The 72,089-nt window shown below is 39.1% G+C and overlaps 3 protein-coding genes across 8 annotated transcripts in view; 1 reads left to right on the top strand and 2 right to left on the bottom strand.

Moving 5' to 3' along the window:
• Positions 1-8,088, bottom strand: part of NBN (nibrin) — a 30,998-nt gene extending 22,910 nt beyond the window's left edge. The window contains exons 1-5 of one of the 4 annotated variants that reach the window (XM_026061730.1): positions 7,936-8,088; positions 6,583-6,716; positions 5,587-5,732; positions 4,649-4,808; positions 2,951-3,054 (exon numbers count right to left, since the gene is read on the bottom strand). In XM_026061730.1, coding sequence (XP_025917515.1) covers positions 2,951-3,054; positions 4,649-4,808; positions 5,587-5,732; positions 6,583-6,716; positions 7,936-7,966 — 575 coding nt within the window. In that variant the 5' untranslated portion in view covers positions 7,967-8,088. The remainder of the gene's footprint in view (positions 1-2,950; positions 3,055-4,648; positions 4,809-5,586; positions 5,733-6,582; positions 6,717-7,935) is intronic. The other 3 variants (XM_026061727.1, XM_026061728.1, XM_026061729.1) reach the window with 3 other exon arrangements.
• Positions 8,089-12,129: 4,041 nt separating this feature from the next.
• DECR1 (2,4-dienoyl-CoA reductase 1) lies at positions 12,130-27,890 on the top strand. Of its 3 annotated transcripts, XM_026061733.1 has the most exons (11): positions 12,130-12,228; positions 13,035-13,296; positions 15,374-15,506; positions 16,607-16,664; positions 16,808-16,894; positions 19,564-19,711; positions 23,250-23,349; positions 25,188-25,260; positions 27,121-27,267; positions 27,534-27,596; positions 27,689-27,890. In XM_026061733.1, the coding sequence occupies exons 1-11, from the start codon at positions 12,157-12,159 to the stop codon at positions 27,746-27,748; spliced, it is 1,203 nt and encodes a 400-aa protein (XP_025917518.1). In that variant the 5' UTR covers positions 12,130-12,156; the 3' UTR covers positions 27,749-27,890. The 3 variants fall into 3 exon arrangements, with proteins under 3 accessions (XP_025917518.1, XP_025917519.1, XP_025917517.1); XM_026061734.1 differs by lacking the exon at positions 13,035-13,296 and having other exon boundaries at positions 15,374-15,576; XM_026061732.1 differs by lacking the exon at positions 16,607-16,664 and having other exon boundaries at positions 15,374-15,576.
• A 7,071-nt stretch (positions 27,891-34,961) lies between these two features.
• CALB1 (calbindin 1) lies at positions 34,962-53,091 on the bottom strand. Its single transcript, XM_026061739.1, has 11 exons — positions 53,010-53,091; positions 52,643-52,719; positions 47,952-48,026; positions 41,294-41,377; positions 41,149-41,205; positions 38,460-38,537; positions 35,970-36,025; positions 35,835-35,874; positions 35,692-35,745; positions 35,488-35,559; positions 34,962-35,075 (listed from the first exon to the last, which is right to left on the bottom strand). The coding sequence occupies exons 1-11, from the start codon at positions 53,089-53,091 to the stop codon at positions 34,962-34,964; spliced, it is 789 nt and encodes a 262-aa protein (XP_025917524.1).
• Positions 53,092-72,089: the final 18,998 nt, after the last annotated feature.

The following is a 72,089-nucleotide window of genomic DNA, read 5'->3' as shown; positions in this document are numbered from 1 at the left end:
GACTACAGATATTGAGCCCTGCAGAGGCAATTATTAACCTATAATAAATATAGGGGACAGGGTCATTTTTAAAAACTAAAAGGATGAGTACAAATAGACAAATAGCAGTTTGCATTACTTCAAAACTCAGCTACCTTTTCCCTAGAAACACATTTCAAACCTATCTTTCTGAATTTCGGCAGCAACCTTCAAACAATCATCTCGCCTTTGTTTTTTCCTTCTCCCCCTCAACAAAATTGTTCTTTGTTCTCCTTTGAGGATACAGCAACACCACTATCCAGAAAAGCCCCGCTACAGTCTAGAATCTTTCATTTAGAAGATCTTGATTCATGATGAGTTTCTGTTAAGGACTCGGTCACCCTTCTACCTTTTCAAAGCCCGGCACCACATACACTGAACTGCTGCAATAAAACCTGTCATTACATATAGGGCTGCACTTAGCCATTAACAAACTTTTAGGTTCCAGTGAGTACTGGAGGATTAGGGTAAAATACTTCATGATAAAAAGTCTCAAATAAGAAGCCACATTCATTATATTAATTGCAGGTTTGCAATTCTGTGAAGTCCTAGTATAAGCCAAAAAGTTTTAATGTTTTTGAACTTTAGGATTATCTTTCCTTAACACTAAGATAATTTAGGCTTAGTTCCATAGTACTAATCAAGGTTTAATTGACAGTGTCACTCTGCATTACCACACCAATATGTCCTTCTTATTTCAGATCCACAATAGTACTGTCACAAGTTGTGTAGTGTCATGTGGATGTACCAGCCTGGGTCAGCTCTAAAAAGATCATCCATTTGAAATACTGTAATTATTTTAAATATAGATGTTTATTACACCAACTGTCTCATTTTGCTTGATGCATAACTATCTCTTCGAAAGCTAAATAATGGATATACTGCTAGTGTCAATCACATTTAGTGAGCTCAATTCCTCTGAGGGTCTTAATAGTTAACAAAAATGTTAAAAAAAAGGGAAACATATCCATCAAATTCTATTTTAGGGAGCACTTAACAGCTGAATTATACTGTCTGCTCTTAAGACTTTAATACTGAAGGAATGGACAATGTGCACCCTGGTTTTAAGAGCCTAAACAGTGTTAACACAGTAACAGTAGCCTTACAGGTAGGTATCACTAGAACAAGTGAATGTCAGATCACACAACCAATGGCTGGTTTTCAACGGCTTGTAGGAAATATATTAAAATCAATAAATAATCTACCATTGTAACTGACATCCAGTGTTCCAGACAGGATTCAAAGTAGTTTCTGGTTAGTTTTCTCATATGCTTTCAAAAACAATGCAGAAGTTTAAGTAGAAGGAAAAATTATAGTTTACCAAGTTTCTCCCTTTTTTCTGAAGTGGAAAACCAAATGAGCTTTAAAGATGAGAAACTCTGAGATGACCAGTTTGATATATTACATAAACCTCTGCAATTGTAAAACAGCATCTAGAAACTAAAGAATATTTGCTACCAGTCGCTCCAGATTGGCACCTGTATTGTTCTAACAAGGCACTGTTATATTCTGTGAAATATAGTTACCACCTAACAATTATAGGTTATCATGAATCCTCTACAGCACGGCTCCCATTACCATGTGTACACCACTGAGGTTTGTTTAGCTGCCCTTTTTTTTCCCCCCTCCTTTAACTATTCTACCAATGGCTATTATCAGACCCATTAAGTAAAATTAATTAAATCTCTATGTCATGACATGCATACACATAGATTTGTAAGCATACAAGCGTGTATGCATATGCATATGTACACACATATATATAAAATAAAAAAAAGCAACAAAGTTATTTCTATTCTTCCTCACCACTCATTTCACCCACCTCAAGGGTCTGGTATCCAGTATCCACCAGGTTAAAACAATTCATCCAGAAAAATCCTAATGACTTTAATGCATTTCAGATAATTTTACTTCACAAATTATTCTCCCTATCAACTAACATAAGGGCTCAACACTTGTTATTTTCCAAATGCCAAGTACTCTTTCCACTTCCACTCATTGTCCTTTTTTTTTTTTTATGTCTTTGAAAGCATGAAAGGAATAGAAATGATTAAAGAACAAGTACCTATGGAATTTACTTTTTTAAAAGAACACATGATGAGAATTTCTTACCCGCATAAATCATGTGTTCATAAAAAAAAAAAAAGGAAAAAAAATGTAGACAGTCTCTCTTCATGGTAAAAATGGCTGCATTACAGGCTCAGGTGAAATTCTCTCATAGAATAATGGGATTATTTTACATTTGTCTACATGGAGAAAGTGACCAGAAGGGCTCTTCTGCAATATTTATTTATTCCAACATAAGAATTACCTTTTCAAGTTAATTTAACCCTGAAAACAGTATTTTATATTCACATAATGAAGTCCAATGCACATTAGTCTCACCTCAACTCTTGTCAGAAAATAAAAAACTTGCTTTTTCAGGGAATTTAATGGTCAGGCTAACTCTGTCTTGACCAAAGCTTACAATAAACTCAGAAGTTAGAAACTAACAGCATACTGGGAAAATATGTTTTCATATTGAAATAAGCTTTTCTTTTATAAATATTTATTTTATAAAAATCTAATTTTCTTGGTTTTAACGTATCTTTAAACTCTCAAAAGAGTTTAAAGGTTGTTTCAAACATACTACCACATAGATTGCTATAGCAAGCTCTGAAAACAAATTCCTATGCAGAGCTAGTAACCTCTCTACACATATATCAAGAGCTAACTTTATATATATATATACACACACACACACACAGAGATTTATAAACATAAACTCAAGAGATGAAAGCAAGAAGACTGCCAGAATATTAAAATGTGTTTTATATTAAGCATTCTTCTGCAACTAAAATTATTGCAATTCACATAGTTTGTTAAATTTAAGCAGATAAATGTATAATTATTTAATAATTTAATTCTGTGACACTGAAAATATGATACTTACTTTTCAGGAGCTAGCAACTGTTGTCTGGACTGAATAGCTTTGATTAATTCAACAAAAAACTCTGGTTTTATAATTGGTCGACCACAAATCAAAGCACATATAGTCTGAAAAGATGGAAAATATATTTACTGCATTGAAAAACTCATCTAGAATATGCTTCAACTGACATTAGCTTTATAAGATCTCAAATGTGGAAAATGCTGCACAAATGAATACAACTTTGACTTTGCTGTCTAGAAATGTGCTAATTTTGCTTTTAACAATCTATTTTTTTTAATTGCTGCGTTGACCAAAGTTATGAAAACGAATAAGCCAACTGATTAAAATCAGCAGTCTTCAAAAGGAGAACTAAAGCTCCAAACCACAAAACAATACCAATATGTTCTTTGGCGGTGAGGGCACAGAAAAGTCCTACATAATAGCTTATGAAAAAGAGTATTTAGAAATCAAACAGTGGCTAAATAAGCATTAATATCCAATTTGTACACAATTATACTGAGTACAGCAAGTGAACTGCAAATTCAAAAGGCTAGAAATTCCTCCCAAAATGAAGTGTGGTTCCTTTAACCTGTCTGTAACATAACATAAAAAAAAAAACAAAGAAAAAAGGAAGACATGGAGGAATGAGAAGACTAATAAGAAATCTGTCCTTTGCTCAAAAACCAAACACACCAGTAGAAATGACAACCCAGTGAGCATCAAACCTCACACTCAGCAAATAATTAGAATGGTTATTAAAATACAGACTAAAAATTAAGTAAATACTACCTGATTAGGTGATTTTATTTTACAGACCTACAACAATGCTATTGTGAGTGATTCTATTAATTTGGGTGTGAAGTGAAGCTCCATAGTCAAATAAGCAGAGTCATGTGGGTTCTCACCAAAAAAAGGTGATTTCATTCTTTTACCACCCCACGACTTATTCTCAGCCCCTCATTGGACTGGCATTAACGTTCACATAACTAGATCAAGAAATATGTTCTCTTACATTGCAAGGTTACTTCTTCCTCTAGATGAGTTCTCTCATCCCAATTACTGTGTGGATGCATGAAAGGTATAGCTAGCACAGGAGAGTCAGCAGAAGCACAGTGGGAAAAGATTCACCCCTTCTGATAAAGCCCTCAGTTCTCCTACTCAGGGACTCTGGAACTGAACTGTGGAGAAACTTAATAGAATATAAGGAGAGACCGGCCAATAAAAAAAAAAAAAAAAAAAGAGGAAACATTTTTTATTGATAGACTGGCTTTTCTACAAATAATACAGCAACATTGGGGGGAAAAAAGGCAAGGTTTTTAGAACCTAAGTTTCTCTCATTTCTCTTAGTAAGTCTTCAAACAAAACTTCTCCTTTTCAGTTTTTAGTTCATTTAAAAATGACATTTTGGCTTTGAAACACAGAGATGTATGTTTATCCTTCTCCATCCTCTTCCTGCTTTCTCCTTTATTTAAATAGCTTTATTCATTTTCTCTTCCCTCCAACCTCCCATCAACATACATCTCCTCCTAAACTTGGAAAATAAAGAGTATAAAGAGAGAGAGAATAAAGAGTAGTCTTTATTGCTTTGTAAAGGAAAATTTTGTCTAACTAAAGTCAAATGAATCTTTGCCACAGTCTTGAGCAGGTCTAGAATTTAACCATTCTCATTTGTAGGAGAACTGCAAAGCAACTCAATCAATATTCAAAAGCTCTGTGTACCTTAACAGTAACTTTTATTGACACCATTACAAGGTGAGTACACTCGGTGGTCCATTCATTCACTACAAGGCCTCCAAGCTGCTGGATGGCTTGATTCAAAGCAGTTTTTCCAGCGATGTCTAAACATGAGGAGCAGACAACTAAAGATTCATATTCTACTCTGCAAAGAACAAGCGTAAGAGGTAATTTCAGGTATGTTTATCTAAAACATCCAAAGTAAATTATTGTTAAGGAGCGGTGAAGAATACTGCTATTATTTAATGGTAAAACAGCAGCAGTAACAAAATAGTCAAATTTTAAGAAAAAAAAGCCAACTTCTGGTTGCCTTAATACCGATTTTAGTGGTCTTTAGTAAACGTGCTGTTTACCTGCCACTTTGCTTCAAGGAGTGTCGCTATATATTTGCAGGGATAGCACTGGCTAGCACATTAAATTTGAAAACTAATAGTAAGTTGTGTTCACTGAAGAGGAAGCAGGCATAAGTCATAGTAACAGCACTCAAGGGCTAGTGCTGCATAAAGCATTCTCCAGCTATCTCAGCTCTTTTCTCACTACATGATCAACAGATGACAAGAGCTCAGCAAAACTCTCTCCCTCCCCTAAACTTCCCTCCCTTCTTCAGAACAGTTTGTTTTAGGATTATTTTTCCTTAACTAAAACTTTGTTCTTTGCTTAAGATAGTCTGAAGGCACTCAGTGTACATGGTGCAATATCTTCCAAAAAGCCAATGTTTTACTATAAAACAATTTTAATGTCAGAAGCAGGTGCAGAACATAAATAAATAATACTTTTTCTCTCTCCTTTGCTTTCTAAAAACTCATAATTTGAATTTTTTATTGTTTTATCTTCTTGTAAAGTTACATGATGTGCTAAAATACTCCAATTGAAAGCTGTAATTTTCTAATTGGTATTTTAGTATTAATGTAACTAGTTCTTACCTAAACTTGCTCTCAAAGACTCCAAAATTGACTCTGTCACCAGACTGCAAAGTCCTTGAAGTGCCACTCAGTTTTGATCCATTAACAAAGGTACCATACTTGGAGGTATCTTTTATCGTTAATAAAGGGACTGAGAGAGACTGGCTCTGAAAATAAGAATAAATAAGCCTTGTTTGTTAATCAGAAACAGGTTTCTGTTATTATAGAATAAAGCAGTCGATAGATAATAAAAAGCCATCAAGATGTTACCCTAAATAAAGATTTCAGACAATGATGCTGGCTATGCATCTTTTTTTTTCCACTGCAAAGGGAGGGGGAAAAGTGCATACATTTCTAGCTTTCAGAGCTTTAGTACTTCTTACATCCAGTATTTTTGTAGGTTGCGTAAGGTTAGTCCAGAGCCTTTTTGCTACCACGATTTAGCAAGGCTCTGAGACTTATTTTTGATGCTTTTACCTACTGTTCAACCCTGGCATAGATGCCCAAGTCACTTGGTACCTATGGTGCCCAATAAGGTGTTTCCCTTACTTCCTCCTATAAGCACTGCTAGTCTTCTGCAAGCTACAGAGTGTGGTGACACCAGCATGCCTTAAGAACAGGTTAGACGCTGTCATGTTTCCCAAGTTCACGAGCCAGTGAGAACAGTCAGCTTGCTCTTCGGAAATTTTGCTATGTAGTTATCCACTGCTTGTGTTATTAACAAGAACAAATACATTTTATATATTTTCTTTCAAATTTTATGTACAGTTACAAAAATGAAACTCCCACTGACTGGCTTCAATATGTCAGCAGAAATTACAACTAAGTGATAGTAAGGTGCTGCTTGCTAAGTCTCCTTGGGACATATGTATTTCCACAATCCTCTAAGCAAACATGGAATTAATGACATGGAGTGAAAGTACACCACGACTATACACRTGAAGTGTATAGTCATGGTAGACTGAATCATCCACACACACAGTGTACTGATAATGGAGTAAAATGCTGGCTACTTACAAGGGTTGTTTCAGGACGACTTACTGTCAGAACTGCATGACTTCGACTGATTGATTGATCATCCTGAATTAAAATTGCACAGTTTTTGCGCCCAACAACATATTCTGTACCAACTAAAAGTCGATATGGCTCTCCTGAAAATAAACAAAAGGATAAAAAAAAAAAATCAATTCACAACCTCCCCCTCAAAACATCCAAAAGCTCTTAGGAACCATTCAGAAGTTTGCAGTATGTCTAAAATTTTATTTCTTAACTTTTTATTACTTCTTAAAGATTAATTTTTACACACAGAAAAAAAGACAATGATATAACTACTCTAAAATACAAGTTTTAAGGGTGCATAACTTGTTAAAGTGGTTCAGATGAAAGGTATCCCCTAATGACCATCTGAAGTTCTGGAACATCAATCAAACTGACACTTAGGTTAGGTCGGAGCCTGAACTTGCTTTAGTTCACTTTGGTATCTGTCACATAGGCCTCACAACAGCACAGCAGTGAATGGCTTGAGCACGCCCAAAAGGTGCGCGTTACCTACTGGTCAGTGAGCCAGAAACTTTTCTTGATGAAGATGGATGAATAATTACAGATTAATTTCCAGTCATTAGCGCTGTGCAAACAGCTTTCCAAATATAAACACTGCAGGCTGGTCTTCCTGAACACAAAACCAAGGCCGGTGTCTCGGCTGTCGCTCAGGGGTTTTCCTAGGCCATAAGGAATGGTTCAGTCCATTGCAATAGGATTAGGTCCTACTGCCACCAGGAACGAAGCCAAACATCCTTAGCTTCACTCACTACGGCTCAGGAAATAAAGAGCAGACCGAGTGGTGATACGACTGTTCTTTATACAGAAAGGGCTCAAGACGAGAAAAGGCGGCCTCCCTGCCCTGCTCCCGCGGTGTCCGAGCGCTGCTCTCCGACACCTGGGCCACGGCTGCAGCGCACCGGGAGACATCGCAGAGGCACAGAGCAGCTACCGAGAAACGAGCGCCTTACTAAACACACCGGAGCATGCGGCCTGCAGGGCGCTGGGCTCGAGCGAGAACCGCGTGACGAGAAACGCAAGCGCAGGCCTGGGAAAGCGTCCAGAACTGAAGGGCTTTTGCCATCATTTGCCGAGACCGGGCAGGATCCGGCTCTGCCCTGGGAGCACGGCGGAGGCCAGGCCCGTGACCGCCACGAAACCTTAGTCTCCAACCGTGACACCGGGCCGCCCAGGTGGCGGCGCGGCCCCGCTCCCGGGGGCGGTCGCGGCCGCCCCGACCGCACCGCTCCCCCTCCCCCCGCCGGGGACGGGGCCGGGGCTCCGCGCAGGCCGGGCGGGGGAAGCGCCGGGAGCCGCGACGGCCTCGCTCACCTGTTCCTGCGGCGGGCACCAGCTTCCACATCCTGGAGGGCGGCGAGGGGGCACTTCAGCGAGCCAGCGGGAGGGGAAGGCCCCTGGCTCGCCTCCGCGGGGCTGCCGGGCCGCGCCGCGCCGCCTCCGCGCCAGCCTGGCCTGGCCTGGGCTGCCTCGCCCGCTGGGCGGCGCGAGGGGCTGGGGGAGCCGCGGCGCGCATGCGCGGTCGGGGGCAGGGGCGGCGCGGCTCGGCTCGGCTCCTTCCCTCCCTCCCTCCCTCCGCAGCGCCTGGCTGCCCTGCTGCCCCGTGGGGCCCGGCACGGCACGACTAGGAGTCGCCGGCCCTCACCGCTCCCTGAGAGCTCCGGCAGGGCCTGGCGAGCTGAACGGGGCCGAGCTGAAACGGGTCCGGGGCCTTGGGCGGGTGGGGGGGCAGATGAGGCCGATTAGGGCCCTTAAAGCCTATTAGTACCCTCGGGCCCTGGCAATTGTCTCCCTGTGTCTTACTCATAGTTCCTAATGCTTTAAACCCCGAATATCTCCTAACAAAATGCGTTACATGTAGAATAGGAAGTATTACAGAATGTGCTCTAGGTGACCCTGCTTGAGCAGGGGGGTTGGACTAGATGATCTCCAGAGGTCCCTTCCAACCTCAGCGATTCTGTGATTCTGTGAACTGAAATCTCGGCACCTTTTACATTAGTAAAAGGAATAAGCTTACTTACTGGAATTACAAGTAAAGGAATAAAGGCCTAGGCTCACAGGGTCTTGAACTCCATTCAGCATGTGGTCTGTGCAGAAGATCTGCTGCTTCTGCTACCCCATACTGTTCCTGCACGGAGCAAGAGAACATGCATGGAGAAACAATGATGCACGTGTGATCAGCGGTTGCAAACATCAGTTTCTGTTAAGCAGTTTCTGTCTACTCTTACACAGCTCGGAACAGGGTGTCAAATTCCCAAATGTCCACAGCTGTGTTTAGGTGGCAGGTGAAGAGGAAATTTCTTCCTTCTAGGTAATCAGTTTGCATCTGAACCAATGAATGTTGGTAACTGGCTGCCCTTTATCCTCGCAAAACAAAAGACACTTTTGGGGTATGGTCACAGCCAATTCATAACTCAGAAAACTAAGCTGAAATGGAATGGGAGAATTCAAGATAAAATATTTTTAATAGGAAAAGTTTTACTTAAAACACATGGAAATATAAATATGTCAGTCAAGAATGTTATTTCCGTAGAATTTCAATGTTTACTCTCCATGTGTAATGACTTTAAGTACTCTTATTAAATGCTCACTTACGTACCTTTTTATATTTTCCCTCCTACACTTCACATAAGATAAATGATCCTAGTCTCCTTAATCTATTTTGTGTGAGTTTTCTTTATCTTTTTTGCTTGGTTTTCTAGTCCCTCTCATAATTTTGCAATTTCTGTTTTGAGCTAGGGTGACCAGAAATGTATAGTGTATCCTAAATGAGGCTATTTCTCAGCTTTATATAACTGTACTTACATACTCTCTGTATTATTATTCATTGTCATTATTCTACGTCTTATTTATTCTATGCGCTTGACTTCTCTGACCACAACTTCATATTGACAAATCGTCATCATAAGATACTGTACGAGTCCTGTAAACTGTATAATAATGTTTATGATTTCCATTTCCCCGCATTTATCAATTTTTATTTTATTTTCTGCTGTTGTGTTTTCCCATTTGTTTACCTTCTAGGCTTTTTGAGTTTCTTGCAGTCTTATCCTGACTGACCTAAGTAACTGTGTCCTCTAATATTTGTTGGTTCTTTACTGGTTCTTTTTTTTTCAGATCATAAATAAACAATTCAGCAGAGTGCCAAACTTAGTTTGCTCAGAAACTACCAGTGCAGAATGAGGCATTTCAGATATTCATATGGCTTATAGGGTTAACTTGCATACAACTGGTGGAATAGTACCACAGTTTTGTAAACCCTGCAAAACAGTATCTAAACAGAATATTGAGGTAACCTGTTGTTAATATTTTGCCCATAACAGAAATGTATGTCTGCCTTATCTTCATATCCTATGGATGCCTGCTTTCTCCTTGTTTGTGATATTCTGTACCTGACAGGATTTTTTCTTAGTAGCCTTTTGTGCCAAAGGTCTCTTGAACTGTTTTTAAATTTTATAATTAAGTGCTATGCATTTCTTTAAATATGTAGTTTGAGCGACAGATGTAGTGTAGGGATGCAAGTTTACAATGAAGACTCAGGTGTCTGCCGAGCCCTGTTATGACACTTGGCCAAAGCCTCAAAAGTCAAAATTATGTCTGTGAATTCTCACATGTTCATTAGCTCATAAACATTTCTGTAAAAGATTATTGACACATCTCTTCAGAGAAGACTATTGCTAGTTAGACATTTTCAGATCATGCTTTTCTAGGTGTTACTAGGTTTAATTACTGTTATCCCCTACACAGGTTAGGTTTACAGGATTATAATTTCTCAGGTTATCCTACAAGATGTTTTTAAATGCAGACCAGATTTTTTCTCTGTATTTTGAATGTTGAATTGTTTGATCATTTTATACATAGCATGCTGATGACTAAGCCTTATGATTTTAATTCTGATGCTTCTGAGCCTCCATAGCATTATGTATTCAGTTTCCCTTTAATTTAAAAGTTGATAGTGTAGATGCACTGATATGTTTATCGTCTCTCATACTGAGTTTTGTAACTGCATAGATTTGGCTGTGTGGTCCTTTCTACTCAAAATCTGCAGCTTTCTAGAATCTATAGATGCTTTTAGCGGCCACGTTACTCCTCCCTTTCCCCTCTTACTCTGTGATTCTTTATAACTGAGTATGGCTGCATAGTTTGTTTTGTCTAACTTAACTAAGCTTCACAAAAGGATGGAAATCATTCATTCATTACCTTTGCAATTGGCCAGTCTGTGTTCTCAACACAGATAGTTAAATGTTTTGTTATCTCAGAATAATGCCCTGTAACATGATTTAATGTTCATAAACTGCTCAGGCCTTTTCTGAATTCCATTGACAGTGTTTAACTTGGAATGAGACAAAGGGGAATACTGATCTTTCCACTAAGCCTTGTTTCACAACAAAGTCAAAGATAGTTGGTGTATTTAACAGAGCTGGCATGGATGCTGTTTTCTGCTACTGTCAGGGAGTGATTTGTGAATATGCTTAACAAAATCTCACCCCACATCAGGAAGGGTGTTATCAATCAGATTTGAGAATCCCAACTGTCAGATTGCTTTGCCACAGCTTTTCTTAAATAAAAACCCTTCTCTCCAGAAACACCCACAGAGAAGTGGCAAGATTGCCTAAGAAGCCTTGCTAGTTGCAGTGATCCTAACTGGATCCAACTATTGTATGTGGAGGAGCTGGTGACCGCATAACAGCTGACCTGAGTGGGCCTCAGCCTGTGCCCATGTGCCACAGCAGGATAAACTCAGCAGGATTATCGCAGCACAGGAACCCGCAGGCAGCTCCCGCTTGGCACCGGCCACGCCGCCACCCATCTTTAGAACGGAAGCGTCACGGTGTCAGGCGAATGTCCTTTGGCTTGGCAGCAGGAACGATGAACAGAATTGTCTTCTTCTAAGAAGACCCTCTAAGAGTGCTGAAGCCCGAAATGCCAGGGAGCCCCACCACAGGCAAGACGCTCACAGCGCCCAGCACGGCCCGCCCCAGGCCATATCACCTCAGGGCTCCCCACATCAGAAGGGACGTAAGATTTAACTGCTAATCTTTTGTTCCCTTCCTGTCTTTGGCTATTCCAATTAAACACCCTATTGTACTTGCTAGGAGCAGGCAGTCTTTCTTACTGGGATGGGGAAAGAACCAGCATCTACACCGTGCGCAGCAGCTATACAGGGGGCGCATCCGTTTATTTTAGCATAGCCCACAAGACAATCGACTTTCTTGACAAAACCCACCTGTTTTTATATATTTCCGCCAGCGTCTCGCTGCTGCCCGCGGGCAGCGGTCCCGGGGGGTGGGGGAGCCCAGTGAGGCGGCCCGGGGCTGTCCTGCTTTGCGACACCGCGGAAGCCTCGTCGCTTATCCCAATTCAGGGTTTGAAGCAGGAGCGGCGGCAGCCGGCCGTTAAGGGCAGCGCGCGCCCGCCCCCCGCGGGSGAGGCTGCTCCCCCAGCGCGGAGCGGCGCGAGGCGCGGCCCCGCCCCTCTCTCCGCCCCGCGGCAACGCCCCCAGCCCCGCGGCGCGGCGACCGCTCGGCACGGAACATGGCGGCGGCGCGGCTGGGGCGGGCGGGTCTGCGTGTTGGTGCCGCGGCCCGCTTCTCCGGCACCYGGCGGGTAAGGCGCTCCTGGCCGCCGTGGAGCTGGGGGGCAGGCCGGCGCCTCGGCGCTGCTTCGGGCCCTTCTCCCGCCGGGGCTGCCCGGCGCCCTCGTGCCTTCGGAGGGCACCGCGGCTGCCCGCTCCGGCGGCTGGAGGAGAAGGGCCGGGGTCCCGCCGCCGAGCCGCGTCGGGGGGCGGCCGGGGGCCTGCGCGCTTGTCACGGCGCGGGCCCGGCGGCCGCAGTGCGGCCGGGGTTGCGCTGTGGCTGCCGGGGCTTGGGGAAACTGTCCCAAATCGGGAGAAGGGGATTCTCCCCCTCTTCCCTCCCCCGCCCGCCTCCGCGGCCCTTGGACCGGGGGCGCTCCGGGCGCGGTGCCGGAGGCCTCGGTGTCGCCCCTGATCCTCCCGGCGGAGCTGCGCCGTGCGGCTCGGGCGGGAGGGCTGCGCGCTGCCGCGGCTCGTGCGCGCGGGGGCGCTGGAGGCCGCTGCCGCCGAGCTGGGCCCGGCGCAGCGCTGCTCGCGGTGGTCCTGGTGCGGCTCCCGTGGGGCTCCTGCACTGACCGCCTGCTTCACCTCCATCCTCTTGGTGTGGGTTTGGTTTTTCCCCCGTTTCCTGCCACCTTTCTATCTTTATTTAGACCCGAGACTTAATTTAAAACCTTGTCCTTGAATTCTGGCTTGCCAGAATGGTTAAATTGATCGAGTCCTGTCAAGGAAGCCCCTTGTGCCAGCTAGTAACTACTGCGGCCTTGCAAGAAGGCTGCTGGGTGATGCCAACGTTATCACTTGCTGATATCATCGTCACTCACCGCTCTCGGTGCAGTGTCGCTGCTGCTGCGGCCTGGTGCCTCCACTCCCCAGAGAGGGGCAAAGCTCCTCGGCGGTTTCTCCTTGGCGGTGGGAAGAGGCACAGGCTGCCGCCGCTGCCAGCGCAGCATCCGGACAGGGAGACAGAGAGGACGGGGAGTGCTGCCAAGGGGTAGCTCCTTACGCCAAAGGGAGCCCGAATGCCGCCTTGATGTGGTCCCTGCCGCGAGGTGAAGTTCCCAGAGGGGGCCCGTCTCTCCCGACATACCCAAGAAGAGGTAGGAGAGTAGGGGACTAATAAGAAAAACCCCAAAGGGAATCTTCACTGACCCTTTTCCTGGAGGCTCATCAGTATTTTGGTACTTAGTAAAAATATGCAAATTTGATGTTCACCGGAGGAAGCTTTTTTTTTTTTTTTTTGAAAAAAAAGTATTATACAGACATTTGGTGGCAGGTCTGATCAGTAGGATTTTGTCATTTTGGAAAAATATTGTGGTGTTCTTTGGACTCTCCATTTGAGCTGCTTGTATATCTTAAAACCACTTGTGTTTTCTGTGCTTTTTTTTCTTTTTTTTTTTTTTATGAGAAGTAATTGCAAATAGCTGAGGAGTTCAAGTTCCAGAAAGAATGCCTGAAATACTTCTTTAATATAAGTGTTGTAGTTCTGGCTGGATTGCCTTACTTTCATGACAAATTTAGCTTTAGTTTAAGCTTTAGTGTCTTCATTTTATTCTAGACAGTGCCCACAACTCTTCTTTATTCTTAGTTTTTGTTTAATCCTTTCATTGAAACATAGCTGTTACACAGGAAGTCTAATTCCATGATTGTTTGGTCTTTTTTTGCCTGTGTTACTCACATGCATGTGTATTATCACATACAAAGATCTGCATGCAGTTTCTCGGGTTGGCTTTAGGCACTATAAAACCCACATCCATGTACGTTATAAGGTCTGATGTTTATGATTATTCAGCTACTGCTAAAAACAATCTGTTAATTTTAGTGTTGAAAACAGGATTTAGTAAACAACAAAAACTTGTAATACTTGTGCTGTTTTGAAATAACCTTTCTTCTTGGTGTCAACAGGAGACTGAGTATTGAATACTTGTATGCTGTTATTAGCAATACTATACAAAAGTAGCTAAGCAGTCTTTTGTAAAATGTACTAGAATTTGTATATTTGATGAGATGCATTATGAATCAAGTACAATTAATATTAAAGGAAATAAATATGGTTATAGCCTGTATTCTTCTAATTTTGTGCACTTCACAGATGAAAGCAGTAGGTTTTTTTTCATACTTAAAAGTGTTTTCACAGCTTCAGGCTGATGTAACTTTGTATTCTGAATAATTCTGGAATGTCTGAGTTATTACTACAATGCTACTATCCCAAAGCGTTTAATTCAGTAGTTAGTTTTGGAGTTGAGTTAGTTTGCTGTTTTAGGATGCCAGTAATACTCTTGACTGTTTTTGCAGCAGACTTTCTTGATGATATTACAGACTTCTCTTTGCATCGTTGGAATATTTTCTTACTACGTAGATCGCTAGTTGTAATATTGAATTTCTTCTTTTTTTCTTTCTTTTTTTTTTTTTTTTTAAAGCACTAGGCATGTTTCTTTTTTTGCTGGGACTAGTTCACTAAGAGCTAATTTTCTGTAAATAATATTTCTGCTGGGACAGAGTGTAATGCTAATACCTAACCTTGCACAGATTTGTCTGGAAGACTGTACTAGTTGGCTTAACAGCTCAGATAATGGCTGGGGAAAGGTTTCATGCAGTTTAATTCTACTCCGTGAAAGCCAGTAAAGCAGAATGTTCTGTTGACTATAATAGCAAAGGATCAAAGCCTTGAAGCTACCACTGAAGCTTTTGAGTTTGTGAAGACTTACATATGCCTGTAACTTCACAATCCTATGAATTTAGTAGGGCTACTCTTATCTGTAAAGTGCAGTACACTTATGAATCTAAAACCCAAATCTGTCTTTAGAGCCTGTAATGAGTTGGTGGGCTCACATTAAAGAATTTCCACACGCATGAGTAAAAGTGACAGGCATAAGAATAACATTCAACATAACAAAAAATACCATGAGAATGTTTTTTCAGTAGTTCAGTTGGAATGGAACAGTCTAAAATGGCTCCGGTGCTTTCCTAGTCTAGTATTTGCATTTATGTGAAAGTCTTTATGCTTTAGTGTAACGCAATGTAGTTGGCTTTACATTTAGTTTATAATAATAGGAAAGCAGTTATAGTTGTTACTCAAAATTAGATTTTCTTATGACAGCGGAGGTATAGTGTCTTGTGTGTAGAAATGAGAATTTGTATATACAAATGAAAACTTTCCTCCTTTTGTTTTTTCAGTGTTTCAGCCGTGGGCCAAATGTGCTGCATCAAGACAGCAGTGCACCGCAAGCTACGTTCTTTTCACCTCTACAAAAAGTGATGTTGCCACCGAATACCTTTCAAGGGAAAGTGGCTTTTATAACTGGTGGAGGTACTGGGATTGGCAAAGGGATGACAACAGCTCTCTCCAGTTTAGGTGCCAAGTGTTTTATAGCAAGCCGGTAAATACTAACAAACACATTTTAGAGCTTTAATTTAGTACTGAATGATGAATTGATCCATCTGTCCAGCTTTCAAGAAGAAAACAAAAACTTATGAAGAAGAACAGAAAATAATTTCTTCTATTTAGTTCAGAAAACTTTAAATTACAATGTTATATTATAAATACCAAAAAATTGCGGATATATCTACAAATATCTAACTCTAAAATCCCTTGTGAATTAGGTCTGCTGTGTAGGCAGCAATAGGAAGAAACAAACTCAGAAAAATCTTCTGTGAAAAGTGGCTGTAAAACAAACAACCCCAAAAGTTAAGATGTAAATTCCACAAAAGTGTAAAAGAGAACACAAAATTGAAATGAATGTTATTAATCATTTTGAATTTATTATTGCAGGTGATCCCTATACAGTAGATTTTAACTGCAAGTAATAATTAAAGCCATTCCTTTTAACTCTTAAGACTTTTAAAGACAGCTATAGTTTTCCCTTAATGAAGATGATCTTTCTAAAATTCTGTTAAGTAACATCACAATAAAGAAAAAGTCTAATTAATTGAAATAATTAATTGAAATAACTTAATTGAAATACAAGCATTATGACATTTTTCCAAATAGTGATTTGGATACTTACTTTTAAGTCTCGGTATATATCTCCTTTCTAAAATACTAGTAGATTAGTAGCTAAAATTAAGTTTATTATGAATACATACTTAGATATAAATATTTTTGCCTGCTTACTGCATTTGACTAGCATAAAATACTCTCATTGTCACTTTTGAGTTGCTTTTCAGTAGCAGTAACCAGGAGAGAGGACTCAGATTTAAATAATTTTCTTTCAGAAAATTAGTAATTATGTATAAATTTTATTTTAAAAGTAAGATTTCACTAAACTCAGCAATACGTGCATGCACGCACACATGACATTTTAAGTTTTAGCTCATATTTGTTCAGAAAGTAGTATTTCAGATTTTATTGATCGGAATTATAAGTTTATTTAATTGAAATCCAGTGACATATTATGTACTTGTTTCTAGGAAGCTTGATGTTTTGAAAGGAACAGCAGAAGAAATTTATTCTAAAACAGGGAATAAGGTAAACTTTGCAGAAATGTGGATTATGTTAGTTATTATAATTAAGAGGTTGTACAGGCTTTATGCATGTATGTGCTTCTGTGGCTTGTTTAATTTATGAATGTGTCTTTGAAGTCTTACAGCTSTCTTCCCATTATTACATAGGTTTATGCAATCCAGTGTGATGTGAGAGATCCAGCTTCTGTTAAGAGTGCTGTTGCTGAATTAATCCAAGTGGCAGGACATCCTGATGTAAGTGTTCTAGTTAAAGGGAAGAACTTCAGTCTTCATTATTGAAAATACTCTGCATGCTAGCTATGAAGAAAATTAATATGGTAGAAAAGCAATGGTGTCTAAAGACACACTAGACAAAAAGTGGCAAGTACTTAAAGCTAAAGCTGACATTGGCAGTTGTACTGTCTACTCTATTCCTGTAGTTACTAAAATACATAATGGTCAAATAGGCAGAATATTGTTGTGCCTATTTTAAGGACTAACAGTTTTTCTGTAAGCAATGGGTGTCACAGTTTGTTGTGATCTCTCAAATTTACAGGACAGTGTATTGTGTGAAACAAACTTTATTTTTAGAAGCTCGTTAGGTAAAAAAGCAAACAAGGCTTCGTACCTTCCAGCTCCGAAGTTTGGTTTGTACTGTCCCTATTGGTCGTTTTGGTTACTAGGCAAGAATTTGCTTAATTCCCAAGAGTTTTTGTCTTATCAGGTGTTAACAAGCAGTTACTTATAAAACTGCAAGGATAGCAGACCTCATTCTTTTTTATCCTTGAGTATCTGGTGTACGTGTTGCTCTTGCTTTAGCCTAATGGTGCTGCTCCCAGCATACATCAGGCGTGTGGGCATGTATGCCAATGTGCAGTATGAGTTGTGTGCTAGGCCCAAAGCCTGAGCAGGAGTCAAGTGAATGAACACAAATGGAACAGTTGTGATGGGATTCTTTGAATTAAGTGTACAGAATATTGCCCTAAAATCTTCCTAAAAAGGTGACTTACCTGTGTTGGTGCCTAATTACACCTGTTGCTTATTAACAGAATGTCTCCCAAATTAGAAACAGAAGTAATCATAAGCATCATCTTTTGTTCTTAGTTTATTAAAAAAATATAAAGAAGATTCCAGTTTGAAAACTGAGTCCCCCTAAAATCAAGAAAAAATATCTTCAGTCAAGAGCTAAACATCTTTTAATAGTTTGGCACAAAATACAGAGCTCTTAACAGCTTGTGCCTCAAGAAGGGCGGTGTGTTGGAATCTAAGCAGTGATAGGCACTAAATCCTGATTTAGTAGTGATAGGAGCAACTTGGGTTCTGCTAGCTGATTAAAAAGTATGATGAAGATACTAACATTGATGTAAAGTATATGCAATGATATTTAAAACTGTCTGGCAACTGTGTACTGTAGATGATTTGCATTCACCATATAGCTTCCTATAGACATGATGGAGAACTTTCTGAAGTTTTACATGTGGCGAGTCTGAAGTGAAGAAAGTATCTCTCATAGCTATGTGCTATAGCACTGCTGTAAAACTTGCTAACTGTCCTGATATATAAACAGTTATTCTGGATATTATGTTGACTATGAGTTACTGTGTTTCTTGGCTGAAGCACTTCGTCATCTCTAGGTTTTAAGTGTGTAGGGAGAGGGAGGAGACTTCTTGCTCTCTGTTACATTTTCAGTACTCTAGCAGTTTTTTGAATAAATGCTGCCCATGTCTTGTTCTTTACAGGCAGTTCCTGTCTCTTTAATTTCACATATTTTCTGTATTTGAGAGACTGCAGAGTGAATGAATATTCAGTTTTTCTGTCTAGTTTTTCTCTTTAGTGACACACATGACAGATATGTTTATGAATATTGCAAGCCTGGGTATCACTGCCAATGGGCCTCTGTGGTGAGATTTCAAAATCTGAAGTTAATGCATTTGTCATATTCCTTCTGTCTTTGTTCTTCCATCCTTAAGATTCCCAGTTAGAAAGCGGTCATTCTTTCATATGGTTTCTTTGGTAGTCATATTTATCTACATCCCTAAAAGATTGTTTCATGCTGTCCTTAATTCACTAGGTTTATTATTGTATCTTTATCACTGCTGTATTTAGTTTAGTGATTCAAGTAACCCCTTGGTATGTTGAAGTTCATGGGTTTTCGTTCTTTGAAATATCTAGTGTCCTTCAAAATATAGGGAGGTCTTTAAATTGTATTTATCACCTGTATGTAGAATTTATGGCCATTGTGGCTCCCTTTTGTTACTGAAAGTTCTAATATCTTAATTTAGCCCAGAAGTTCCTCAGGACAAAGACCTTGGTTTGTGTGTAAAGGGACATGAATCTAAGTGGCATTYCGTAAGTAGTAATACACCATTTTACTGCTTCAGCACCTCATATTATTAATAAACACAGAAGATCTGGCCACATTATTTTTGGTCAAAAACTGATTTTGTGATACTTAGTCCCCCTAAAAGAGTACATATAACTTGCTTGCCTGGAGGGCTAAGCAGGAGATGTATTGAAAGTACCTTCTCTAACTACTCTTTGTGGAAAGGCAGCAATGACAGGTATACAGCTATTCAAAAAAGTTTTGTACTAGTTGCTTGCAGTTCATTAAATCACAGTATTCTCTTTGTGACTGCTGATTAGACTTCTTGTCGTGCAATAGTCCGCTAATGAGACTTTTGTCATTGGCTTAGCTGAACTTCTTTACACTTTTATTCTTGTGCCTCTGTTGGCTGAAATATGGTATATGACCTCAGAACTTGGGAGGGAGTAACTTTCCTTTTAGAATGCTGTTGAGACAGTATGGAAAATATTTAAGTACTAGAGTAATTAGTAAGTATTAGCATTGGTAAGTACTAATACTGAATACTAGGCTTAAGAATTATTTTTAGTGTAACTTTTAAATTTTTATTCATGTATTTCAGATTGTGATAAACAATGCAGCTGGAAACTTTGTTTCCCCTTCTGAACGACTTTCTGCTAATGCATGGAAAACAATAACTGATATTGTGCTTAATGGTACTGCCTTTGTAACTCTGGAAATTGGAAAGGAACTCATTAAAGTACAAAAAGGTATCTTAAACTTAAGATAACAGTAGCTAAGCATTGTAACATTATCTTATTACTAATTTTCCTTGCTATTGTGTACGATAGCCAATTCTGAGACTCTGAAAAGAAACAATTTTTAACACTGCATCTTTTCTAGAAAGAAACTTCTTTTTGAGTTAAATCATACGTAACTATGGTACTGTAATACTGGTTGGCAATTATTTTATTGTAGAATCTGCCCTTAAAATTGGACCCAGAGACCATGAGGTCTAATGTAAGAATTTGATTGCAGAGTTTGTACTACTTGTAAAACATCTGTAAAATTTAAAGAGTAAGAGTTTAAAACATATGCTATTATTTCTGTTCTGTTTTCTGTTCTATATCTGTGTTGTTTTCATTAAGCAACTGGACATGTAGCACTGATTTAAATAAACAGTAACTCAGGAAATCACTTTGACTTTCCATACTAAACTTAAAAAAAAAAAAAAAAATCACGGCTGTGTTTTTGACTAAAAGCRCTGGAGAATATTATCTTTGAGGTAAATTGAAAAAGAAATTTGAAATTGAAATCAGTATTAGGTTTTATTTATATTTTGAACACTCTTCCTGAATATAAATTTTAATTCTGGACTATCTAAGAGTTTAATCCAATATTTTGGCTTTACCTTAAAATTATGGTAGTTCTTTGATATTCTGTCTGACCAAAGAATTATATATATACACACACACATACACACGTGTGTGTGTATATATATGTGTGTGTATATGTACGTGTGTTTGTGTGTGTGTATTTAAAAATAATTTAATTGGAATAGTTGCCTAAGGGACACCATGCACACTTACACGTACCCAAATTATTCTCTTTAGGGGAGAGGTAGTGTATGCCTTTGTATGTTATGTCACAGATTACGTACAAAGAACTACTTTTATTCTGCTTTATCTTCTAGTTATGAATTGAAAAATACTGAGCTTTCTCATTTTTTGACCTGACTGCTATTTTCCCAAGTAGCATTTAAACCAGTGAGGTATGTTTTGGTTTTCCATATGGCCCCACTTTTCATGCTTGTTTTCTAGGTCCAGCACAGTGTGGAAACTTATCCTTTTGTATTTGTACTGTATTTCCCTTAACAACTGAATTCTTCCCCACTTCTGTTGCTTGTTTTCTAGGTACAGCCACTGTGTTAAAATAATCCTTTTGTATTTGCATTGTATTTTGTTAACTGCTGAACTAGTTGAGTTTCTTCAAGCCCCCCTCCCCACCCTACCTCCCCCTGAAAAATACTCCATGTTTCATACTTGGGTTTGTACAATATTAATGATAACAATATAAAGTTAATGTTGTGTATAGATGTCTGTATGTCTGTAACAGTTTTGGTCAGTTGACAAGGTATTTCTTAAATACATCAGCAGCGCATGAAAGTATCATTTTCAACATTCTAGTGCTAGTATCCCCATGTTAAAATCCTCATCCCCAACTCTATCTCACTGTATCATTATAGCAAACTATTGCAATAGTTTGCTTTATGGCCTTCCAGATGCACRTGTTGTCTCCTATAATAAGTTGAAATCCAGCTTTAAGATGTCTTTCGCTGCTGCTGAATGAAAACTATTCTTCTTGCCTCTAGCTTCAAATTCTGCAAAATCCTGTCTCAGTCATTTACCTTCATATTGCCTGTCTTCCTTTGTCTCCTAAGCTTCCAAAACAAATGAATTTCTCTTGCTGTTACCTGTATGTCGTCTTTCTAGGGGATTCTGTATGCAAGACTTTGTATTTAAGGCTTTCTTTAAGACTTGTTTTGCAAGTAAATCAGATGTTACCTGTCTGTCCTCTCATTCTCCACCTTCATTTTCTCTTGCTTGTCCTTTTCCTTTGGGCAGAAGGACCTTAGTTTCAGAAATGTTGGAAAGTGTCATTTTTTTATAGATGCTACCCAATGCAAATATTTTAAAATAATCTGTCAGGATGCTATACGTCTGACAGTCACTAAAACACTGGCACATACTTATATCTGCAGTGTGATCTACATTAAGCCTATTTTAGTAAGTAGCGTAAATCCTCTACCTTTAGACTAAAATCTTAGTGGCAAGAACTTGTCTTACTGCAAATACCTAGCTGCAGTATGGTCCCAGTTTCTACTGAGATACTTAAAGGGGATTGTATCACCGGTTATGAATTACAATCTGCTAGTGCTTTATGTTATTTATTTATGCATTAAAATTTTAAAAAGTGAGAGAAGTTAATCAGTTAGATAGTGTCCTTCTAATGAATATAGACTTTAGAAATCAAAATTGTGCATGATCCAGAATGTGTCTTAAAACTGTAAATGTGTTGGTCATTCTGGTTTCTGTATTGGGTTCACTTCTCTTTATTTAACTGGTATTTTAAAAACTATCCCTTCTAATCTGCAAAATATTCATAGTTAACAATCCTAGATAACTTCAAATTTAGTTTGTTTTTTTGTCAGTGTTAGTTTTTCCTTTCAAAGTTTCTTGCTGGAAGCTCCTTTTCTTTAAATAGTGTCCATGATATCTGCAGGCATATCTGTTAGCGCTTGTTTATGGTCCTCTTTAGGTTCTCCTGTGTAACTTAACCATAAATCTTTAACTGAGTCTCATGTGACTTCATTGTCACATATGTACTATTGATAAGGCATATAGTTTTAGAGATGTCCCTTAGGTAACTATTCCAATTAAATTATTTTTAAAATACAGTAAGTAGAACAGTTATTTTAGTTTGTGGCACAAGTAAGTAGTGACCTGTCCTCCCTTCTTCCCAATTTCCTCATTACAGTAAGTTCATGCTAATAATTGATCAAACAGAATTTGCAGGCTTCTATAAAAGAATAAAGAGCTACATTTTTCATTGTGTTCTGTAATGTTTTAGTTAAATCTATGATAAAATACAATTTATTAGAAAAAATGGTGTCTTTATAGAGGACTTCGTTATGATAATAATGGGAAAAAAATTAAGAAGAATTTTAAGTTATGCAAATTAACTTTGTCATATGTTCTACTGTAGAAAAAGCTGAGAATTTCCAGGACATATTTTTTCTGCAGTATAGTAAACTTTAAGATTTAACTTCAAACCAAAGCTCTGTAATTTTAAGATTATGTCAAACTTAAGTTTTCATACTTTTTTTTTTTTGTCTTTTTAGCCAGGAGTTAATGGAATTGGGGACAAAATATGTGATTAGTAACTAGTTGGCTGGGGCAACTTCTAAAAACACGTTGTAAGGTCTGCCTTCTACTTAAACTGAAATTTGCCCATGTGTGTTCATTGTCAGTGAAGTCTGTGGGTTCAGACTGTACTTTGGAGCCTAACCAACACCTGTTTTCATTCATGGGAAAGGGGGAACAGAAAGGAAAATGCTTAAGAGACAAGCTTCCAAGAGTAGATGTTTATTTTGAAACCCAGAGTGGTATCCCTGACACTTGAGCTGCGAACTTCTGTACTGCTGAAGTTGCTTTTTCACTTTGAATTCAGAGTTTGAACTTTGTGTATGTGGTTTTTGTTGTTGTTGTTGTTGTTGTTTATTTCTTGTAATGTTTTTTCAACTTCCAGGAGCAGCATTCCTGGCTATTACAACAATTTATGCAGAGAGTGGTTCTGGATTTGTGGTGCCAAGTGCCTCTGCCAAAGCTGGTGTAGAAGCAATGAGCAAGTGAGTAACAGCAAAAACACATTCTGTTCTTCACATCCTTCAGCTATGGTAACTGGCAGCTAGTTGGTATAGTTATCCCAGTTCCATTATATCGTAAGAAAACCTTCCTGCCTTCAGTATCCTGGCAAGAAAGTAGTATGCTGACAGCTCCTTAAAGAAGGAAATATTAAATGTCATTATTGTGATTTTTATCGGGGTGAAAGAGTGAATGTGTGAGTGTATGTATGCATAGACATACATGTAATTATTAGGAATTCTGCTACTTAGGTGTTTCGTCTGGGCCATCTTCAGTAACTTTTTAACACTGCTAGTACTTTTGAATGGACAAATTAGCCAAAAATGTTGGATCTGACCATTTGCTATCATTAGAAGAGGGAAGTAATGACAGAGTAGCGTTTCTTTGATACAAGTCTTTTCATTTACAAAGACTTCTGAACTCCTAAGTGCAACAGATGTTATTTGGGGGAAGGGGGGTTCTGTGGTGTTTCCCACTCCCACCCCCTTTAGCCAACTCTTTACTAGTTGTTCAATTATGTAACTTGGTTGTATCTTCCAGTGGCAACAATCAGTTGAGGAAGAGCTTGTTCCCAGCTGCCTGATTCTTCCCCTTCCCTTGCATGGGCCATGGCACTTATCAGACTGCAATGAGCCTATTAAACTTGCTAATTCACTGGAAAACAAACACTGTGGAAAAAAATGAAATTTTTCCTTCTGGTTAATGAGTTGGATAAATTGTCAAAAAAAAATAAGATTACTGTCAGAGAGCCAGTGCAAGAGAGGAAGTTAAACTGCAAAGTTGTTGTGGGGAAGGATAAGGACAAATCAGTGGAACTACTTCTTTTGGCAGTAGCAAGCTATAGAATTTCAATTACAGAGTTCTGCTTTTTTTTTTTCTCTCTCTCTGCTGGCTCCCATAGGTAAACCAGCACTTGCAAACAGTAATCAGGAGAACTGTTCAAGGTTCATAGTGCTTTCCACTTGCTTTTGTCTTAGGAAAAGATGTGTTTGTATTTCAGTAGAGTCTGCTATTGGTTCACCTAGCTAGTTTCATAAAGAAATGTTTCCTTCACTGTCTTAAATTAAGGTCTGCAGTTGTACTTAATTCATAACAATAGCATGTAACAGATATCCATGTTACTCAGCAAATGGAAAGACTTCTATCATTATTAACTATATTGCAGTCAATGATAACAAATAGTCCCTCCTCTGCGCTTCAGCAGAAGCAATTGAATAGTTCTGCAGCCTTTTAGTAAGTAGAATTCCTTATCCAGAAAAAAAAAAGGAAAAAGTGAATCATGATTTCTTGCTTTATAGAGCTGAGTGTGACTTAAATGTGTACTTTTCAAAGACTTTATGACCCAGCTTATTAATTCTCTGTAACAGATAAAATATCTAGAATAGTGCTTGTTCAAAGAAAATGTTGCCATGAAGCAAAACTGTCCGCTTGTCCCAAAGYGTAGAGCATCTTTGAGAACTATGCTGAAAATGTCATACTTGTGAGGTGATTTAAAGTACAAAAGAAAGATAGGGGCCTAACAGTTGTTTGCAAGGAGTTTGGGTGCCAAAATTGTCTCTATGCATTGTGGGGGGAAAGAATCACTCCTTCAGTTTGCTTTGTCTGTGATACACATATTAAATCAGAATTCCTCTGTTTGTGATTGTGACTTTTTTTTTCTGAAAATTTTTTGTCAAGAACACCAAAAAAATCGTAAGTGAAAACACATGGCTTAGGGCTCAAATTTTAGTATTTGATTCAGTTCTGATTATAACGCTTTGCTGAACAGCATTATAAAATACTGTGTTTAAAATGTTGATGCATTTTGTTAATGAATTTTTAGGTCTCTTGCGGCTGAATGGGGTAAATATGGCATGAGATTCAATGTGATTCAACCAGGTCCAATAAAAACAAAGGTACATAGCATTGGAGTGAAACACAACCTTGGATATGTTTTGTGTAGTACAGTGTTGCTTTTAAGATTGTCTAACCCTTTCTATAACCTTTAAATTCAAATATGATTTCCTTGGAAGTCCAAAACTGTGCTGTAATACTGAACACATTACTTAACTTCTCAATACTTCATTTGTAAAATGCTGTAAAATAGAATTTCTCAAATTTTTGAAACCTGCCACTGCACTGCCCCTTCTGCCACCCTAATACAAATGAAACTCATGTCTGTCTGTAATCATACTGTTGCTTAAAAACACCCAACTATTATAGTTTGTCAAGTGAAGTGAGTTCTTACACTTGGTGGGGTACAACTGCCTATTTCTGTCTGAGCTCCTAATTTATAAACATTTCATCAACTCCAAATTTCAGAGTCTCTTAGAGGTATATGAGGACAGAGCCCATGAGTTTTGAAAATCACAAAACTAGAAAGAGGAAAAGATAAGGCAGCGAGGAAATGTAGAGCTTTGGTATGAATGAAAAGGACTGAAGGGTTTGGAGGAGGTCATTCAGACCCGCTGGTATAGGAAGAAAAAAGCAAGCAGTGCTGCAAGAAGAGAGAGGAGGAACTGTTTCACACTGACTCCAAATATGAAAGTTAGGAGCAGTAACAGCTAATAATGATATTACTACTACCTCTAAAAAGGTTTCACATTTACTTAGTTTTGCTGTAGTGGTTTCTGGGGGTGCTACTTTTTTTTTTTTTTTTTTCCTCTCATCATCAGTCTTAGATGCTGCATGGGACAACTGAGTGGGTTTTTTGTTGTTTTTTTTTTTTTGACTGAAAGGAAAGATAAGTGACTATCAGCATGGTTTTAAGAGCATTAAAACAACCTTACAAGATCAGATCAAAAGTCCTCCAGGCCTTATATCCAGGGAATTGTTAGACAATTATAATTAAGAAAAAACATGTAATGATACTTCCTCTTTATTTTTCCAGCCTCTGGCAGTCTATGACAGAGAGAGTTTGGTACAGTTGATATTTTCATAGTATAATTGTCTCAATGGATTTCCCTGCCATCTTTGGAGAGCACTGCTGTAAGGCATGATAGGAAAAGAAAGCATAACAATGCAATGCTGTTAAGCTTGTGATCTGGCATTTTAAAAAATATTGTTATAGAATACTTAAATGGCACATGCAGAGCCATAAATTACAATGTGCTTAACTCTTGTAACTGCAGTAACTTAACATAAATGTTACTAACACATTTCTGATTTTGCTGAATCAAGTTGTTTCTTTGTGGAAGAGCCAGGAGAAACAACAAAAACCTCTTCTATTTTCCATGACATTCTAAGCTATTCAGATATTAAAATTCAGTATCTTAGTTTAGTTCTAGTCGTTGTTCCAATTTAACTGAAACTTAAGGTTTTTTGCTTTTCAGTTTTCCTTATTGTGTCATGTATAATTTATTCCTGTCACTTTCCCCATTCCTCTCCCTGCTCCCCCTTTGTTCCTCTCCCCTCTCTGTGCAGCAATTTTGAGGCTCACTTATTTCCTCAAATGCTTGTCAAACATGTGTCAGGTATTTGGGAAACAAAGATTATTAGAATCCCTTTGCTTTTCATAGATAGTTGGTGGGTGACTATCCCAAGCAAGTGTAATTCCAGTTTGTCACCCTTAGTGAACATATACCAGTGCAACACAGATAAATTGCATTTCTGTCTCCTGCTTTCTTCTTTGTCCTTCTGCTGACAAAGACGATGTGGTACAGTTTACCCCCAAATGTTGGCTTCCATATCGGGTCTTCCATACTAAGGAATCTAATCTTTGTCTGATTTTAATTTCTGATACAACAATTTTTTCAAATATTTCTCTTAATTCTCAGGGTGCTTTTAGCCGTCTTGACCCAACAGGCACATATGAGAAGAGATTAATAGAGAGGATTCCCTGTGGCCGTCTGGGAACTGTAGAAGAAATTGCAAATCTTGCTACCTATTTCTGCAGTGACTATGCAAGCTGGGTTAATGGAGCAGTAAGTTTATTTGTTCTTGTTTATACAATCGACCTTTATGAGGGTCTGAGTTTTGCTACCATTCTCTAAAGCCTTAGTTATAAAATGGCATTTGAGAAATTAAACAAAACAAACTATCAATTTGAAATTCTTTACAATCATAATTAATACTTTAATTGTATTTTATAGTAGTTAGTAGCTTTAAAACAGAACTTCTTAAAATAATGACTGAATTAAACGGATATCTAAAAAACTACTGTTAAATACACTGCTTATGTTTTGTCTAGGTTATTAGAATGGATGGCGGAGAATTTGTTTCTATGGCAGGAGAATTCAATGACTTGAAGAAGGTAGTAAATTTCTTGCCTTTCGCATTCAGACAAATACTTGGATGTGTAATTATTATATGGAATTCCAATAAAATGCTCTTGTCTTTTACTAGGTTACCAAAGAGCAGTGGGATATGATGGAAGCAATGATCAGGAAAACAAAGGGCTCATAAAGTACCCATCTTGCTGTATTCCTGGTGATTTTTTTTTGAAATAAATTACTGAATTCATGAATGTTTAGAAATAACCTATTAAGGAATAGCCTTCAAAACATTTTATATGCTGATTTCAATAAAGTATTCTGAAATTGTAATATTTTGAATATAGCGTGTGTATTTTTTCTAAAATATCTGTTACCAAAAGTGAATGACAGATGTTTATTAAAATTTTACTCTTCTTTGGATAATGTCTTACACAGCCATGCTGTGATCTATAGTTAGTTTCCTTTTTAATATTTCAGAGAATTTTTCTATCATTCAAGTATATGCAAGTAATTTTTAATATTGTAATCTCAGTAACATTTCAAGAACATCATACCTGAACATACTTTCTTAGTTTTTCTTAAATTAACAATTAAGTCCTGCAGTTCAGTTATAAGCCCTAAATTTGCAAATAACTTTCAAGTTGTCAATAGTATATAGTGAGATAGAATGCAAGTTCTAATGTAATATTTTTCACATACAAAGTTTTGAGATATATAACCATCTCAGTCTCAGCTTTTGCTGACATTTTCAATCTGCTAATTATCTTCAGTTGAACTTTAAAAATGGTACCTAGGGATGAATCTTGCCTTCCTGAGTAGCTATTTCTTTATCATAGATTAAGTTAATGTTCTTGAAAGTGAGAAACTAAAACCTCATTTGCTATTAATGTGTGTGTAACTAGGGGAGTGTCTGCATAAAGAAGGCTTACTTAGACTAGTAAAGGACACTTGTAATTTGGGACTGAAAGTATTGAAAACTCATTGGCAGAGGTCTGTAGAAATCTAGGTTCCATTAGCATTCACAGATTGGTACTAAAGAAGCTCTAAGATGGCATTATTTCTGAATGTATAAAGTTCATTCATCCCAAATAAAATGTGTCAACTTAGTTATAAGTAGGTCATTATTAAAAAAAAAAAAAAAAAAAAAGCATGTTTATTGTTGTCCCTCTTTGGGGATTATTAGATTTTTCCAGATTCGTGGGGGTTGCGTCTTGTTTCCCTCTTCAAACAATGCATGGAATTCTCCAAAGAAATTTAACTTTAGCTCTGGCCTTTTGTGACAGTGTGCTCCGTTCCCCCCCAATGTGCTCTCTTCCCTTCAACCTGACCTCCCTGTAAACAGCACATGTGCGGGGGCTGATTGAGCATGTGCCAACTGAGGCCCATCTAGCATGCAAATATGACTGAGTCAATCATCTCTCCCCCCATAAATAGGGGGCAGCCCAGAGCCCATTGAGCTCTCCTGCACGGCAGTGGGCTGCACTGCAGAACCTCCTCTTGAGCAGGGACGCCTCTCAAGGTTACTCCTCAAGGTTGAGAGATTCCTTACCCGCCACAGATCCTCGGTAAGTGATTAAAGCATGCTGAACTTTTGCGAACTTCGCAAAACTTTGCTGAGTTATATCTCTGATTGATTGATTGTGCGCATAACCCCTTAGACATAAACCGTTGACCAAGTCTGAGACTAGGACTGGATCCAGCCGCACCTAGGCTCCTCTCAGGAGTTTGGAGAACAAGGGGGTCCTTTCCGAACCTCATGACTCAACAGGATGGTCCCCTTCGCACATACTCCTTTAGACATGAACTGTTGACCAAGTCTGGGACTAAGATTGGATCCAGCCACACCCATGCTCCTCTCAGAAGGAGTTTAGAAAGCAAGGGGGTCCTTTTTGAACCTCATGACTCAACGGGAGGGTCTCCATTGTGCGTGCATCTGAGCCTGTCCTTCATGCAGTAAATAACTGGGTGAACCTTGCCAATGGAACCTTGTTAAATCATTTTTATTTACGACTGAGCTTTACTTACTGTAATAAACATAGTGCTACTTCCCTCTTACGAGTGAAGTGCATCACTCCTCCATGACACCTTTACAGCCTGAAATCCATGCCATTTCTTAAAATTCTATTTTATCTCAAACTTCTTCCATCCATGCATGCATCCCTATGTCCATGCTTGTATGTGCTTTGAGACTGATACACAGTGATTTAAGAATCAGGAATATAAAAGCAGTTCAAGGGTGTCTTCCTTCAAGTGATGGCAGTTGTCTAGTCCTTTTACTCACACTTCAAGCCATACTAATATATGCCAGCATCTGACTTTGAAATCACTTGATAGCTTACTTCAGCACTGTGTTAAGGCAAATGTTCTGCTGAAAGGATGGACTATATTAGCATGGGTTTGGTGGAGTAATAACATTGCTTCCAGTTGTGGAAAGTGCCAGCTTTCTTTTGCCAAGTACCGATGTAATTTGTGTACATCTGAATGTATAGATATGCTCTCGGTCTCCTGATAGTGTGGGTCCTATAGGGGATTGAGTATCCTCTATGCCACAGATAATAAAACAAAGCAAACTAGTTGATCACAGCAGCCTTCAAAGTGTCTCTTAAACATACTATAAAGCTCTTTTTAAAGCATCCTGAATTTTGGTTGGACTACTGTGGAGATCAAATCCATGTCTCCTCCCCAAAAGTAATTTGCTCATCATCCTCCACAGATACTTAATTTTTCTCTTCATATGGGACACACTTGCATATAAGGTTTTGTCACATTTTAAAGTGTTTCGGAACAATGAACAAACACTTCAAAGATATTCTCGTGAGCCATGGTATGACCAAGTACTTCTCTGCTATGTTCATTAGGGAATTGTCTGGAGTTGGGCTATCGGTAAAAATAAGTAGTTTTCCACTGGTTTCGTGCATCCATAGGTATGTGCAACTTTTTCTATAGGAAGATTCTTCATGTAGTTGAAGGACAGGACTGACATCCAGGAGACCTGGGTTCAGTCTCCAACATTACCTTAAACTTTGTGTGACTTGAAGCAAGTTATTTCCATTGCACCTGCACTGCAGGGCAGGTGCGCTTTGCAGCACTCCCTCAGGACTTGGCCATCTGAATTGGGGAAACTGGCTGGAGCACATCATGGCTCCTTTTCACAGAAGCACAGAAAGGTTGAAGTTGGAAGGGACCTCTGGAGATTGTCTAAGTCCAACTGCCCTGCTCAAGCAGGGTCACCAAAAAAATAGGTCCTGAGTGGGGCAGGGATGGAAAAGTTCAAGAAAAGAGCACATTTCCAGGCCTAGTTTCAGCATTAAGTTAGGATCAGGTATATACCTGGCTTTGGGTCTGGGGGCTAGGATGCACTGCTAGGTGCCACATAGTCTTATGGTAACATCCCTGTTCCCTAAGTGTAAAATGATGATAACAGAACTTTTTTTCTTTAATCTGACATGCTTTTTTTTTATCCTGCATGTTGTCTCGTGTATTTTTGAGATATTGAAAGCAGAGACATTTTTGGTAGGGTAAGAATGAAATGGAGGAGAAAGGACAGAAGAGAGAAGGGAGATAGGCCTAGCACTGCTAAAACTAGTTTTACCGGATATCTCTGTAGTAGGCACCATGGTGTTTAGGTGCCATAACAGCAGACATAGTAAATGTCAAAAATCCACTACCTGACTTTAAACACACGGATCCACAATTTCTTTGGCTCAGCCACCACTCTAATATTGCTCTGTCCATACATGACCTTTGTTTTGAAAGTAAACTTTTAGGATATCAGTTCAGAAACGTATCCCTTCCACAGCAAATTGCAATGAGTTCCTATGCAAAAATACTTTAAGAATTCTGAGAGCTTTTGCAGTTTAAAATAAATACTGCTTCTTGACCCTAACCTTAAAAAAAAAGGTAGCATCTTTGTCTTTCCTTCATTGCCCTACTCACCAGAGAGATTCAGGCCAACTTTGCACCTAAGGGGAACTTTCTTTAATTCACAATGAACCTTTCAGGGACTGAAGCCCTTCTGTGAACCATTGAAGGGGATTTTAGTGCATTGGCCTGCTTTTATTTGGTGCAGAACAACTTCCTTTGATTTCAGAGGGATCTGGAGGTGCCCAGCACTTCAGAAAATCAGGCCATATATATTTAGGTGCCTAAATATGGATTCTGAGCCTCCTTGTAGCAAGTAGGTGTGGATTTCAGTGTGTTTCAATAATGAAATTATTATGATGAGGGCTTAGTATAAATGCACGATGCCCAATGGAAATTAATCAGAAAAAGCTAACATTGCCTAACAACATAAACACCTAATCCTAGTTTAAATGCAATTTTAGCAGCAGCGTATGCATATTTTGTAAGATGAGGTTCATCTTCTAAAGAAGCAGTACCAGCTTTCAGCCTACTGATTGGTATCTGATATTTGCCCAGTATGGAATATGCTATCCAGAAATTTCTTAAGCTTGCCTGGGTAATCCTATTAAAGGTGCATCATTGATGGATTTGTAAGTAGCACCCCGATACTGTGCATGAAATGTTTGGACTAGAACAGGGAGGGCCTCCGTGCCGCAGTGAATGATTGCTAACGCACTTGCTTCAAGCCCCGTGCTCAATCCCCGTTAAATCATCAGTGAAAAAATCAGTATCGGAAACCAGGTATTCTCCACGGCAGCCAATGGTTCACATCGCAGATGTCAGTTGGGCGTTGTTAATGGCTCCTGGTGTGGTGAGACCCCTGAGCTACACTAACGGCCTGTGTCGTAGGCAAAGCTTGAAGCAGGCAGTCACGATGCCTGTTATATTTTAGTAAAATACATATTTTTAGACAGTAAGATAGTTAACAACTTGAGTAAAGTAGATCCCATGTAACTACCTGTAAGTCAGCTTCTCTGTTTAGCAGGAATACAGCATACCTGCACTACTGCACATAATTAATGTTTTTGCATGCTACTATTTTTCTTTAATATATATATATTTTTGGAACCAAATGTCTACCACAAGAAAGGAGCTTGCAGTCTTCCCTAGCATCAGCTGTATCATTGCCCTAAACCTCATTCTACTGTGACCCTGGCGTGAAGAGCTGTCTCCAGGAGTGTTTTAGAGATTTTAAATCCTGGTGTTTCTACAACAGTTTTGACTTAACCATATTTGCTATACTTTGCATTGCACTGATGTAACACACATATTTGCTGGAACCGTCTTGTTAAATTGCTGTCTTTTAATCCAAATTATACTTGCGAGAAATGACTATACAAAACATTCCACATGGACGTGACTGACAACTGCTTTACGTATGCTGTTCAGGACCAGGGGACAGCTGATCAGTAACAGCTGTAGTAGAAGTTTGAACAAATCTTTGACAGGTAACTTGTGTTCAGGAGGATAGATTCCAGTTTTTGTGATGACTCTTTGTCAAAACACTTTAAACACTTCATCTTTCACTGTAACAATTTTAGCAAACAATCACTTTACATCATATCTATTACAGTACAAGGTATCTTTTTTTTTTACCTTTACATTTTTTAAATGCTAAAATAAGGCAAAATCCAGGGTTTCAAGTGCAGAGTATGAACAATATCAATCATTTATTGTACTGATAGGCAGATAATCTGTTCACCGTTCCTTCACTTGACATGCACAATTATATTTCACATTGCATAGAGAAAAGAGGAGAACAAGCAGGTGAGAAGTTAAATCACTGTGCATGGAGTGGGAGTAAAGCAGTGCAAATGACTTAGCTTTATCTTACTTCAATTTTTTGTGGCTTTTCTCCCCGTCAATGACCCCATCCTGCCACCATCCACTCCTGAACTTTCCCATCGGACTCCGCTCCTCCCAGGGTATTTCGTTGCCGGAGTGCGGCCTCAGTTAGAGGATTAACGCCAGCGGGAGCTAAGTGACAGAATGACCTTGGAGGGCCGGAGCCTCACTGTCTGAGACCTCTTGTTTCAAATAAAATGCACTTGCTTCTTTCTGCTTGTTAAATTAGACACAGCAATGCATTCAAGAAGTTGTATATAGCTAATCTGCTAACCTGGAACTGCTTCTGAAATAGTTTCCTATGGAGGCAGCTTAGGTTTGTTGACTAAGACACAGCTCGATTTCCTTCTTACACCAGTATACCTGGACATTTATAGAATTGTGCTGGCATAAAACTGGTGTAAAATAAAAACAGAGCCAGGCCAAAAAAATGTAGATGGAAGAAGACAGCCGTTTCCATACTGTAATTCCCATTTAAAAAATACCTCTCTAGCGTAATAAAAGGCAGAGCCCACCATGTAAACTAAATATGGTATAAAATCTGTAGTAGATCTTTTGTCTCTTTTGGTGTTAAATTTTTATACTATTATAGATTAGACATTCAATGTAAGATCCAAGGAGGCACATTTTTTTCAAACAGTTGTTTTGTCATCTACATGGTACAGAAAAAGAATGCAGGAGATAGACAAACTAGACACCAACAGTCTTAGGATATTAAATTTAATTATAGATTACACAGAATATGATGTAAAAACAGCAATTTACTAGAATAATTATAACCTGCAAAATGTGAAAATAGTTTAGAAAATGGATTGTCATATTCTCTGACACAGCAATAGTCATGAAAGGTACACTTATAATATCGTGTGCTAATCTGCGTATTAACTATACTACCTGCCATTTAGCCAGGATTCCAAGACAGATTAAAGGTTTTTGTTTCTGAAATGCCTATGTTTAAATTCAATAAAGTTAAACAACTAGATTGAAAACACTATATTTTTGTCAACTACTGTATGGAGAGCTATCCCAGATTTTCGCTGCTTATAAATGTTTTGTCTATATGCGATGAGTTCGTAATGGGAAGAGTGATTGAAAACTGCAGAGAGCACAGACCTGTAAGTGGGTGGTTTGACAACTGAAAATATTTCTCAGTGCCTTGGTAAATTTTGGAGAACAGTCATTCCAACTCCTCTTTCCTACTGCAAAACTAATTCTTTCTTTCTTTCCTCACATTTTTGCATTTTAAAACCCATAGTTAGTTGTAACTTGCAGAGACATCTTCAGATTTTCTCGTTATAGAGATCAAGAAGAAAAAACGTTGCAGGTGTCAAAGGATATGATGACCACAACAGTGTCGGCAGGTTTAATTTTTTTCTAGCTGTTTTTATGAAAGCAAAAAAAAAAACCCAACTCCAACATGTTTTAGTTTCTTATTGAATATACAGACTGGCCCAAACACAGACATTCTCTTTATCAATCTTATAGTTACAAAAACTGTACATTACAAACAGTATAGAAACAAACTGAAAGGAATGTGCCACACATCCTGGCTAATTTTCTATATGCAATTTAAAAATACAGCCTACTCCCTTATAGTGCACAGTTATTGTGTAGATAGAGTACATCACTAGTTAAGTGGACATGACAGAAGAGGTCTAATTTTCCTCAGCACAGAGAATAAGAGCCAATTCTGCTCGGTAAAGCTTTCCTCCGTCAGACAAGGCCATGATGCTTTTCTTGTATGTCGCAAGGTTGTTAATGTCTAATTCCTATTTAAAGAACAGATAATGCTTTATAATCCAGTTTAGTTGCCAGCACGAGCAAGTTTGCTGCCAATGGCAGAAAATAAATAGGAAGAAAAAGGGCGTTCCCAGCCTGTCCAACAGTAACACGTTGAAATCATTGTTTATATATTTGAACATTATCCATTTTATAGGCGTATGTTAGATTGTTGATAGCTAATGTCTCAGATGCAAGCTTTTGACGGTGTTACTATGTAATCACAACTCCCTTAGGTAAGGATTTACACTGCTATGACTTTTGCCAAGGTTTTTAATTGCACTGGGCTTCAGGAATTATGACTTAGAAGCTCTATATTTATCTTAATTGGGTGGATTAAAGTGCCCTTAAAATCCAAATTAAATCTAATCTCTAAGGGGAAAAAAATCCCTCTAGGTTTACCTTTTTGTTCTTTTCACACAGATCCTTCAGGAGAGCATCAAGTTCATTTTCATCTATATAACCATTGCCATCCTGAAAAACAGTGTTAATAAGACTTTCAAACATTTATTTTTCATTCCAGAGGTTATGGCTAATTTTCCACAAATTCAGAAAATGAGTGCCATCAAACTACTCAATTAATGCAAAGGTTTTCTGATGACTTACTTGATCATACATCTCAAAGGCTTTATTGAATTCTTTTGCACACATTTTGACACCCTAAATACCAAAAGGGGAAAAAAATCCATTAATTACATCAATTGTGTATGATGCTGGCAGTTTAATCTTAAGAATGTGAAGCCTCATACCTGAAATTTAATAAGAAAATTTTCCTGTACTGGGAGTAGCCTTTGCGGAGAAAAAACAAAAGTCAAAATATTTAACAGTTTCTGTAACAGCAATTGGTAAATTATATTTATTGTGAAAAGAGACAGAAGACATACCTGGCCAGTTCAGTAAGCTCCAACTTTCCATCGTTGTTTGCATCGAACATTCTGAGCTGAAAGAATATATATTTTTACATTACTAATCACAATTAATCCACACTAACAAGGAAACACTTCCCTGTGAAACTTAAATTCAGTGAAATTTTGCCTTTATTTAATTCTGAAATGATGGCCCCTGGTTTTCAATCTGTCACATTTGCCACGCAATACATTTATGAAAAATACTGAAGAAGTAATTTATAGTAATTAATTCTACTGCAAAAGCCTCATCAGAAACCACATGAGCAATTCTGATTAACCTATTGTGAGGTTCTAAACTGTCTGCAGTGATGAATATCGCCTGTCCGGAACATGCCTGTAATTATTTATAAGGGAGGGGAATGTTGACATGATAACATTTTACTCCTGATTTCATGATCTGATAGTAGCATCATTGTTCTTTATCCTTAGAGATAAAACAGCATTCAGGTAAAGCTCAATAGAATTTAAGGCATTCACTTCTTTAGACAGAAAATAATAAACATTTTTATTCAGTTGGCTGCCAGGTCTAAATGTATAAGGAAAGACCAGATTCTGTTTCTGTGATATATTTCAAGAGAAGAGTGAACAGATTCTGTAGATAATCAGTAATTTTTTTTGATAGTATAAAAACGGGAAAGTAAATGCTTTCAGATAATTATAATTAAATGACAGGAATAAATATAATAATGTAATTTGACAAAATGACTGAATACTAGTTCTAATAATTTTTAATCATCCTATTGTATTATAGTGTTTTCCTTTCAACAGTTGCAAGGATGAGCTCCTGCTGCTTAAGATGCACAAACAGCTTATATTCATTATTAGAAGTCACTGGAGATATTACACCTGCCTGGCACTTCTTCTCCCACTTTTATGTCTGTATAGCTCCATTTTTCTAGTTTCATATATTATTTTGCCTTTGCTGTATAAAATAATCACAATGCAGCAAACTGTACAAAACATTGCTAGACATTGTACTGAAAACACCCACACTCAATCCCATCACTTTCAATCATAGTAATTTTACATGTAATTTTTAGATAACAGGAAAAACAGAGCCCCATACTGAGATAAGCATGTATCCTTTTAAATATGGAATTAATGCTGTGAAAAAGATCTGATTTCACTTTGCTAATACACAATAGATAGCAAGGAAGACTAGAAAAAAATCTATGAACATTCATTTCTATGCAAGACCCTGCCTCCTTTTAACCCTTTCTTTCCTTGCATCTGCCTTGCATGCTTTTCAGGTGAAAAGAGATTTACACTGGGAGGAGTAAGCAAAGGCAGCTCTAATAGCAACATTTTTTGATGGGTTGTTACTGGCTGGCTGTGCCAGCTTGCAGCTGGCCACTGCCTTATGTTTTCTATTAGTTTTCTTTCCTAGTTTCTGAGGTGATTACAGCAGAGTTGGCTTTATAAGCTTCTTTCTTATTGCTTTTAATTATTTGTCCTTATGTCTTCCTGCAGATGCAGTATTCAGAGCGCACTTTAAGATGAAGGTCAGAAAGCTTCCTAAATAAATATAAAGGATATGTAATATTTTCACCAGTCAACAAACAAGGACAGTTCTGGTTAAATGGTTGATATTGGTGCAACAAATTAGCAGTCAGGAAACGTTTTGATTAACCTTTCTCATCAACCTTTGGGCCAGTTTGAGGTCTGGTGTGTTTACCTAGCTTGGTTTCGATAACTCAAAGTATTTCAGGATGAAACTTAGTTGGTAAAACAAAGATCCAGTGTTATACATTTGCTTTCCTGAGGACAAGAATTCGGAATCTTTTTCTCCTTGAAGCGTCCGTGCAGAAGGCAACCCTGGTGTCTACGGCGGAGTCCCGCAGAGCTGGGCTTGGAGGAACGCCTTAAGGAGTGGCCGATTTAACACCTGGGCAGAGACAGTTTTGTTCTGGTATTTACCTAAAATATTCATTTCTCCTCCTTATAAGGGAGAAACAGGGAGATGTTGTAAATGCGATAAGAAACTGCTGTGCACTGATGGCATCTGAGACAAGAGAGAGACCCTACAGCACTCTAGGAAGACAGAACATAAAAAATAAATAACCCCAAATTAATTAGATCGAAACATAATAATGTAATTAATCTTACGACAGGTACAATTTTTCTTCTATGAACTGCAAAGACTTCAGTTTTACATCTAATGGCACAAGGAAGCATATCAGGGAAAATTCTTTGCACCGTACTATGGTATGGTCTGATACTACATAAAAACAGAGAAGATTCAAAAGTCCTGCAAATTTTTTTTTAGCAGCACTGCAAACTTTTGATCTCAGATCAAAGTTCTGCAGCTGCAGAAGTGCTGGTGGTGTGCCTGTGTGTTTGGATGACTGGCGCAGCACGATGAGGGCCTGGTGGGGGTCTCTATGTCATTCGGAGCCTTTCAGTGGCTAGAGAGAAACACAGTTTGGATTAATCCAGTCTGGATGAAATGCCTGTAAACAAGCTTACCATTATTTCTGTGTATTCTGTTAGCTTTGAGTCTTCAATCTGCTTATTTGCTTTCTGTAATAAATCTTTCAAGAAGCTCTGTTAAAATAAATAGAGGAGTAACAGGTGAATTTTTGTCTACAGCATAAAATGCTTGACTTGCTAACTTCAGAGTAAAGTGATGGGAAATACTATTTTACTCCCACTTTAATATGACTAATGAAGTACAAAATAAATATGAAAATAAGTAGCAATTTACAGTTAAGAATACAACAGTTTATTTTGACCGATTCAAGCATACTGCATAGTCTAATTCGGAAAAAGTGACTCACAAAACTATGCATTATATGCCATTTGCTGTATGTGGATTTGGAAAAATAGATTGTCCTCCAAGTATACTGTTGCCTAATCAGCTCTATCAGTAAATTACATCAATTAACCTTGAAGCTACTTGGAAAACTTGGTTGCCTAATCTCTTCTTGCAACATAGGAACAATTTCACAGAAAATATCAATGATTAATCAAGTTTTCTCCTTGCCTATGGCAGTACCTGATGCTAGAAGTGAACATGTGAACCTATGTTGCTCCTTCTCACCTTATACTTCAGATACATGCAGCCAATCATTAGATTTTTTTTAAAGAGAATTTGACATGGTATCCCTGACTTTCATCACCAGCCATTTCTTCTTTAAAGAATAAGATATTTTCCCCCATTCACTGGTTTAAATTGCTGTCCTAGTTTTGTGACAATAAAAAAGAAAAATATCTATTTATTTAACCAAGGCACTACAAGACCTCAAATTTCTGTAGGTCTATCAATGCTCAGTGAAATACCTAATAACTCCTCTCATTAGTTTCATTAGCATCATCGTCTCTTTGGAAATTTGGGCCTCATTTCAAGACAGAACAGGTGGTAGCTCCTAAGAAAATCTCTTTCTATACGGATGACATCCTTAACTTGAATGCTACTGTGTTAATGCTCATATTAGTGATAGCCAGTATAGTTCTCCCAGTCTGATCCCTTCTGTACTGAAAGGCCTTCTTATTAGTTTGTATACAAAGAGCATCATAGAAGTATTTCAAATAGATGTCACAGAGACATGTTTAATCTTTTCTGCTTTTGATAGAAAATAGGAGTGGAAAGGACTTTGTTCGAGAAGCTATCCAGTACACCATGTCTCAAGACAAGACCATCTATATCTAAGCTTCCTGAGTTATAGTTTAATCTGAGATATTTTCTGACCACTCCTAAATACAGCCAGTGATGGAGAGTCTACCCCCTCCTTCACTGCTATTATTATTGGTAAAGTTTTCCCAATTTCCTGATAAATTTCTTTTAAAAAGTTATTAGTGGGTGTACTCCTTACAGAGCATGTACTTAAAATGTTTGGACTTTTCAAGAAATATTGATCAGTCTTAAAATTAAACTGCATTATTTTCAAAGTTTTAAAATGCGCTATTTCTCTGCTGCAGACAAGCTTGCTCAGCCCAGGATATATGAGACCATCAGGGATCTAGGTAAAATTTCTTAATTCTCCAGCTGATCCTCCGTCAGCCCTGCCTTTTAGTGTCTACTTCAAATTACAATAGCTGGCGACAGCCTTTAAGAGCCGGTCTAACAACTGGGAAGTTCTCAGTGTTATGTGCATGACCCGTAACTTCTCCCTGATCCTACAAACTTTTGATCCACCAATTCTGTCTGAGGATTACCTTGAGGCAGGATCCTCACCGAACATCATACAGATACTGTTCTCAAAGAGGAAGGGAAAAGGGGGAAAAAAAATGAGAATTTTATGATGTGAATTCCCCTTTCTAAAAAAATAGCTGCAAGGATTTCAAAACAGCTTGACCTCCAGGTGCTTTGGTTAATGCTTAAGTAGCTCTTCTTTAGAACACCACATATGGGCAATATAGTCCAAATAGATGGATGAACCCTGCTAGGTCTTTCTCTTGCTATGAGTTATTTTGGATCCTCTGAGTTTAAAGCTACAGTAACTAACCACGTGTAATTAAACTGTGGAAAAAAAGTACCTTCTAACTCAGAGTCTGCTTCCCCAGGTATAGTGAGCATCTACAAGTTTGTTAGTTTTATGATTATGGAAGGAATTCAGTCTAGCTTTAAGCTTTGTTAAGACTGTAAGGGGAGGATGGTTAACGGAATAATCTTGGTTCTGCTCTTCTTTGTGAATAATGAAGTTGATACCAAATTTCTACTAAGCTAACCAAGCACAGGCAGTGCAATTCCAGTTGTGTTGACCTAACAGTATTACAGTAGAAACAGCACTGTTACAAGATATTTGAGAGAGTATAATTTGTCCTGCAGCATAGTGATTTATAATAGCAATGCCCTTGGAAAAAAACAAAACCAGCTCTCTCCCCAAAATACCAAAAGAAGGACAGCATAGCTTTCGGAGACCTATCTGTGTTCCCAGGGCTAAAATCATCTTGCTTCTAAGCTAGAGTATATGCTGCCTTGAGGCACTTGAGGCAAACATTGATCTGAATTAAACAACCTTTTTAGAAACATTTATCGGAGCTGAGTTTCACTTAAAGTAATTTACCAGTGATAAAACCATCAGCTAATCATATTGTCTTCCAGTAATGTTTGAAATGCAAAAACATGCAGTGGTGGGTATCTGAAGAAACAGCAGCACAGGCTGTAATCCAATGCTTATTCACACTTCACGCATATCCACAGATATCAGTTTACCTTTAGTTCCTCAGAATCAATGAAACCACTGTGGTCACTGTCATATTTTCTCCATGTCTGCAATCAGAACATGAAAGATTTAATTATATATTCATGTAAAGCTAGTCTTGAATGACTTTACAAAGGGAAAATTGTCATACTGTACCTGCATGAAATCTTCACTTGACTTTAGCTGCTGGCACCTAAAGAACAACAGGAAATTTTCTTCTGTCGGTAATATCTGAGCAAGCTGTAATAGATTTTAAGAAAGATTAAAGTTTGATTCCTTGTTAGGCCAGCTGAGCCTTTAAAAGCATATGAAATTCTTCATGATCAGACTGCCTTATTGAGCTAAGAAGACTTAAAATTCAAGTTTTGTTACCCATTTGTGTAACTATATCTTTGGTGGATATGCGGAGCCCACAAATAAGAATGATGTTACATTGCTCTCCAGGCAAGAGAGATTGTATGAGTAAGTATGTGTATAAGTAAGAGCAATGGCATGCTCTTACTCCCAATTTCATAACACCAATGAGTTGGACTCCTTTAATGCCACTGAAGGTATTGGGAAGCTCCCTTGGAAGTGAGCTGTCCCTAGAGCTGGCACTTCAGTCTCAGTTTCATATGTGCTGCTAGCAGAGGATTTCTACAAAGCCAGGACCTTGCCAACAGCTCTCTTTCCCCATATGCTGAGTGCTATTGCTTTGGTTGGTGTTGTGACCCACGCAGAAGCGGAGCTGTGCTTCCTACACTTAGCAGACTTGAGCTGAGTGTGTTGAACACTCCACGTCTCAGACCATGTCTCCTTTGCTTTCCTAGCTGCTGGTATTTTTCACTCCAACCTATAAGAAGGCCCTGTAAGAAACTTCATCCCTTAGGTTGAAATGTTTGGAAGATGCCTTTGAAATGCCACTGGCTTGAAGCTTTGCCGTATTCCTCAAGGTCAAACAGAACTGTAGGTCAGGGAGAAAGGAAGGAAAAAGCTCTTTAGCAAAGGGGTAACTAGGGAAAGAGAGGGGAAAAAAAAAATTCACTCATGCAAAGTTAGGATCTGTGGTGAAAACTTTGGTATGAGTGTGAAGAGGAAAGCAAAAAAGAGGGATGTTTAGAGAGTGAGTGAGAAGGACCATGAATTAAGAAAGCAAGGAAAAAAAGACTACTGACAGGTACTGAGCAAAACTAGAAAGAGAACACATCCTTTTACTGAGTAAAAGGAAAAAGGAACACTGATGTAAAGAACACACATGTGTAAGGAAAGCAGAAAAACAAGTGTAAAAAAAAAAAAACAGGAGAAAATGAAGCAGGGAGGGTTAAGGGGATGGCAACCGGGGATCATTTGTCAGGCTCAGAAGTGTGTTCAAGATGAGCTATAAATGCCAGAAAGAAATCAAAAGGGATTTTAGCCCTGCAAAATCAGGGGTGTTTTTTCCAATGTCTGTGCTCATACAAAAGCTTTTTTAAAAATCAGACATTATTGTACTGATTATTGAAAATGTTCATTTACTATAACTCAATTTCGGCCACTGAAAAATGTACAAGATGGAGAGTATGCTATATAATTTAATGTAAAATCATCATTTGTTTTTAACAAAAGCCCAATATCTTTTCTGTGCTCAAAGTGTATGAAATGTGTTTTGATTGAAGAAAACTTTTTACTTGAAGAATAGACCAGCTGTGCTTACTAGGAGGAGAGAATGGAGAAACAAGGATTTCTTAGCTGCATTATTCTATGAAAAATTACATCTGCAGACTTCTTGGAGCCTCATCTTAAAATTTTGATTCAAATTTCTGTTTCTGTGCATTTAATTCACACCCTAAAATCCCTTTATCTGCCTATTTCAGCGCAATTGCCCTAATTGCTTGGGCTTTTTTATCGGATTCCAGCGGCACCTTCAGATCGTTCTCAGTCTCCAGGCACATCAAGGAGATGGAAACAAATCTCTAGTTTCTCTAAAATTATCTGTGCAAGAAATCAGTTATATTCGCTAACGGCGCAATTGAAAACACACATCAGAGCACTCTTCCTACAGAAATGGAGCAGTTGATTATAAACTATCAAGCACATCAGAGAGCATGCTGAGTGCTTTTGCTAAGTGGCTGAATATCAAATCTAATCAACTTAAACAATATGTTTTTGTCAGCAGCTTTCCAAATTCTGTTCCATTACAGATAGATAGAAACAAAGTATACACATGTGGATAAATACCTGTTCATATGTATGTGTGTAACTTAGTACTGATTTATGGAAAAATTGCCTTTTTCTCCGCCATGACAGGGGGCTTTGGTTTTAGGGGTAAATCAGTTCTTCCTACTCAAGAACAAAAGTTGAATGGAGGACAGATTTATAATAATAAGCAGGGGTTGACAGGGGGTGCTGATTACAACAGTGAGAAAGAGTTTATGGGAGTCAAAAAAAGTCATAATCAGTGGGACAGAATACCAGGTAGGCCAGTACTTGCCCCAACCAGAAAATAGGAAAAATAATCCTGTTTCTTCTTGCCAGAAGTAAATTTATACAATCCTGTAGTAATGTTCCCTTGTGAGCCACATATTACTTTTTTTCAGGCTAATCTTTTTTTCTAGATACTTTTCCGTGTGAATTGCACACTGGGCCAGTACCTCCTCAGTGCAAGTCGGAGACTATGGCTCCCTTAAGGTCAGGTTATAGGCCCATGAATTTATACTGTTGGCCATAAAACCTAGAAAGCCCTGAGGAACACGTGAAAAGGCTCCTTAGATCACTCTGTATGGGATTTTGGACTCCCTCAGTCTTCTCTGGGCTCCTTACGCCATCTTACAACATTTTGCTCCTATATATGGGAACATATCTGATATAGGAAATACCCATTTGCTTTGGGGAAGGATATTTTCTATAAAAGGAAATAATAAAACTATGGTTTGGTTTTACCAAATCCCTGCCTAAATGTAGGATAGTTTGAGGCAAGTCCACAGCTTCCAACACATACTTGATGCCTAAATCGGTAGGAATCCTTTCCTATGACTACAATGCAATCAGAATGAAACCCTCGTGAATGAATCCCAACTTCACAGTCAGAGACGCACTGAAGAACTTAGAAACACACAACTATTGCAAAATTTCCACTGTGGTGTACTGTTAGCTATAGCTAACTCTGGTGAGTTTTGCAAGCCTGCTAATTGGGAAAGAGTAACTTTCCAAGAATCAGTAACAACTCACTAGCAGTACCAAATTAGATTTGAGGGGCAGAATACATCACCTCTGGAAGAAAATTACCTTATTTTAAACTCTCTGTTCTGCCCTTTGCAACTCTAATACAGAGAAATGCATGGGCTTTTACTTTTCAAAGATGTTGTAGCTCAATATCCAAGGCTTTAGCTCAGACTTCTGACAAAAATAGATCTTTCCTGTTTTCTTTCATGTGCTTTAGGATAATAGAGACAATATAGCCAAAGGGAAGTTCAGTTCTTCTAGCTCTTGCATCAAATAGTATTAAATTTCTTTTTCACTGAAAGACTGTATTGCTAAGGGATGAGGAAATCACAAGAAAAACATCTTGACTTCCAGGTCCTAGGTATACCACTACTGAGAGGAAAGATAGAAATCTGTTGCTATTTCTAAAGAAGACTTCTTTTTGAGGATAAATGTAAGGGGAATCCAAGAGTGTGTTTGAGTGACTGTGATTGCTACAAGTTCTCATTTGTGGTGGCAGACTCTCAAGGAGCAATAGCAGTTTAGTGAATCACAGAATCACAGAATGGTTGAGGTTGGAAGGGACCTCCGGAGATCATCTAGTCCAACCCCACTGGTCAAGCAGGGTCACCTAGAGCACATTGCACAGGATYGYRTCCAGGCGYGTTTTGAATATCTCCAGAGAAGGAGACTCCACCACCTCTCTGGGCAACCTGTTCCAGTGCTCTGTCACCCTCACAGTGAAGAAGTTTTTCCTCATGTTCAGATGGAAGTGTCTGTGTTTCAGTTTGTGCCCGTTGCCTCGTGTACTGTCTCTGGGCACTACTGAAAGGAGTCTAGTCCCATCCTCTTGACACCCTCCCTTCAGATACTTGTACATGTTGATAAGATCTCCTCTCAGCCTTCTCTTCTCTAGGCTAAACAGGCCCAGCTCTCTCAGCCTTTCCTCATRAGAGAGATGCTCCAGTCCCCTAACCATCTTTGTAGCCCTCCGCTGGACTTGCTCCAGTAGTGCCACATCCCTCTTGTACTGGGGAGCCTGAGCTCTGCTACTTTTATGGGGAACGTGTCAGCTATTTCTGCATCATGAGTAACAGAGGACAATCCCAAAGACTGAGACTGGCTTGACTTCCCTCCACTCAGCTGCAAGGTTGTGAGAGGTAGGAGATAATTTTTTATAGGAAAAATGCTTTCAATACTTAAAACAAGATCAGAACCATTTTCTAGAAATCATTCTCTAAGTAAATTTTACTGTTACTTAATGTTATTTAAAATATCTTTCATTACAATTCATATAATTATAAATACAACACTTCTTAAAAGTCCTAGAATGGAGAATGGAAGTAAAAAGAGTATTTGTAGGCTAGTAAGTAGTTTTAATAGTAAGCTTTCAAATAATTTGAATGTGGAAATACCACCGCTGTGAGTTTCAGATCCTTGGGCTTCCACATCTATGTTTTAGTGAAAGTATTGATCTGAATGAGTACAAAAGGGGAAGGAAAGGTCTCCTACAAAAGGAAAAGCTAATGGACAGATCAGATGCTACATATAGCTGGAAGGCACTGGATAAAAGCTAGTTTATTATCTGCAGTGTGTTCCCTAAGACAGAATATACACTTTATCTGAGCATCAAGTTGAAAATCCACTCCTTCCTCTGTGAAGCCACCTAGGCCTCCTCTTTTTCTCAGTCAATAGATCTTTCCTGGAAGCTTATTATTCACTAGGACATTTTCCTTCCTGTGCTGCGGTATTCATTACAATGGCTGGGACTCTGGATATCTTTACACAAGTTTTTCGAACCACATTCATACACTTTTTCAGAAAAACTAGTTGATGTACAATGTAAATGAAATGGGAGCAATCTGGAATTACTGGACATTTTATTTATAAGGGAAAAGAACCAAGTCCAAATGTCAACTTTAATGTCGTACTGCTCTGCATGTGCAACATATTTTGTCTGAGTCCCATCAGCACTTTCCAAATCAAGCTTCATGCTGATGTAAGTGAAATAAGATATAGCTATTGTTTTAGAAAACTGCTATATAAAGGGAGAAGAACCCTTCAGTCAGCGAACTGAGCATTCTCAATAGTCAATGGCTTCACTGGATGTTGAGCATGTTTAGCAATTCACTGGATGTGGTAATCACCTTACAGTATTAGACCCTAATGGATTTGCTCACCTTTGCCTATTAAGTCAATAGCAGAAACAGAAATAGAAGTTGAAAGGTAAAACTCTCAGTTATCTTTTCTAAGCAAACAACCACAATGTTTTTCAGGCACYGGCTGCACATTCTTCTTGCATACAGTGCCTGCTATTACACACATTCAAAAATATTAAATTAAACAGGATTCTTCAATACCAAATGCATAAACATTTGTTAGTGAAAAAATAAACATGTTAGTCCAGATAAACACTGGTTATTTTTAGATGCAAAATTATTTGACCGATGCTAAGTATTGTCAAAAGATGCATTTTTTTAATCAATTGCTGAGAAAAACTGCAAGTGAAACAAGCTGTTCATACTTCCGTGGAAGTTTAGTCTTAATCTGAGAAGCATTTAAACAAGTATGTAGGATTCATACACAGGAAAAGGGAGAAAAGATACCCTGGAATGATCTATTACATCAGCACTGATGCTTCCTACTGACTTTTACAGATTCTGTTCAGTCCTCTATTTCAAAAATAGCTACTGACACAAAGTTGGTCACTGTAGAAATTTTGAAGACCTGGCTTGCTTCCAGCTGTTTCTTAATTAGCTCTTTAGGTCAAATTTCTTATTACCAGAAAAAATATATAATAGCATTTAATGATAAATGAGTGCAGTCTCACTGCACTCAATGTGACATAAATGACTTGTAGACTTATGCTTGAAATAGTGGTTTCTCAAACTGTAACCCAAAGAACTCTCCTCTTTGATATGCAGCACTGAAAAGTGAAAGCAACAGAAAAGACAGTGGTTGCCCACTTCCTGCATTGTAAAATTGTCAAGAGCCGGGCAAGTGTAAAAGAGGCTGGCTGGCTGCATCTTTGTCTTTTTTGGAAAGCCAGGTAAGGAACAGCTGATTTTTCTGCCTAAAGTTCTGTTAAAGTTCAGTAAAGGAATTCATAAGAAATCCAAATCTTTCACAAACTGCATCACAGCTACTGTTAAAGTTTTGTTTAATCTTAACATGATTATTATGCTCCGTGCTATTTTACCATATACGAATTTTTTTAGAATAGACTATACCCAAGGACTGTCACATTGCATTCCTTTGTGTTACTCTCACTATAGGAGTTGTAACAAAGCATTAGTGTAAAATCATATGTAGATATAATTCACATATACCCTTCAGACTTTAAATTTCTGAAATTTAGCTGTTAGCTACTTTGCAGGAAAACTAAATTGCTGTTGACGTTTATTTGCACTGAATAAAGCCTGCAAAGTTAAATGAATTGCAGTGAAGTGTCTGAAAAGGGCTAAAGAATACTGGTTTTTTGCTAATAAAAAAATTTCATTAGTGGAAAAATACTAAAGATCCTGGGGCAGAAGAAGAAATTTTCCATGTTACCGAAAATAAAAAATATTTACATGTTATGCTCATATTGTTCTGCACTAAACGTATTTTCTACAGGTAAACATGTCAGTACTTTGTTATAAAGTGGCTGTCTTACCTCAACTATTCCTATTTTTCCGTCAGCAGTCTTCCCATATTGGTCCACAAACGCTTTCATTTCAGGTGTTAGATCCTATGAAGTTACAACAAAAGCATCATTATTTTTAAGATGTAGAGAAACACATACAAAGTACTTGAACATTAATTATTATTATTTTCTTCTATCACTTATTTCCAAATAATAACATATACTACAGGTAACTTAGTACTCATGCTTACTGCAGCTAGATTCCTCCAGTTTAAATGAAATTGAGTAATTTTTTATGATGAATAATCTCATTGTCATAAATTTTAATTCCCAAGGAGTCATATTATAGTCAGTGTGAATAATTGACATCTAAACACTTTGAACTCCTATTTTAGTTTACAGAATGAGAAAATTATAGACAGATGTGCTGGAAGATGTGTACAGCAGCTCCTTTGTTTAAGCATGACAGTGAAGTTCATAGGTAATCATTAGTCAATTTTCTCTCTTTCTCTCTCTTTTTTTTGGGGGGAGGGTAAATGAATAACTTGAAGGCAGTGCAAAATCCTTCAAAATAAGGAACATTTTAGTATAACACATCTGAACACGAAAATAGCCTTTCCACACCTTTGAACTGATTTTACCTGAACAATGGATGCTATTTTTATCCTAAAAGAACCCATAAGGATATCATATTTTTCAATATTTAGTTATCTTAAAAACAGAATCACGATCTCACTGCTGTACTATAGAAAGGCAGGCTTGGGAAGGAGAAAACCTGGAGCAGTACCTTAAATCCGACAAAGTAATGTCAGCGTAATTGTTCTTTGTAAAAATTATGGCTCCTACTCTACATTTGTTCTCAAAGGCTACCTTCACTTTAGGCTATGGCAAAGATGTCAGTCTTGGGGTGAAGATTTGAATATATGATTTGACACTTTGACTTGATGTTCTTTGCTTTGATATAAGCTGCCATCAACCTTCAATACTGATGAATCCTTTTTATTGTTCTTTGTATTTCTTATAGGGCTGAGCTAGTAAACCATGCAGCAAGAAGCAAGGCTACAGCTATATTAAAATAATTAATAATTCCAAGGTTATACATGAAGATACAACAGTCTTTGGACATTTTAGCTGCTATAATAGATCTGGTTATATAGGCCCTAAGTGATTCTCTCACTGGAGACATAAGGAATTTCAGCTGTATGAAGTCTATTGCAGTTTGTCCCAAATTTGATCTACCAAAACTTACTGAAATGTCAGTTCTTCGTAGCTGATATAATCATGGCCTAGTATCCTACTTCTGTCAAAGTCATCCATGGCAGGTTAGTAATTTGTGATGCCTTTAATTAAGATGTGATTATTAATAAAACACACTTCAATGTCACCTTTCATCTAATGATCCCAAAGTGGGGACAAGTGTGCTTATTAGTTAAAACGAAGAATTCGGACACATGGGTTTTAATTAGTTCTGGTTAAATATTTCACTAATCTTTCAAGCAGCACCTCCACAATGCCAGACAGTGTCCAACCGTTAAAAGCAGCATAGTTGCTTACAGGCTAAACAAAACAGAACTCCTCTAATCCTCTAATACATTCTTTAGAAAGTTTTTTTCTTTTTTTTCTGATGTTCACTTCAGCTGCTCTTGAGCTGATTGATGAGTTATTTAAGTCATCTTATTCAAATAAATGTATTCAGTCAGTAATTTTGCCTAAATTTAACCAAGCATAGTCCTAATCTTGTTACAGATGCAGTGCTCTATGAATTAAATTAAGAAACTAACCCTTCACACCTCAGTCTCCCCTCTTAAAAATTAACGGATATTCATCCAGCTGAGTGGAAATGTGGAAAAAATAGCTTTTTTGGAATGATTTGAAAATCTAAGGATAGATGGCAGTACAGAAACACTTACATGATTGCATTCATAAATACCTATTAAATCCCATATTTCTGTGAGATGGAAAAATATTGTCATTATCTATATGCAGAGAAAGTAAGAAACAGATGTAGAATAGCTCATCCAAGATCCGCTCACTGAGTCTCTATCAGCCCCTGTGTTAGCCACTATACCCCACAGTTTCTCTGAGCAATTGGCAGACCTAAATAGAGAACATACTGCGTAAAAGACAGGACACCATAAATGGAAGCTATGCTTATATATTTATACAGTTTTCATCTTTGCAAAGTGGTATTTCTTTCAACATTCCTGAAAATACAGTGGAGCAATTTAGTATTTTACATAATGTGTAAAGTGAAAACACAGTGTTATCAAAGAAAAGCTTAAGCCCTAAAACCTCCAGGTATAAATCTGCCCTCTGGAATGATGACAGTTCCCGTCATGGTGCAGACATGAATCAGGTTGCATGCTACTGCTCCTTTCAAAAAAAAAACAACTGTAAAAGTATGGACTTTCTAAGTGGATTAATAAAAGGATTAGAATTAGAACATAATTTGAATAGTTATGTAATTGGGAAGAATATTGGGAAATGCTAAATTATCCTATTCAATGACAGAATCAATGTGATTCTTTAATGCATATGGCATGACTGATGTAAAATCCAGCTACCAAGAATGCATAATTGAATATTTCAAAAATAGTGAGCAGGAGAGTGACCTGAAATGCAGAAGTTAATGATGACAAAGAACCTTTGAGGTGTTAAAAGAAGGACAGCCATGGAAATTGCATATAACCTACACTAGTTTCTCATTGTGTCCCTTCTGGCAAAAGAAAAGAAATTTAAAGCTACTGAATTAGCATCCCGTGAGATGAGATGAGATACTTGTTTGGCAAGTGAGCCTTCAAATCCAAAAATCAGCTTAGATTTGAAACCCAAGATGGTATATATCCATAATCTAGAAAAAGACTTCAGGGATCAAGGTATCATCAACCAAAGGCAGAGCCAATAGATGAAGTACTGATTTTTGTGTGGCTACTGTAGATTGGTCTTTTCAGCTGAACCTTCCAAAATTAGGCTTGAATCAGAGAAATAGCAAAGGAAAAACTCTATTAAACATCTGAGCATTTTTAAAATATAGTGTGATTGCGGGCAGAGGTCATGGAAGAAGCATAAATGATGAAGCAGGTGGCAGATATGAACAATTCTGCAAGGCTTTTCCGTGTTTCTATTTTTTAAGAGGAGACACACACTCGCTTTGAAAGAGAAAAGAATCTGATTTTAAGATGGTAAATATTTTTTCCTGATCTGGAGCTTCTAACTCATTTTTTAACTTCTGAATACTATATCAACATTGCTACTAAGAATGCCATTTATAACACATATACACAAGCTTTAATATCTTTTTTCTAATGGATATGTTAGGATTCCTGCACTCTAATATAGGAGGGAGATTTGTTCTGTTGAAATACTTAAAAGGGAAAGCAGTTGAAATTATGTTTAATCTTTCCTATGCAAAGAAAAGTAGACTTTATTTTCATTTAGAAACTGCAATCCTTCCATAATTTTCTGTTTTTTGAGGCCTTTTGAAATTTTAGTTCCAACTTACACTTATGCAAATGCATGCCTTCCCTGATGGCTGTATGAAGAATTAACTGGTACCAAGACTGCAGTAACATTAGAAGCATTGCTGGGAGACAGCTTTTTCAGCTGCATGGCTAATTCATACAACTAATAGCAAGATATCATTTTCCACAAAGTAAATGAAGRTGCATATTAGTTTGCTGGTATTTACTTTTAAGATATATAGCAACTTTAAAAGCAAAGTTAATTATTGAAAAGCTATTGCTCAATTTGGAGGTATTCTTTTACAAAGTAATAATCTATTTCACCCACCCACACATGTCATCTAGTTAGTATAATTTTATTTTCTGTTACTTCAGGAGTAAGTATTTTAGCATAGACTGTTTAAATAGATTCATTATGCARTGTATTTTATCTTGATGCTAAGTGGCTTATTTTATAAACTGATTATTTTAAAGGTATTCTATTTGTTAAAAAGGTATTGCTTCTATTATAATTCAAATCTTTACAGAGAATCATTCATTTCTCTCTCTCTCTCTCTCTCTCTGTTTTTTTCCCAAGTGGGTGTAGTTTGTAGGAAAGTTATAATTAATGCTTTAATAACTCATGCACAAAATTACTTTGACAATGTTGTCAAAAACTTTGCTGTCCCTCTGAACAATTTTAACTACCAGAATTGGGTACCGATATTCCTGATGTGTAACAGGTGAAGGGCAAAAAGTGGTTAGCAATCATCTGCAGATCTATTTATTGACCACCAAGGGGCAGAAATGCATTTCCACCTGCACTGCCCATTAACCACGGAGTTAAAATAGAGTCCAACTAACTTGGAGTGTTTTCTTTCATTTCTTTTCTTTTCTTTCTTTTATATTAATACATATCTGGATCAGGTGAGGTTAATTGCAATGGGACAAGGTCCCATCCATGACAAAAGGAAAAGGTGCATGCGTTTCTTGACTTTTCCTTTTAAGCACTACGAGAAGTACCAGCTCGTAGCCTGGAGAGATGTGAAAGGGACCTGCTCTCCAGGGAGGTGGACCCTGGCCTCGCATTTCCAAAGTGGCTGATTTATTTCATTTGAAATCTGCTCGTTTCTAACCCTTCTACTTCCCTTTGCTGGACCAGTTAGTGCACTGACAGTGTGACGGCAGAAGGGAACGGAAGGACCCGGGGCACTGGAGTTTGCTCAAGAAAACTCTTCTTTCCCAGCGAAGACAGAAAAGCAGGGTGAAACATTAACCTACCAAGCCTGCCTTCTTCCGCGCCTGCTGCAGCTCCTGGATGAAGTTCTGTAGCTCCTTTCCATCCATGTACCCATTGCCTACAACAGAAAGAGTTACGGTTGCTGTCACTGATCCCTCCAACTTTCTCCGCTCTTCCCGCCGCTGGAAGCGACATCTCGCCCGTGTGCTCCCGGCCTTCTTCTCAGCCCGCTCGGCCCCAGCCCCTGCCTCCCCCGGCCCCGCGGGGAGCGCTGCGGGGCGCGGGGCGGCCGCGGCCGGGACAGGCGGCGCGGAGGGCCGCGGAGCCGGGGCTGCGGGGGGCGGCGGGAGCCCCCCGAGCGCGCCGCGGGCCTGCCCCCCGCCCCCGCCCCGGGCGAAAGGGAGTCACCGTCGGAGTCGTAGTGGTGCCAGATCTCGAAAAACTGGGCGGCCGAGATCTCCACGCCCTGCAGGTGGGTCTCCGCCGTCATGGTGGGGCGCGGAGCGGCGCGGAGCTGAGCGGAGGGTGCTGTCCGCGGTGCTGGCTCTGCCGGCGGCCCCGGCGGCGACGGCGACGGCTGCGGCTCCTCCCGCCGCCGCCCGCCGAGGGCTATTTATGGGGCCGGTGGCGGCCGGCCCCGCCGCCGCGGGCAGCCCGGCCCAGCCGGGGCCGCCCCCTGGCCGGGGGCCGAGCCCCGCCGGGACACTCACCCAGCGGAGAAGCTGGGTCCCCGGGGGTGGCTGCCGGGCCCCCCGCCGTCTGTGCCCGTGGCACATGGGGAGGAGACAGAACGAGCCCGGCTTAGCCAGTGGATTTCCATTCGGGAAAGGGTCCTGGGCGTCAGAGCCAGCTAATAGTCCTGAAGGATGTTGCTGTACAGAAAAGTGACAAGACGCATCATGGCTCAGGGGACTGTGAGTGCAAGGAATCAGCCTTGGTACAGCACTTTTGACTGCTCTGTTTCCAAACACAACCTGCAGATAGCTCCACAAAGATCTAATCTTTGAAGTGCTGCAACCCTTTAAAAGACTTATTGTGATATCACAGGAACCGGCATGGTGAATTTAAAGATATGACCCTGGTGGCAGGTACTTCCATCCCAAGGGATAGTTATGGAAGACCACACTAGCAAGATCTTTCCCAGTGCTGAAATGTGAAGGATACTGCCACAGTCACTTCTGACTGGGCAAGAGTTTTTTTGGTAGGATCAGCTTTGGAGACTAAACCTCCTTTATCAGTGGGTTGGTGGTTGGGATGGAGCAGCCCTCCAAAGGTCCTCCTTCTGTTACATGAGAACATGGTATTATACTGGCAATAATGATTAGACCCTCCCTTAGGATGATTAGTTTTAGTCATTAAGTTACCTGGGTACTCTGAAGCACCAAATCTGCTTTGCTCCTTCCTGCAACATGTTCCTCACATGTTACATTGAGTTAGCATGGTTTGATGGCAAAGCTGATGAAGGATCGGCTTACAGGACATTGCCAAATTCAGTAGGCAGTATAGTAAGGATGGGAGATGGGAACAGCTGGCAAACCTGGGAATCTCCATGTGTAAGTGGTTGACATGAGCAACGGTAGGACAACAATATGCTAATGACATATAGTGTGAGGAAAGAAAGCAATGGGATAATGTGGAACAGGAGACAGCAAAATGCCAAGGGGGATGGATAACCCAGCAGGATGAGAGGTGGATGCTTAGTTAAAGACTGACATGTCCTGAGAGGGATTTCAGTAGATTGTGTGGCTGAAATCTTGTATGCATTATGGAACAAGATGTGGGCATAGCGATTAAGTAATCATGAGACCTTATACTTGATTCCCTCCATCTTTCCATTCTCCTGTTTCTCCACCTGTTATGTGCAGCTTTCACTCATTATGTTGCTGCTGTTTGGCTGTAAGTTCTTCAAGAGACAGACTGTGTTGGTCTGTGTTTTGTGAGCTGATGAACAAAACAGCAGCTAGGATGAAAGACACAAGAATCTGATCATTAGTTTCTTCAGTTCAAAATATTTGTAAGTATTAGTGCAAAATGTCCACAATAATTTTACAGCCATAAGTGTCATTGTTGACTTGCAAAATGACTGAAGTAATTTTAAATATTTCCTTGCAATCAGGCTTTTTATTTTGCTGTGCGAAAAAAAAAAAAATTGTGCCTGGGTCAATTTCCCACCTAGGGACTGTTTTTCTGGTACGGCTTGCTCAGAGTAGTAGACTTCAGTGGTAGCCATATCCTGAACCTTCTGTAGTCTGCCAACACCTTGTCTTGAAAATAAAAATCTAAAACTAATGCATTTCCATAAAGTAACAATGACGACAAGAGAGCAGAGCATTCACAAGGCTTTCTGTACTCAGAGCAAGTACATGGCAGGGGCCTGGCCTTGACAAGGAGAAATACGATGAATTGTGCTAGGCACTATCCTTTGTACTAGGAAAAGACAATGGGGTGCTAGTGATGAAAGGACACGGGAAGGAGACAGAGATGGAACTGGCATTTCCATCATTTTTACATAGAAGAAGTCTGTGTCAATGAGGCAACTTCTTATACTTGCCAAGGATATTGAATTTCTCAGCACAGTGCAGAATTTCAGCTTCCAGCAGCATGCACAAACAGAAATTGAGTACTGAACCGCTTTCAACAGTCCTCTGACTTGCAACTTACTTTGATTTGCTCCTTGCTGTGTACCATTTTCAAATGGCACATTGAATCTTGTGCTTCTTACTTAACCCTAATCCAGAAGTCTYTCTCTGAATGAGACAAAATTCAGTACTGTTTGGGGCCAGCCTGACCTTACTCATCTCGCTGCTGAGACTTTTAAATGAAAAGGAGCTTTAATGTTTACATTTTCAAAAGTTCTCAGAATAAAATATTTTACATAGGTCGTAAGTGGCCAGGAGGATTTGAAAAAAATCTCAAAGGAACTTTCAAAATATGCTGTTTTTCCCCACTAGGAACATGTATAATTATGTGCAAGTATGATACTTGGACATGCTGACCTCTCATTACGGTAACATATACAAAATTAGTATTGTCTACAGATCATTTACGTGTCTTTATACATTCCTTGTGAAACAGTATGTCGAGGTAAATGGGTTTATGTGCTCTTGCTGCTGCACATTAAGTGGCTCTGCATATGACATAAAAGTAGCGGACGTTTCCATGCAAAATAATCACTTATATAACTAACTGCATACCATATTTTCATGATTAATGAATTACCAAGCCACCATTCATATTTAATCCCACTGGACTCTGCTTCTTATGCAAAACTAAATCGGAAACTGGTCATTTCAATTCCAAGAAGCTATTAATTTCCATTGAAAGAGAGAAAGCACTGGAAAAGATCTAAAAATGCAGATATATACAGGATGTGATCCATAACCCAATGAAATCCATGCAGATTTTCCCACTGACTCTAAATGGCTTTATACAAGGACAAAATTCTTTATATTTTTAGAAATTATATGTATGTTGATATGCATATATACACAGTGATTAATGAGCATAAGCCTCATGATTCATTTTAGCTATGGCTATTTGGTTCTCCTTACAAAAAACAAACCAGATCCATATCTGGCAGAAGTCAGAAAAGCTACACTGAACTCAGCTGGGAACTTGACCCAGAATTTAAGTGATTATGATTTTCTTTGAATACATTTGTTGTTTATTAGTGGTCTTCAAATGTTTTTCATCAATAATTTTATATATGTGGGTTTTCTGAGACTTTCTAATTTTAACTACCAGGCTTCTGTCTTCACAGTCTGAACAGCCTCTGGAGGTAATATCCCAAGAGCTGCTCAAGACCTGTGGAAATCAAATATACTATTTATAATAGCAATTCACATATACGTCAAAAAAGCAAGAAATACCAAGATAAGTAATTCTCAGCCAGAAAGTACGCCTGAAGAAAAAAAGAAAAAAAGCTTTCAGCGTAATGTGAAGCACCCCAAACTTGAGTTTTGATGAGCAGAGAGTACAGAAGAGATCCCAATGTAAGAACCTTCAAACAAAAATGTCCTATGAGAGAAACACAAATACTCTACAGTGACAGCAGTAGTGGTTTACTGAGTTTTTCTCAGTCCACCATTAAAAGATAAGTCAAAGGCAGGGACCTTTGTGTCACCTTTCTTCTGAAAGGCCAAATACATGTGTGGCTTTGAGGTGTGGCTGGACTTCCTCTACCAAGAGCTTCGTTACCATCTGACACTTAGTGATAATTAGCAGCACAGTCATGCTCAAAAGAGCTAGAACGAAATTCTAACCCTGGTCTATTATTGCTCACTACAGTCCTGCCTCTCTATGGAGGACCATTACATAAATAATATGCATTTTGAAACAAATCCCTAGACTTTTATTATAATCTTTACATGATTCTGTGATATAGAGAGAATCTTTCACACTCTTTCACTAAAACACATACTGAGAAAGATCATAACTAAAGTGTGGATAAGACTTTAACCAAATTTTTCGGTTTCAGTATCTCTTGAGTCAATACAAAAAACAGACTCACCCTTCATCTGGAGCCTCACCACATAAATATTGAATGTTTTAAAGCCAATATGTACAGTATTTAATAAGAGAAAAAGGATATTGATGATACTGATCCTGCACAAGGATGAACACCTGTATTTATATAGGGTCCTGCTAATGTCAGTCTTCATGGTGACAAAGAGATACAGAACAGATGGCAGGGTAAAAGCTGGTGGTTTATAAAGTGATCCTGGGAAACCAAAATCTTGGGAAGACCCTTTTTCAGGTAACTACTTGACCCAGGTACACAGACCCAGGTATCCCCAAACTTATGCCTGACACATAAACCAGACAGAAAAAAACAAAACAGTCCCTGATTTGGGCTTTGGCAGAATTTGCCAAGCAGCACTGGACTCTATATGTGTGAAACTGTCAGCAAGTATGGCTGGCCACAGATGAAGGTGCCTGAGCTTTTTGCAAAATATTTAGAGGCTCCAGATGGCAGGTTTTGATAATATTACAGAATAATTTATTGTTTACTTTTGTTCATCTACATTTCATTTAGCATTTGTTTGCTTCAAAAATGAAAAAGAAAATGAAACATTAAGTGCACACTCTACCTTAAACTGTCCTTGGCTTACAGTCTTTATGATAAACCACTATTTACACAGCAAATATATTATGTAAATAGTGATTTACATGAGCCTTCACTGTTTTTCAAAGACAGTGTTATATAGAAATATGTATTTCATGCATTGACAGAGTTGTCCAAAATAATTTTAAGGATAAGAAATGTATTTTAATGAATTTTTTATAAACTGCAAAATGGTGAGCCATTTGTAAATTCAGATTACATTAATACATCCCAAGTCTCCACCTTATGACAGGTGAAGCCAGAGCCCAATCCATTCCTTTCTTACCTATTTTATATTCCTACAGTTCCAGCTGTAGCTTTCCAAGGAGCAGTGTGCTGATGACAAGGCAATGCTCAATAACAGGTTCCTCAGAATTAGATGGCCCAGGGAGTGCATAATATATGCTTTGCCACGTCTTCCTGGCCTGTAAGATCCCTGGAGCCATCAGAGCATCTCTTACTCAAGACAGTAGCTCCCTTCCTTTGAGGACGCCCTGAAGCGTCCAGCACAGACTGTGTGGAGCTGGCCTGGCACCACCATCTGCCCAAGCAGTTCCCAAGGAGCGGGGAGCACAGGAGCCTGCAACTGCTGACGTGGGGCAATGGGTTCCTAGTTCAAACCCATTCGAAACCTAGTTCAAACGTGTTAGGGCTACAAGTGCACAAAAGGCTGACATATAAGTGCCATGAGGAAATGATGGCACTACAATACTATAGAACTCAGGAACAAAAAACTTCCTTCAAAATGGAAGTGAAATCATGCAACAAATGATATTCATCTATCTAGCCTCATCCCTTCCAAGATAATGTTTAACTGTGTTTTTTYTTGTATTTTGTAGGCAAATATCTGCCTAATTATGAGACTTAGCAGAGTCTCAGGAATGACCATTCGCATGCCAGGGGAAAGCAGCTTCTATCTTCCCTCTGCCACGATCTCGTAATGCCTTCACTTTGGTGTGGTATGAGGCCAGGTAAGCTTACAGTTACAGCCAAAGCGACCTCTTACAATAGGAAATCTACAGCTCTTGCCTTAAGCTCTGTTTGCATTGCGTGGATTTCGTGGAGGTGGGCTATAGCTCACTGGATCTGATTGCTTTCTCTGAGAGTCTGATCCAATGTTTATCAGTATTTGTCCTTCTCTTGATTTCCAGAGGTTTTCAGTAGGATCTAGAATGACTTTCATTGCTATATGCCAGATTGAGTTTTTATTATTATTTTTTTTACTATTCAGATAGTGTGTATTTGCATGTAATTCCAAGCAAATGCAACACTCATTTTAATAGTCAAGGAAGTAGTATAACTGCTATGTTAGTGCTGGTAACAGTTTTGGTGGTTGGTTACTGAAACTTTCAAGGATCCATCTTGTGAAATGTTTTACCAGGAAACTCCAGGAGCCTGATTTAGGAGCATTTACTGTCTTTTTGGAGGATTTTAAGCTCTCTTTGAGTATTTTGGACACTTTTCTTTCTCTGTCTTGGAGAACCCAGACTGCTTCTAGCTTACAGGCCATTTATGCAAGCTTTGGTTGATCATTGGCTCCACAGTGGAGAGAGAGCTGTGTGGGTGTCACTGGTCCCAGTTCCCACAGTCCTCACTTCCCAAGCACAGATTTTTTTGGAAAAGAAACTTGAGCTGACAGCTGAAAGGAAACCGCAGAGTACGCCCACAGGTACTGCAGTCTGGGTGAGCGGGGCACCAGGACGGAGAGGCATACCCTGTAGCAGACTTGCTCTACAGTCCAGGCTCATCCATCAGACCTTATTGTACTTGGAGAAATAGCTGACTGTGTGCCTAAAAACTTGGGGTGCAGTTTAGGTATGTGTTAGATGTGGTGGGATCCGGACTAAATGGTATGTGGGGTCAAATTTTCCATGAACTGAGTGGGAGCAAAATGCTTCCCTCTTCTCTCCGTACACCTCCTTAACTAAAGTTAATGCTCTTTGAGAAGAGTATGAATCAAGAGAGACACAAGCTCTGTTCTAGAATGATTATTCACAATAAAAACATACTGTTAATTTGTAAATAAGAAGTGCAAGGTTTTTCAGAAAGATTTAGATAAAATTTTAAACTGGAGATTTTTCTGGTTTGTACTCACAGCACAATCCTATCCTGTCCAGTCTGTGTGCTTAAGGGTCTACCAAAACATACCTCTTGCTTGAAAAGAATTCATTCTAGCAAAGCTATGGAGTATGGAGATGTATAACAGGTAGCCTCAACCTTTTGTAAATAATGGAAAAACTTGTGTTATCTCATTCCAAATTCTTTTATTACAGTTATAGGTCAACCCATGCAACTTCAAAGCAATAAAATTACATGATGAGAGTCTCAAACTGTAATATGGAAAAACAATAACTAGAGCAAACAGTATTATAAGGTGAACAGGTTCATCTTTCAACTCTGCTGAACTCAAAACTAGCTCAGCAAAAATGATGTAAGTGCAGCTATAATAAAGACCTCAGTCACCTCCTGCTGCTACAGAGCAATGTGAGTTCTTGGTATTGATAGAAATGGGTGATCAGTCATCATCATGACTAGAAGTTTACAGAATCAAGCATTTAACTCTATTTACTTTTTCTGTGCAAAATCCCAACAAGTGTATTTCAGCTGCAATGCCATGCTTGGCTTTCAAGGAAGGTCAATGGCTGGTAAACTTGCATATCAAAGGGAGAATAATTCTTCTATATGCTATTTATCTCCCAAACAATATAAGCCCTTTTAATATAGATTGATATATTCTTATTTTTTGTTTTTGTTTTTTGCTTTTTTTTTTGCTTTTCATATTTCCCTTCTTTCCCACAGATTAAAAAAATGTGTGATTTTATCAAGAAAATAGAACATTACTTTGGGAAGACAGGCTGGGTAACAGATTTTCCATCTCTCTGATCTAGAAAAAAAATGTTGAGTGTTCTTTAAAAGTGTAAATAATTCACTCTGTAGATGAGTTCAAGATCAGAAAAAAGAAATTTAGTAAGGAATCTCTTTATTAATTCTCCAAGGCGTATCACTTTTGAAGACAACTGACAGCTACTCTTAAATATCTCCTGGAAATGATTTCAGCATCTGATAAGAATAGTGGCTTCTTGGAAGCTTGTAAGCGATACATTAAAAAGCATTTTTTTTGTTTTATTTGAAAATTCGATCCATTCTACCTACCTACTAAAGAGTTCAAGATTAGAAGCCTTCCTTCCAACAATTAATAACATAAACACTTATCAAAACTGTCCAAGGTTTGCAGTAAAAATATGATGATGAGGTTTGATATAAGAGCTGGACCCTTTTCTGAGCAAAGATCAGGGCCTAGCCTCTTGTGATTGTGGAAAGAAGTGACATTTACAACACCTAGAGAATGGAAAATGTTAGCAAGTTAAAGCAAACAGAAGCTAAACATTAGGCTTTCACAACACAACAGTGCAGCGTTTCCAACTTGTTATCAGTTTACAACTTTAGCCTCAGAACCCTCTTTCCAAACTCACAAAGAGATCTTTGTTACTTCTTTAATGAGGTATACCCGGACTGCACGATTATTCTCACAGTCCCTCTTGTGATATCAGTGTTGTAGGAGCCAGCAGAAATTCAAGGGCTGCACAGTCCAACCAGCTGCATCATTTCTCATCAGTGAGTGAGAGTATTTAATATCTGCTATGAAAAGATTTTTGTGTGGTTTGCTTTCTCCCCATACCTCATTTATGGACTAGAAGGGAACAAGAATAAGTGAGGCTACCAGTTTGATGAGGAGGAAGCAATGGTACCAAACGGAAGCTATGTAATTCAGGATAAGTTCAGCCTATATTTAAACAGGTATAACTTAAGCAAAGCAATGAAATGTAAAAGTACATGTTGTGGGCATACCATTTGATCAGGTTTTGCACTCAACTAGACAGGAAAAACATGTGATGAATACATAATATGACCACAGTCCTGTCATGGCAGTGACTTTGCATGAACTCACTTACCCATAATTTTTTCTCTCTCTGTCTCRTCTAATCTCAACACAAGGTAGACTTAAGGTCCATGTTTCTAGTCCCTTGTCTCTTTGCGAGAGAAACATAAGGATACTCCAGGACAGCCTGCTGTCTCCCACAGTTCCACAAGCAGGATTTTTGGACAGGCTTTCCTTGACATCCACCGTTAGGTGCAACAGGGCTCTTCATCTGGAGCATGGAAGTCCCACATATTCACATGCCTGTGTTGGCTCCCTGATGCCAGCTTGTCTGCAATGAACCTATCCCAGATTCACTGTGAATGAGAATAATAACCAGAGGCCACAACAATTTTTCAGTAATGTCTTGCTGGCTGCATCAGGTGCTCATTTTCAGRATGACTATTTTGATATGACTGTCCCTCTTCTTCTCATCGCATCCCTACTCTCCTCGCAACCTGGAAGAAGGTAAGAAAAAACTTGGCTCTTTACCATGAAAAGAGCATGGAAAACGTAACAGGCACATAAAAGCTATTCCCTCAAAACCGCCTGAAAAACAAAATGCAAACCCGCAGCCAGAATGTGCAGATGAAAATCTCCCACAAAACTACAAAGAATTGTAAAAAACAACCGAGAAATGGCAAAATGTATGAACTTAACACCAGCAACACTATGCAGTCTGATAGAGCCCATGGTAGACCTGAGGGAGGCCTGAGAAGAGATTAATGTTCTTCCTCCACCAGCATGTGGGTGACTTCCTCCAACCATATATGAGGAGACTAGCTACTCCCATTCTGGCATAGCTTGAGTTCCAGTAACTATTCTAAAAATCATTCTGCAGACTGAAGGACAGACAGAACAGGAATTAAATAATTGTGCTGCCACTGAGACTAGCACAGCTCCATTCATGTCCTGCAGTTGTCCTATGGAGCTGATGCTCCTCTAGCCTAATGCTTCCCTTATGGGTGCCACACAAATTTTAGAGTAGTCTTATTCTGCTCTTCCATTCAAATTTGTACCATTCTGTTTATTTTAGGAGTACAAGTCTTTTGGGCTGACTCTTCCCCTCTTCTCTGTAATATAACCCAGGGTACAGACGAGTGGAAAAATTAGGAATGTTTTGTATGCGCACTGATAAGATTTTGGCACACTTAGAGCCTTTACCTTTGGGAAAAGCTTGTTAACTTCAGCCAACCTTTCCAGCCACTTTTCTAGACTCTTGTAGCAATCTTTTTCACTGTATAATGTATTTTCCATTGAGAAGACAAGTTTATAGAGTTGGATTAATCATTGTAATTAGTGTTTCAAGTAACCCAAAGAGGCATTATTAAAAATTACAGACCGCATTTGTTCCCTGGATGCCAGGACGTGGCTAACTCAGAGCAACTATGTACCTGTGTATGTCTGGCTTATAATGACATTTTGATGTAGAAACAGTAGCACAAAAAACTTTTCTAGTTTCTTATACAGGACTCTCATTCTTCCCTTTTGCTGCCCATAAATCTTCAAGGTCATCTGCTCCTAAAGCTAATGTACAAAGCAGATACGATTCAAGAAAGTGGGACGAGGCTTTGATTTCACAGGATGGCATAGTGGGCAGGCTGGATTCTGTGGGTGACAAAGTTGGCGGAAGCTTTCTTAATGCTAATAACTTCTTGGAGGGGAGATCACCAGTAAGGGTGATTCATGATCTCCTCTCTCCACGTATTTAAAAGCCCATATGGCACAAGCACATAGCAACAGCATGCTCCTACAGGCTGGCAATCAAAAGGTACCCAGCCTCGGTATGTGGAAGGTGTGACCCAGGAGATCCCACCGGAGGGGATCCTCAGGGTAGCAGGAAATCTGAGTTCAAACGGGCTGATTGCACTTACCCTGAGTGCGGCAGGTAGGAAAGAGCCGCTTCAATCTGACAGGGGTCTGCAGACAGTCTTGGATGTTTTATGTAGGTCTTTAAACCTCAAGAAAGGGCTTTTCTTGTTAGCTAATATGATTGTAATGTACCTAGGCCCATAGCTCCTGGGAAGTTGTTCGTCTTTCCCCTTTTAAATGGCCACAAAGTATGCATATTATGTCTGCGTGGACAATGAAAAGCATCCTTTTGGGAGGCAGATGACGCATTCAGACTGGTCTGCTTGTTGCTGCTTACTCAGAAGAGGCAGCCCATACTGCCGTACCACCTATTAATATGGCCATCTGCATCCTGTGCTGGGGAGGAGTAGGCTTGGCTACTGGTGGCAGGGGCTGGAAGGACCAACTAATGTTCACTTCCTTCCATCCTGGTAAGTGGGGTTTCTGCTGAGAGGCTGTCTTATGTCACACTCAAAAAAAAAACCCTAAAGTCTCTGAAGCTTAATTTTAAAAAAGTTTATTTAAAGAAGAAAGGGGTCCAAACATGTTTATACAATAAGGAAATATCTTATGGCTGCTTCAAGATGAGCTACATTTTCTGCATGAATTCCAACAAGCTAAAAAACTAATTTATTTTGGAGTTTGAAACTTCTCAGAGAGGAAAAGAGTTGGGTTTCTGAGTCCTGATGTTATGATAAAAAAATCCTTGAAGGTCTCTTGAGGTACAGAAAGTTTATTAATAATGTAAGATAAATGAATACCCAGTGTAATTTTCTGTGCTTTGAACCAAAGTTGTTAACAAATGTTAAAACCAAGTTAAACTATAGCACTTTGCTGCTCCATTTTTCAAATGAAAAATTTCTTTCACCTAAGAGCAAGTAAGTCTGGCAAAAAAATAGTGTTTATTTTGTCAGATTGGCAGATACACTAAAATTTAGAGATTTATATGAGGCTTCTAAGTCTAAATCTAGGCATCTATGAACACACAGCATGACTTTCCAAAGCCCTAAGTACACACAAATCCCATTAAAGCAATGGAAGCTGCAGATATTCACTATCACTTCATGAAGGCTTTATCCTGCAGGCAGAAAAGATCATCATCATCAGGTTTAGTGGTCTTTTGTGGTGTGAACTGTAGCTGGAAGCCGTGAGAGTGTGAACTTTTTCCTAACCCACATAAGTGGAATAAACCAATTTTTGATCTGGGTCATAACTAATTTATGATCTAAACTGCAAGGGCCATCAAAACATACACATAACTGAGTCCAAAGTGTCTTCAACTTTAGATGTCTGATGTCCCATTTAACCTCACTGAGATCAAAGTATTAGTATGGAGAGTTGTAAAAATTCCCTGCCCCTACAATGTAATTCAGACTACACAATCATCAAGATGTTATATCAAATTAGGGTCAACTCTTCCCAGCATTGAAAGAGAGGGAACGAAATGAAATAAACAGTCTAAGATAAAACTAGTCAGATCAGACATAGTTAACTTGAATTACTGCACAAGATCTATTTTAAACTTAAGATTAACAAGTTCATATTGCTGCGGGCATTACACTATCAGACTGGTTAACAGCAGTTGCTCTCCCGGACATACTCTTCAGATTAACCAGGCATGAAGTAACAGAACCTAAATATAGGTTTCTATTTTTGTTAGCAGGTGTTGTCCTTACCAGGTAAAATTTCTCCTTCCTTCGCTTTGTAGCATTCCAGTTTTTCATAAAGTCAATTGTTTTAAAAAAGACACAGAGTGGTTAAGAAGTGGTCACTGGTTAAGTATTTTACACTGGCAAATAGTATTTGGAGCTGTGATAGGGAATTTAACACAACTGTTTTCGTAATTTTCCTTGACAATGCTGAAATCTTTCTAATGCCTTTAAGTACGTGGCATTTATAAGAATGTGCGTTAAATCATCGCTCATGCAGTTCTGTCAGCTGTCAGGGAGTGCAAGTCAGGACAGATGTACCTCTGCTTCAGTCTTCATTATCAGCTTTCCTGTTCTCTTTATTCATCCCCTTTTGGAGACAAGTCTTTTTTCTAAGCAAACTTTTGTGCATGGTTCAGAATATTCTGGTTTTGGAAGAAGACCCCAAATATTTTTAGTTTATGAAAGCAAAAAAGCCAACACAAAAACTTAAAATGTGTCAGTTTTGGTGGTTGTTACAAAAAAGGAAAAGAAAATCAATTACTCCCCAGTTTTTCCACTAAGAGTTTTAATTAGGTGGACGGTGGGGGTGGAGATAAATTTTTACCTGAAAATGCCCTTGTTTGACCAGCTCCTACAGCCTTGCCTCAGTAAGGCACTTGTTGCCAGTAGCAGGTCACCGTGCCCAAGAAATCTTGCAGGGCTGGAAGGAGTCCCAAACACTGTTGCCCTAACACTCCCCCAGCTTGGCACAACATCAGCCGCACAAAGCAGTCTGAATGCCAGCGTAACTGGCTGCTCCCCAACTCAGGGAGATCCACGAGTTGAGCAAAGTGGGTTTGGCACCTCCCATGGCATCTGTGCGGCGGGGACCAGGGCGGCCAAGTTAGGTGAGCAAAGTGTCATTAGTTAGAGGAATCCTTCAGCAGCTCTGGTGTGCACTAGGAGAAGTAGGGTAGGCTGGGAGAACGGGCAACTCCAGTCGGGGGGGCACAAATGACACCGTAGCACCCCTCATGATGGTGATGAGCAGTGCCAGGAGGTCTCCTGTTGGTAACTTATAGCTATTGCTATACAGATGGGTTAATGGTTTGAAACCTCATTCATCACATTGCAGTCTACATTTGTTGTCAGATTTGTGACTAACCCACCTGTAAATGGGCTGGCTGGTTTCTTGTTCCCAAGTGTGCTAAAAAAAGAGCAAATCTGGGAGGGAAGCCCTGCTTCTACAGAACAAAGTATTTAATCTAATGAAAGCACTGAAATTCATAAATAGAGATAAATGGGAATCACTTCTATGTTAGTCACTATTATTTGTAGTTTCCTGACATTTACACATTCAAGACTTGTAGGATGGATATTAAAGATTTTGGCACCTATGGTAAACTATGCCTCCAAAAGAGGTTCATGTACCCCCTTTCCCACAAATTCAGTGTTTCTTCACTTGTATGCAGACAAAACTTAGAAAGACACAAATGTATTTCATATGTATCAGTACAGATGTTGCCTGCAGAACAAGAGTCTGACTTGGATGAATCCTATTTTCTCCAGAGAGTTTTGAAATCCTGAAGCACATATTCGTATGAAGGGTGATGGTGTGCAGATCTGCGCCAGTGTTTCCAAAAGTTTCTTTTAGAGCCCTCTAAGCCACTATTTCATACTTAGGACACTTGGATAATTTGAAATGGAGGAAAGACTTAATCAATCTTCTATAATACATGACATAAAGTTCATTATTTACATAATAGATAGAAATAGCTCTCTGCATTTGAAATCAGGCTAGACAAAGCAGTAGGAAATATGAATGCAGAATAATCCCCCACTGGCAGGGCAGTTGAATGAAGTGACCTAACCAGTCTAATTTAAAAGGGTTAGATTCAGCTCCAATACAGTTGCTTAATACAGGGCTGAATTAAACTGTTTGTTTTGTAGACCATCTTCTTGCATGAGCTGTACATCTGGTGAAGGACACTAGAGCTCTCGCCACACTGGTTCTGCCTGCTCATAGCCCCATTGCCAGGGCTCGCGGGGTGACAGCTAGTTCTGCCATAGATGAGACAGCTGGGAATTCTCAGTATCTACAGGAATCTCTTGTCTTTCATCTCTTCTGTGTAACCAAGGAATCAAAGGGTCTGGAAGTCATTTGCGCCTATGAATATGAATGGCATTTGAAAATAAGGTTACAAAGAGCACAGGTAAAATTTTCAGAGGGTAGCTTCCCATTTTCACAGGTGATTTAGGGCTAAATACCCAAAGAAAGGAAAGCAATATCTTTCTTGATGTCTAGGGGGGGACCATAAGGCAACTGTCAAGCCAAGACACACTGAGCTTCTGCACCCAGCTGCCTTTCTCCAGAGGCCATCAGACATCCTGCTGCATGCCAGAGCCTCAGACACCTGCCGTGTGCTTAGTGCTCACCCCAGTGCTGCTCATCTTGGGCTCAGGTGATCTGTTATCACAGCATTACAACTCCTGTTCCTTATTTCTGTCTCCCTCACATCTCACATTCGTTAGTGAGGGCCGAGTTGAGCAGGGGCGAGGAGAACAATTTCCAGAAGAATGTCAGTTCCTCCATACTCTAGTGAAGCACTTATCTTACATCAGGATTTTTACCCCTGGATCATCAAAAGTAATAAGAGCAGGTTAACACTCTCTCCTGCCCATATATTCAATTGCACAGGTGAATGCACTATCAGCAGGCAGTAGAGTGGTGCAGGCTGAGGCTTTCTTGGGTCCTTTTGTTGCAGCTGTTTAACACTATGTTGTGTAGCTGCATGTTCCTTATGCTGGAGAGAAGGATCATAACTCCAGTGGTTGGAAAGCAACCCGAGTGAGGGGAGAAAAGGGGAAAAGAGACCTGTTTTCCTGTCTCAGCTCTGCTACTGTTCAGGTATTAATGGGAGGCAGAACTGAAACACAGGTGTCCCCTTGCCCAAATGAGCATCTTAATTAGTAGCTGGAGAGTTATGCTCACCTTCTGGCCAATTAATATTTAATCATTCTGTATAAAATGAGCAGCTCCATCAGGGAAAATTGCAAGTACCCCTTCTTCCACCTCTGCCCCGAGAATATGTGATAACCTGGAAGTGAGAGCTCTCTCCCACCCCGCAGGCACTGTACTTTCACATCCTTATGGGCAGAGCAGATGGGCAGAATCCAGGCACCCATATCCCAGTGAATACTTCACACAAGCTTTTGGGTAGGGAGAGGACTTCTTTTCCTTTTGCATTTTACTCTGATCAGGTCCTGCAAACAAAAGGGTTTTCCAGCACTTAGCTGTGCTGTAAAATAAGCATTACAGCAGCAATCTTGGTGTGAGAGGCCTGTTTTAGGCCTCTAAAACAGGATGAACGCTGAGGGTTGTAAAAGCTTTGTGGAAAGAGGAGCTTCCCTTTGCTTTGGAATCAGGTACCTGACTCCCCTTATGTTACAACTCTCCTTGACAATTTTTACAGACTTGCTTGAAAAGCTCTTTGCTTGGCTTACTAAATTCTGTCGTTTCCATATTCTTAAGTCTCCTTTGCATTGTAAAAGGAGTCATATATATTCTGAAGTGAAATGCTTTAAAGTGCTCCACCATCCTACTATACATCTAGTCTTCAGGCGGGGTGTTGTAAGGCCCTTGGGCCCTGGGTGGTCTCAACCAGATGAAGCACATTGAAAAATTTAATTTGGCTTTTAAGAACCTAATGTCCCTGACTTTTGGTCAGCTCCTACTTCTGGAAGCAAAGGTAGATAGATGCCACCAAAACTAATTGGAGTACCTACATAAATTTTCAGGAAAAGACAGAAGTGCTGGAGTGATTTCTGAAAACATAACTTTGCATATGTTGCATCTTACATTATATGCACTTACATAGTCAGAATATTTATTGATGCAAAGGCTGGGTTTTATGAGGTCTGTGGTGAGGAGAGATTTAGGTAAAGTACTAGCCCATCTTGAGGCAATTAAAAATTGCATACTTACAGACTGGAAAACTTTGAAATCTACCATCTAAAAGTATTTTGCTGCCTAAGTAGTAGAATGATAAGACACAATGTTTACTTTTATGGTCAATAAAGTAAAGCCTGTTCTCAGGTGTAATACTCTTAAGTGGCTGCCAATTGCTAACATGAGACTTTAGACTGATTTTATCCTTCTGACGTTCAATGGAACAAATATCCCATAGTTTGCAGATAAGGATCACTCCAGGATCAGTTTCAGTTTGACACAGTTGTTTCAAAATTCACCTTGGGTATATTTTTTCCCTTAGACTTTATCTAAAAAACTAATCTGCCTGGCTAATGAATTAAAGGGGTCAAAGGAATCAATGGTTCTTATTTGCATTCATTCATATGAATACATAGCTATTTTATTGAATAAGGAGGTGCAGTTCAGGTATTCCTAAATACTTGATACAGGATGAGCATAATTCAGTAAAAATATTCCATTTTTCTTTTTACGAATTAACATACACTGAATAAAATTATTTTGATGATTAAAAAGATTTATCATGTGAGAGTGATCTCCGGACAGGTACAGTGGCGCTATTGAAAGGAAGGATGATTGAATAGCTGAGATCCTGCTGTTAGACTTAGGAGGTCTGGGCTCAGTTCTCTCTGAACTGACTCCCTGAATGACCCTTTGAGCTCTGCAGAGMTCCAGTACTTCAGTTTCCCACTCATGAATTTTCTTTCTTATAGTACTTTGGTGAAAATAAATACCTTAGAAACTAAGCAGTGTCAGATCTTTCAGCTGTGCAATAAGGTAAGAACAAAAGATCAATATAAAAGAAAAAAAGGTCAGACTCTTTTATATGGAATAAAGAAATGTAATGGGAAAACTTCAAGGGCTGGCCAGGCTTTTTTGTTAAAGTCTATCTTGTTTTTCCATGTCAAACTAAGCTAGCTCTGGCCTTACAAGGCCTTTCATGCCTTACAAGGCATGCCTTACAAGGCATGAAAAACCTGATTTGAAAGTGCATCGAGCCGTTTTCAAAATTGTGAAATTCCTAATCATTCTTGAGATCACTGGAAAACTGTACCATCTTCTGGAAATTATTTTACCTATTTAAGATGATGGAGTTACTTGTCTGACTGTAGAGTGCAAAGTCAAATGTAAAAAGACATCAGCCTATTCCTGTCATATTTGCTCAGAAGAAAAATACTTTGAATTCAGGTCCCACTCCTGCTGAAGATAAGAGCACACCCGCTTTTGATTGTAGGGGTCCAGGAAGTCAGCAGGGAGGATTTTATTAGTGTCAGTCAGGTTGCTCAGATGGGAAACCAACCTCTTCAGAGCAAGGTGCACTTATGCAGAAATAACAGACATATCAATGCCACGCAGTTCAGTGCCATATAGAGAAATCTGAGCTATTTCTGCTCCTCCAGCTGGGACCACAGAAGCCAAAGAAGTCACATTAGCCAATGTGCAGTGCTGCACGAACACAGCCACACTGAGACAAAGTGGCTTCGCTTGCTGTAGTTACTAAATGTGAAACCATTTTGGCAATCTGTTTTTCTAATCTGACTGCATTCCTAAGCAGTTTTGAAAATGTACAGGTCTCCTCAGATTAACTATGATGATCTTTTATTGAAAATTACTTGATATAAACCACCTAGTCACTGGCACTCAGGTGTCTCCTCTCTCAGATAAGCATCTCCAACCACTAGTCACAGAAAGTCTGTCCCACTTTTCCAAGCAAAACTGAATGGCTTTTACAGTAGAGAGGAGAAACTTTTTTTGCAGCCCACAAAACAGCCTAGAGGCGAGTAGACAAGGCCCTCTAATGCTCTGAATTTAACTCCATTATGGCAAAAACAGGAATTAAATGCAGATCTCTACATCTCAGATAGCTGCAGATACTGAAAGGGGAAACAGCTGCCCCATCTGTGTTTTGAATGAAACGGCTATTTCCTGCTCAGTTCATGAAGGAAAAAATTTGGAGCAAGATTTAGGAATCAGTCATTGTAGCACCAGCACAGCATTAATCAGTTCATAGTGTACCACAGAGAGTCAGAAGATTATCTGGTACCACTCCGACGCCTGAAAGGCAACTTTCGTTCCCTGTGGGCCTCAGTGCTTACCTGTATGAGAAAAGATTTTGAGCTGAAAATCCGGAGCAGGGAGAATTTTAAGACATATTTTTCAGGACTTTTCTGTTTTGCTGACTTTGGTGGCTTTCCTCTAGAATACTGCTTTTCATGTATCTCTTTCAGAAATGCTGCACTATCTCCAGCCTCGTGTAAGCCAGCCTGGGTCCCTCCCCAGGGTTATGGAATGGAGGGCTGGTGGGCAACTGTCTAAGCTCCTTTTTCTATCCCACTATATAACTTAATGTTAATAATAATAGCAATTTTTCAAAGCTGAAGGTATTCAAGTCCTATCTGTCTATAGAGAAAGACCTGAAACAAATATTTCATCTGGAATTTAACAGAAAGGCAACAACAATGTTTTAAAGAGCTCCAAGAGTTTCCTGTTGACTTTCTCCTTGCATCATGTCTTTAAATTTCTTCCTCCATATTTGGTGAAGATTTAAGGACAGGACTGCTCAAGATCCTATTTTCTCTGTAACAAGCTGTGGTTTTTACAGGAGTCATTTTGGTAGTGCTGAAGAAGGAAGAGGGAACATTGGACTCTGGGGACACATTTCCACAGGGTAATGCTACCAGGCTGCTTGATTTGTGCACGCCATTGTGCCTTGGGATGAAAACCAGCAAGTTGTTCAGAAAGGTACCTACTCGCTCAAGTTATTTGATTCAAGTTTGCCATTACCTGCATGTGCACACAAAGTACTCATTGTGTTTATAACTGCTCTACACAGATTTTTGGCAGATGTTGTGTTGTTACCCTGAAATATGGCTCTTTGTTCTCCTTAATGAGAAAGACCTGTTAATAGCGTGCTGTGTTTCAGATGTCTTTTTGTTGGACAGTACTCACTGCCCAATTTGCTAAAGCAGCAACAGATACAGAAGCAGTGATAGCA

The sequence above is a fragment of the Apteryx rowi genome, unplaced genomic scaffold, assembly GCF_003343035.1.
Source record: "Apteryx rowi isolate R43461 unplaced genomic scaffold, aptRow1 scaffold_184, whole genome shotgun sequence".
Classification (NCBI taxonomy): Eukaryota; Metazoa; Chordata; class Aves; order Apterygiformes; family Apterygidae; genus Apteryx; species Apteryx rowi.
The sequence above is the reverse complement of the archived record's forward strand: the minus strand, read 5'-3'. Positions and strand labels throughout refer to the sequence as shown.

Bases quoted from the DNA above. Each gene is read 5' to 3' on its own strand.
- CALB1 (XM_026061739.1), bottom strand. From the start codon at position 53,091: ATGACGGCGGAGACCCACCTGCAGGGCGTGGAGATCTCGGCCGCCCAG. The intron at 41,206-41,293 runs GTACAGTATGAC...TTCTGATTGCAG, and splicing joins CAAGTGAAGATTTCATGCAG to ACATGGAGAAAATATGACAG. The intron at 38,538-41,148 runs GTAAACTGATAT...TTATTTTAACAG, and splicing joins TTGATTCTGAGGAACTAAAG to AGCTTCTTGAAAGATTTATT.